This window comes from Populus alba, chromosome 11 (assembly GCF_005239225.2).
Source record: "Populus alba chromosome 11, ASM523922v2, whole genome shotgun sequence".
In the NCBI taxonomy this organism is placed as follows: domain Eukaryota; kingdom Viridiplantae; phylum Streptophyta; class Magnoliopsida; order Malpighiales; family Salicaceae; genus Populus; species Populus alba.
The window spans coordinates 5051027-5117013 of NC_133294.1; the positions used below are offsets into that span (position 1 = coordinate 5051027).

Sequence of the window (65987 nt, forward strand, 5' to 3'; positions counted from 1 at the left end):
CAAATTTTACTCTGTTCAAATATTCATAGAAATTACTGTTGTACTTTCGTATTCATGTAGATAGTTGAAGAAATTTTGATCCTTTCCCCTGTTTGTTGTTTTGTCAAATCTAAAATTACAAACCTCTGGTTTCTGCACGAAGAATAGAACTACAAGTATGAAGGTAATTATCGGTTTAACAGTGGTTGTGGGAGCTATTATCAGCGCAAATCTGTTGTGTTCTGTTATGTGGAGGCGAATTACTGATTATAGAGGTAAGTATGCATTTGAGTACTAGCCATTGCTGGACTTGAAAACCATTCCTCTCTTTTTAATTGAAAAGAAACAAAAATGCAATGTTCAACTGATGCCTACTTCCTGGATGTAACTCAGAAAGGAAGAAGAGAAGCAAGAAAGATCTTACCAACGAAACATGATGCAAGACGGCTTGAACCAAGCTAACAACTTCACCACTTTTAAGTTTACCAGAGCTTGTAGCTGCAACAAACAACTTTGACATTGCCAATAAGCTTGGGCAGGGTGGTTTTTGGTCCAGTTGTACAACGTAATAATTGCTGTGAGCTAGTGGAGTTTTTTTATTGTTAATTGAATTTACCAGAAATTAGGATGAATGGAACTTTGCAGGGAAGAATTGGCAGATGGACAGGAAATAGCTGTGAAGAGACTGTCAAGAGCATCTGGGCAAGGACTAGAAGAATTTATGAATGAGGTTGTTGGTGATTTCTAAACTGCAACATAGGAATCTTGTGAGACTCCTTGGTTGCTGTGTTTGAAGGGAGAAGAGAAGATGTTGGTCTATGAGTACATGCCAAACAAAAGCTTAGATGCATTTCTTTTTTTGGTCAGAGCTAATTACCCAACTTACATAACCATTAGAGCAGAATTACAATTTCTTTTTCGAGTCAAATATTGAAGCTCTCACACTTCTTTTTGGGGCTGCAATTTGTCTAGATCCTCTCAGGAAACAACTTTCTAGATTGGAATAAACGTTTTTGACATTGTTGACGGAATCTGTCGAAGGTCTGCTCTACCTTCACAGGATTCCAGACTATAAAATTATCATCGAGATCTGAAGGCAAGTAACATCCTGCTGGACGGAAATTTTGAATCCGAAATTTCAGACTTTGGTATGGCCAGGATATTTTGGCAAATGAAATCAAGCAAACACTAGAAAGGGTTGTCGGAACATAGTAAGTCATGTTTCTTTCTTAAATCCCATTCTTATCATCTATCCACTATTTCATTAATCTCTTTTTTTATGCAGCGGCTATATGTCCCCTGAATATGCAATACAGGGCCGATTTTCAGAAGAAATCAGATGTTTTAAGTTTGGAGTTTTTGTTGTTGGAAGATTGCAAGTGGGGAGAAAAATACCAGTTTCTATGACTCCTGAAACAAGTTTCGAGCCTGATAGGATTTGTATGTCCTCCAACTCTTTGCTTTGTAATGTAAAATCCCTAAATTTTTTGCTGTGGATTTATAATTTAGATATTCTTATGTGTGTTTGGTATTTTCACTTTGCAGGCATGGAACTCATGGAATGAGGGAAACATTGGAGCTATAGTAGATCCTGTAATTTCAAACCCCTTCTTTTTGAGGTTGAAGTTTTTCGTTTGCATACATATTGCTCTGTTTATGTGTTTCAGGAGCTTGCAAGGATAGACCAACTATATCTACTGTAATTTTCAATGCTAAACAGCGAAATTGTGGATCTTTCCTGCCTCCCAAACAATTCAGCATTCGCTGAAATATAGGCTAGGTTATTTAGACAAAGAATCCTCTAAAAACAGAACAAAACAGAGATGTTCTATTAAACAATGTCTCCATCACAGCACTCGAAGCTCGATAAATAGAACTTGTGAACATTGCTATCCTTCTGTCTGGATCTGCAATTTGGTTGTAAGAAAATTATGGGAAGTTTGTAAGGAGTGAATGCATCTTGTAGTGTAATTTAAGCATTCTACAGATTTCTCAAGGTCTCTGTGCCAAAAGAATACACTAGTGTCAATTCCCCAAACTTCTTGCTTAGAGTCCGATTTTTAGAGAGTAATTATACTTTTGTAGTGTAATTTAAAGCTGGGAAATACTGATTCTCTGGGGAGAGATAAATGAATAAATGGGGTCTTTCACAGAAAACTCATTGTTTACATTTTTTGATTAGTCTTACAGAAATGCATTGTATCCATTTTTCAAGGATGAAGTAACTATCACTGTATTCCCTCGTGAAAAAAGGAGGATAGGAGGCGACCATCACCATTGATGTCGATTGCATGCATAAATGCATATATTGAATGCTCCATATTCATAATCTGAAGGCTAGTAACATTTGTTGGGGAATCCGGACCGGTGATATACTGATATTTGCTCAAAGGAAGGAAAGCACACATACACAATATTTAACATGGTTCGGCAAATCACCTACATCCACGGGAGACGTCCATTTATATTAGAGATAGAGAAAAGGATTACAATAAATACATGGAGGAGGAGGATCACTTCACTCTTACTCTACTCCCAACTCTCATTGCTGTATAATATAGGGCAGCAGCTGCATAAGACAGCAGGACTGCTGGTGGCACCCCTTCTTTTTCTTTCTCTCTTCTTCTCTCTACATGTCTCACAATCCCTCTAACAACTCTCTCATTTTGCTCTCTAAAATCATGCCTCTTTTATAGGTATCAATGGCAGCTCCTCTTGCTTCTTTGTCAGCAATGGTGGCTGCCATAGTCAAGGTTGGTGGCTGCCACCAACAAGCCACCATTGTAGCCTCCTTCTTTGACAATGGTTGTGATGTTTTGTATTAAAAGGAATGAGAAAAGGCAACAAAGCCCTTGGAGGCTTAAAGAGAGGGTATAAATGATTGAGGGGTAGTGTGGTAAATTGACTAATAGTTGAGATAAATATTAAATAAGAAGAAGAAAAAAAAAGAATGATATGATTTTGAGAGAAAGAGAGCTACGGTGAGAAGAAAGGAAAAGAGAAGAAGAGAAGAAAGAAAGGAGAAGAAAGAAAGGAAGGGAGAAGAGAAGTAGAAGAAATAAGTAAAAAGGTAAGATTTATGGTTTGAAGCGTATAATATGTTAAATTTCGGTTTTGATTTAATTTTAGAGTTTTGAAGTTTGTATTTTGAGTTAATTGATGAATTAATTTGAAGGTTGGCAGTTGATTTATTGTGGGTATTTGATGAATTAAGTTTGATTTTGAGAGATTGAATTGAAAGATAATGATTTTGAGTTTATGATTTTGTTTTAAATGGTGAAATTGTGTTAGAAATTAGGAGATAACAGTAGATGATCTGTTGAAATTCTGGGTTTGAGGTTGAAGATGAACGAAAATTCAGTTTGGTCCCTCAATTTACAGAAATTGCAGTTTTAGTCCCGAACTTTGGAAATTTTACAGATTAAGTCCCCCTGGGGCATAAATTGAGTTCTGAACAGAACTGAGGAAAGATTAAAGGCAAAATTCCAGTATAATTAGGAATATATGATATTTTCAGTTTGGTCCTCCAATTTGACAAATTACGATTTGACCCCTATATTTTGATAATAATCACATTTTGGACCTTGGGCATAATTCAAGATTCTGGACAAAATAGATTAAGGACGAATTATGGATAAATTTCAGTATGGTTATGTATTTCCAATTTGGTCCTCCAATTTTGGTTAAAATTACGTTTTCTACCGGTCCCTGTTTTGGAAAATTGTCGCTTTTAGTCTCTAAACTCGGGAGATTAAGCCCAGTTATTTTATGCATTGGTATCTTTTGTTTGATTTTTTTTTTGAGTATATTTCATATATTTATTATAGTGTTTCTGCCTAACGATCCTTAATCAGCATTTTCGGGTCTTTTGTCTGACATTCCTTTAGTTCAGTATTTTCCGGGTGAGTGGAATAATCTTTAATATGCACAATATAATATAAATAAAATATGTATGTTGATTATACAATGAGTTACTACTAGTAAATTTCTTGAATATTTATATAAGTTGCTTTATTTTCCGCCAGTGGACTAAATTTATTCTTGAATTTGCACTCACAATCTGTTAAAGTAAATTCTATTTGATAATGATATACGATTCTTTGATGATTAGTGGAATATCTGTTATGCCTTGATATGGGGACTTGTCAGTAACTCCATGCTAACGGAGAATAGATTAGCCTGTGTGCGACATAGTATTCTGTTACCTAGCTGGTGAGAGAGGCATCAGCCTGTGGTGATTGATCATCCCACAGTGGTCACCGACCGGTGTCATCTGGTCCACCGACGAGTGTCATCTGGTCACCTACGGGTGTCATCTGGTCACCTTCGGGTTCATCTGATCTCTGACATGTAATCCACCCTATATTATGATAATATGTTACGTTATTGATAATATGTACGTTAATGATAATATATTTAGTAACTATAATGTATGTATATGTATATGTGATATATATGTATAGTGCTGTATAGATATATGTATATTAAGATAAATCATCTTACAACTTATTAATATCTGAAATATCTAAAATGTATATTAAATGTCATTCCCTTACTGAGTTGGTTGAACTCACCTCTCATTTTTAATATTATTTCAGGTTTTTAGTTTCTGGGACTTTGTTGAGTGTTTCCGCTTCTTCAGTTATGGTCGGTATGCCTTGCTTGTTCGCCGAGCTTTCCTTTCAGTTTTTGATTTGATGTCTTAGACGCTCCATTGTTACCTTGTTTTAATTACGTTTGGATTTTGACAATGTAAATGTATTATGAATTATTATTTTTGTTTTAATAACTATCTTTCGATTTCATCAGTATTTGAATAATATAATATTTCTGAATATTATGAGCCGCTGCGTATTTTTGAACAAATTGTTCTTTTGATATGTCCATTCTGAGGGCTACCCAGGGCAGGAGCTTAGCGTAGGTGAGGTTGTCCTTTCGACACCGCTCCTACGTTGCCCGGTCACGGATTCCGGGATTCGGGTCGTGACAATGGTGGCTGCCAAGGATGCCTATGGTTGGTGTCTGTCCATTTTGTTGCACTCGCAATTGGCAACCAATCCCAACAATCACCCCCTTTGCCATTCATGCGGGGCAACTGTTCGCTTACTTCTTCAGCACAAGCTTGCATCTTGCAGCTCTTCCAAGCTTACCATTCCGAGAGCGTCCGTGGCCAAGTTTACAGGTACTCGCCAAACCTTTCAATCACCAGAGTCACCAAAGCACACCTTTTTTTTTCACACCAAAAAGGATCACTACAACCAGATGGTCTGCCACATCACATCTGAAGAGTGTTAACGCTGGTCTTTGGGAAAACATTCCCTTCGAGCGTATCAACCATGCTCGGTCCGGAATGATTCATCAAGCCTCACACCAAGGCTTACAACACCACCTCAAACGGAAATTTCTTATTTCAAGATGCGACAGTCATTATCTGAGTATCTCAATATGATCACGAGCTCACCACTCTTCCAAGAGTCTACTCATCTAGGAGTTGCGCCTGCCCTCTGTTCCACCCTAGGAACCACGCCTTAATTCTCCGTGAGTCTCTCGCTCTTAGTCTCAAGAGTCCAGGTAGCTCTCCACCTTTACCTATGGGGGCAGCCCGCCCATTAAAGGTTGATTCATATATGTCTTGATACTGTGAGTATTACAATGCCTTCACCGAGCTCACCACCTTGACAAGAGTCAACTTGTTCCCGAAACCCGCGCATGCCCTCTGCTCCTTCATAGCAGCCGCGTCTTAATGCTCCACAAGTCATCCACTTATTGTCCAAGGCAAATGTCTTCTAGCTCATTGATCTTTAGCATGGGGCAATATTCATGAAAGTCAATCCTGCATTTGTCTCCATACTCATCATAGCCACTTCATTGGCTATACACCTGTCCACTCATATCTAGCCATCACATTGGCTCTGGGGCGTTCTCAATTGGGCTTATATCGTGGCTCACACACCTTCTCCTCGGGTGTCTCCGCTCATTGTCATGCGGCGGTTTGAAATAGGGCTCCTATCACAGCCCTCACACCTTCTCTAAGGTGTCTTCGCCTATTGTCATAAGGCGGTCTGAACTGGGGCTCCTATCACGGCCCTTACACCTTCTCTAAGGTGTCTTCGCCCGTTGTCATAAGGCGGTCTGAACTGGGGCTCCTATTTGTGGCCCTCACACCTTCCATCTAAGGTGTCTTGCCCGGTTGTCATGGGGCGGTCTGAACTGGGCTCACATTATGGCCTCACACCTTCTTTAAGGTGTCTTCGCCTGTTGTCATAAGACGGTTTGAATTGGGGCTTACATTGTGGCCATCACACCATCCATCCGAGGTGTCTTCGCTCATTATGCAGCGGTCTCATCCTCCTTCAATTTGGATGACTGTAGTGGCTCCAAGATTCTCTACCACTATGTGGACTTAGGAGAGATTACTGCCACTAATAACATAGAAAGAGAAAGTTGCGGTATACTCCTCACAATCCTCCACCTCGATTTCTATGTTTGGAGCTTCTGCGTCTTTCATCATCGCACTTGACAACTCCACCTACACCACTCTCTTTGGTGTCTTCGCCTTTCATAGGCAATTTCCTTTTATCACAGGTGTTTGCACCCCCTCAATTAGGTGCCTCTGCAACAGCTCATCTTTCCATCCTTGCATGCATTGGAAAGGTCTTCGCATGTTGTCTTCATCAAGAGACTTCATGTTGTACAACCTTTACACAGTCTCTGCTCTGAGCTTCATCTAGGAACACTTCTTCTCTTTGCACATGTTGTCTCATTATAGTACCTCGTTGGATCCTACGGGTACTCTTGCACAATCTCCGTGTGCCCTCGTGCAATTTCTGTTCTCCCGATTTCTCCCTATTCCTTGCTTATGTTTGACAGCAGCTCATCCTGTCACAACACCTGTCCAAGTCAAAATAGGGTGTCAATCTTTATCCCCTTGTTGTATTTCTCTTTCATTATCAGGGTTTTCATCATTTCTCCCCTCGAGAAATCACAGTCACCGAATCTAAATTCTTTGGAGAAATCACCACTCCATCAGATCCTTGATCATACGGAACCCAACTATTCCCCTTGTGCCGTCATCCTGCTAGTCTTCAACCGTTTCATTACAAACTGCTATATATACGAAAATAGTACCGTATGGATAATCCTTCCACTAAGCAAGTTCCCAAGAAAGATTGGAGGGGTCACACCGGTCCCGCTTAAAACCCAATCTCCTAGACAGAACTTCTTAGGCCAGATCTATCCATCGTACTGTCTCTCCGTATATACAACCATTTGCTAGCTTTGTTGCGGCTTTCCTTTACAAGTGATATGGAATATCCTGGTTTTATACCTGATTTCTCAACATCTGGCGAGACTACCATGCTTAGATTCGCCAAGATTGGTCTTCGTTAATTTTCACTCTACACGTCTAATTGTCCACATAACCGGGTGTCCAGAGTATCCCAATTTTTGCCTTCCATCAAGGCATTACATTTCCCCATTTAACAGCTCAGCACATGTAATTGGGAAAACATGTGCACCTTCTTCTTCTTCATCTCCATCGACCTCCATCACGACCCTCAGATGCCTCCTGATCGGGCAATCTCTCTTTAATAATTCACTACCGCCATTTTTGGTCTCGAATCTCAATGATCGGACCGTACCATTGCATCCAGAACGATCAAATTAGATGTAAACAAGTCTGAAATCGTCCAAATCGCATTTCAGATGGCTTTGAATTGATCAAAACAATTCTGGCCTGATCCAAGGCTCAGATTCCATCTCAGATCTGGTTGCACGTAGGATCAGCTACATTGGATCCTATCCCTCGGTTCGGCTCTAATTCGGCTCGGCTCGGCTCGCGGCTGATGACGTGGCAGGTGGGTCCCACTATGCTGACATGTCTGATTGCTGGGCGCTGACGACATCATTACATCAGGCTGACATCATCCTCTGCATGCCACTGTTCATCATGGTACTGTTCATCGTGGGTCGGGTCAATTGGTATTCGGGTCGGGTCAACCCAACCGGGTGAAGAAGACGCGTGGGCAGACGCCTTGCCGGAGAGTGCGGCCATGTCCGACGTCCGATTTTGACGTCGCTTTCACTAGTGGCTTCGTCTCATCCTCCTCTACACGATGGTATGGTCAAAAAAATATTTTGACAACTTTCATTTTTTAGCAAAAAATCAAACACCACTTAAACCACGCTCTGATACCAATTGTTGGGGAATCCGGACCGGTGATGTACTGATCTTTGCTCAAAGGAAGGGAAGCACACGGACACAATATTTAACGTGGTTCGACAAATCGCCTACATCCACGGGAGAGGTCCATTTTATTAGAGATAGAGAAATGATACAATAAATACATGGAGGAGGATCACTTCACTCTACTCTACTCCCAACTCTCATTGCTGCATAGGGCAGCAGCTGCATGTGCAACAAGACTGCTGGTGGCAGCTCTTCTCTTTCTTTCTCTCTTCTTCTCTCTACATGTCTCACAATCCCTCTTACAACTCTCTCATTTTGCTCTCTAAAATCATGCCTCTTTTATAGGCATTAATGACAGCTCCTCTTGCTCCTTTGTCAGCAATGATGGCTACCAAACTCATCTCTTCTTCAACAATGGTTGCTGCCAAAGTCAAGGTTGGTGGCTGCCACCATTGTAGCCTCCTTCTTTGACAATGGTGACTGCCAGGGATGCTATGGTTGGTGTCGTTCATTTGCTGCACATGCAATGGCAACCAACCCAACAACATCCTCCTGCATCAAGAACTGTATCCAAAATTTTCAAATTTTGGAACGACGAGGGTATATTTGTGGGGAATGAAGATCAAGCTAACACTAGTAGGATTGTTGGAACATAGTAAATACTTTTTTCTTTTTTCAATTCTACCCTCCCAATATATCACTACTTCAGAAAATCTGACTTGAAGATACATAACAAACTGTCGACATCAATGTATAGATAATATATCATCCTGTGCAAAATTCGATGCAATGATGAAGTTTTCTGCATGTTTCTTTGAAGAAATTTAGGCCTTCTATTTTCAAGGAAGCTCTTGAGCAGCTTGGCCATTGTACATTGTCTGCTAATGCTTTATATGGTCTTTTGCATGCAAGACTGTAGATGTTACCATACCAGACATAGAGGCGATGCGCCTCGCACATTATTTAACAATTGGATCTGAGTGCACCGCTGCACTTAGTTCTTATCTAGAAAAGTTGTGAGTTGTCTCTGGCTACCACATTTTCATCTTTCTTTCCAATAAAATATTGTTAAACATGGATGGTGATATTATGTGTTCTTGAAAAAAAGGGATATTGCAGAGTCAGGATGGGACGTAAGGGTAGCACTTAGTGTTTATGGTGCTTTCAGTGGTGAAGATTATATAAAGGCTCAGAAACTTAGGTACATTACTGGCTACATTTCTTTGTTTTTATATATATAATTACAAGGCATGGTGACAGTTGAAATTAAATTGGATCATAAATGGAATACCAGCTTCCAGCATCAGTAAATTCCGAAAATCTGACTTGAAGATACATAACAACGTGATGAGCCTTCATATGCTGCATTTCATTTTAGTTTTTCTGGTTTTCATCTTGTGATGACTTCTAGTTTCAAATGCTTCATTGGTGAAGCTTTGTGTTATGTACATCAGTGGCAAAAAAATTTGTTTCACCCCAAATCTGCACAGTACTAACTAGCAATATTTAGTTGTCTATGACAAAGTAACTCTACTATTTAGCTGGCCATTGTTTCATGTAATGGTAAAAGTCTCGAACTCCTAAACACAAGTAGCGGATTCAGCTCTAACAGAAGCGCATTCACGCAAAAGTTCTTGAAGCTTAAGACCATTTCCCTTCAATCCCCTGCTAGTGTTCTGGATTGATTTCTAGCAGTATATCTGGTTCTCAAGATATTATAAATTCTATCAATGAGTTCACAAGTCACTTTCATTGATATTTCATTCCAGCTCATATTTAAACTTCAATTAGACATTCACTTATCATCAGCATTTCGAATCCCCTTGGAAAATAGATAGCCTGTAGGTGAAGTTTACTTGTTAGTTAACAGCAAATCACTTGTCATTTTGACTTCTACATAATTCTTCATCTAGTTGTTTGCATTTCATGACTACATTTAATGAGTCAAGATCCTATGCATTTGCAGGAACCGCCAGATACAATTTCACAGGAATATATTTACAAAAGCAGATGTCATTGTTACACCAACAGTAGGGTATTGATTTCTCCTTGTATTGGTCCTTTCCAAATGTTACTGATGCATGCTCTCCCGTATTTGTTTCAAAGGGCTCAAATTGCACTCTATAGTTGCTATCCTATACTGTAGACAGCATTGCATGTATGAAGCTACTATCTTCAACATCAAAATGCGCTTCATCCCGCTTATGCCTGATGTTCATCTATTTTATACGACAGCGTAACTGCATACCCTATTTTGAATGATGCTCTCCAGACTGGAGAGCTGGACTACATAAATGGAGGTAAGAAGTTCATGGCATGGCAAGATTTTTAACAAAAATGTACACCGAAAATGTTTGAACCTCAAATGGCTTCACTATAAACTTTCAAACAAGTCAAATAAAAAATACAATTTCGTAATCATGTTGACCCACTTTTATTTTTGCAGCTGCGCTAGTTCGGTATCAGATAGCAGGAAATTTTCTGGGATTACCTGCAGTTACTGTTCCGGTAATGATCTTCAATGCTAGCTCCTGCTCATTATTTTATTTGGCTAGTTTTCTTCTATTAACCTGAAATATGTAACACAGGTTGGATATGACAAAAAAGGGTTGCCTATAGGCCTTCAATTTATTGGAAGGCCATGGTCTGAACCAACATTAATCCATATAGCTTATGCTATGCAGGTATATTATCGATTTATCATGTTTTGAGATTTAGATTTGTATAATGTTCCTCTCCTTTTTTTTCAATTTGACTCTTTAAGATACATATTAAAATGCTTGCAAACTTGATATTCCAAGTATTCATGTCTAGCCATATGCATGATGTGCTATTATTATCTTTTCCACCTCCAGTGATGTGTTTTCCATTTAGCATTTAAGATAACTATTTGACTAATTGTTTCAAGGAAGAATCGTCTTTGCAAAGCTCCCAGGCAATCGGATTGTCTTAAAATTTGAAAATATTTTTACACGATGTTCATGTTATATATGCATAGGGACTGATCCGCTAAGTATTTTTGGTTTCAGACTCTGTGCATCTCAGAGTACAGAAAACCACAGGCTTTCTATGATTTGCTCAAGAAGGATTAACTGAAACCATTTCAGGCTTTCTATGAAAATGTGGAAACGTTTTGCATGGAGTGCCTGGTTATCCTTAGCTTTTAGCACTACCATGTAAAAGAATTTCCACAATCAACATGTATTTTATATTTGATTAAAAAAAAGAGGGTTACTTACATATTGGTTATATTTGTATGCACATAAAAGCAATCATCATACCCAGCATTTCCACTTGCACACCTGCAGGCCTTATTGTCCAATTTTAAAACTTTGAACCCATCCCTCAACAGGATCTTTGTCAAACTTTATCAGCCATATATAAGGTTTCTGCTCTTGTCGGCTCAGACTCTAGCCCTTCTTGTTCAGGACCCCAACCTACTGCCACAGATTCATTCTCTCTCATCTTGGGCTTGTTCTTCTTCCCTCTGTTTATTTATTAAACTCGTGGTTTAAAGACATATTTCGTCCCCGGATAATAAATAGCCTATCTGTCAATTTCAACCCAGTTGTTCCAAAATATTCTGACACGTGAGATCCAACTGTATTTTTTGGTGGGGTGATTATGGTGCTGCTGAGTAGTGATGGTGGGGGCAGAGGAGGAGAGGAGATGGTGGTGGTGGTGGTGATAGTGGGGTGGTGGCAGCAGTGGCAAAAGCTAAGGCAATGGTGTGGTGGGTTCTTAAGACAGGACAACAAGGACCAAAAGGTGATATAGTATCGAATAGTTGGAATATAGTGCAGGTAAGATTTTCACAGGGGTGCCATGAATTGGATAAGGTGAGAGAGAAAAAATATTAAGCAAAATTATATCCATTTAATTATTTTTGCCACTTTCAACAAATACTAAAATCATATCCTATCATTTTGATTTTCAAAATTCAATTCTACAAGCAAAAGAGAATCTCAATTCTTTTTGTAAAATGTTTTATGAGCCGAAAATATTTTTCAAAAGGCAAAGTTAGTAGTTTATTTAGGTAATATCAAAGAATTTTATTAGACAGTTCGATAGGCAATCAAAAGTTTTTAAATGTCCATGCTTATTTATGCATGCTTGCTAAAACTCTAATTTATTTATGAAAAAATATTGCCGCCACTTCCCCACTGCAGAAGCAGAAAGCTGTCAAAAAAGCAAATTGAAATTCTGAAAAACGCAGAGGAAAATTGAAACCTAGTTGTTTCCTTAAATTTCACTCGTCACATACTAATTTTCATTGCGAACCCTACTAAGACCTCTGGGGGAAAACTTTCCAAATCCATTTCTGTTCTTTTCAGAAACAAAGCTCGAGTTTAATGATAATGACGACTCCCTATTACTTCCTTTCTTTGATCTTAAACAAAGCATCAGTAAATTCCGAAAATCTGACTTGAAGATACATAACAACATGATGAGCCTTCATATGCTGCATTTCATTTTAGTTTTTCTTGTGAACAGGAAGCGACCATCACCATTGACGTCGATTGCATGCATAAATGTATATATTGAATGCTCCATATTCATAATCTTCAGGCTAGTAGCATCCTCCTGCATCAAGAACTGTATCCAAAATTTTCAAAATTTGGAACGAGGAGGGTATATTTGTGGGGAATGAAGATTGTCATAACCCAATTTTTTTAATAAATAATAAATAATGAATAGATAAAAAATATATTTGAGAATAGGGTTAAGACAACACAAAATTTAAAGTTTGAGGATGAAATTATTAAATTTCAGAGTTAATTGATCAATAATTGAAAGATTAATAAGTTGAAGACTTTTAATTTAAATTTTGATTAGTTTAATTAACAAATCAGGTGCTTAATTAAAGAATTCATAAGTTTGAGGACTTAGTTTTAAGGATAGAATTATTAAATTTGAGAGTCAATTGATCAATAATTAAAGAATTAATAAGTTGAAGACTTTAATTAAAAATTTGGATTAGTTTAATTAACAAATCAAGTGCTTAATTAAAGAATTGATAAGTTTTGAGAACTTAGTTAAGTTTTGATTTAATTAATTAAGGAAATCAGGGGTTTGATTAAATAAATACTGGAGTTGTGGGCTGATTAGAAGCATAATTTCAAGAGATTAAAAGACTAAGGACCATAGTGAAATTGCGGGCTTACTTTAGGAATTTTAACTGATTTTTCCAGAGATAATTTTAAAAGAATTAAAAGTTGAAGATTTAATTAAGAATTAAATTGAACAATCCGGAAATTAAGGACTGTTTTTGAAAAACAGTATTTATAATTTTAGGGATTGTTGAATTAATCCAATGAAAAAATTAAAAGCAATTTTTTAATTACTTGAGATCCAATTGTTAAATTTCCAAAGATCAAGAGTCAAAAATAAAAATATCAATTTCTGCTGAAACGACATCATTGTTGGTGGAACATCTATGTTTGTTTTCTTCATTTCGATTCAACAAGGGAACTGAAAATCTGCCACAGTTTGAGTTTAATAATTATAATTTTGAGCTTAATGAACAAAATAAAGAGTGTTTCGTTGAAATTATATGTGGTTTACAATTGATGTAAAAGTTAAATTGCTTTGATAATTATGATAATAACTAAAAAAAAAGGCTCAACACTAATTAATTTCATCTTTATCTATTAAATTTAATTATTGCTACTTTATCTTTTCTTTTTAAATCTGCAATCTATAGTTAATATACATGTAGAATTAATTAGTAATATTATACTTCTTGATATTTATATTTTCCGAAAAAAATCCTAAAGCTATACTAATATTTATAAATTATTTGAAATATACCTCTCATACAGAAATATATTCATTCTTCCAATCATTCGATTACATCAATTAACATATTGAAATAAAAAGAAATACTTTAAAAGTAAGTTTCTATTATAGTTTTTATCTCATATATGTGTGTGTATCTATAATTTAATCCAGAACGTAACATGACCATATTGTTTTCACTTATTTAGCGGGATCAAAGTGCATATCCAAAGGAAATCCAAAATCCCAAAATTTGCATTATTCCTCGCTCATTCATATGCATTGGACCACATCAAAAACATTATCAGTATCAGATTTAAGCCTGATGTGGATAAGGGTCCATCTCAGGCCTGAAAATGGTGGTTGGGCTGGAGGCAGCATCACCCGTGCGGCAAATAATGTTCTTTATATATATTATTACAAATAAATATAAAATAAAAGTACTTAGCTTTTTCGTTTAGTATGTGAGGGGAAATAAAATAGACCTATTTTTTTGTCGTTTTAATGCACTGGACAATTGTTTTAATTTCAAGGATAAAGTTTTTTTTTTTTAAGAAAATTAAAATATCAGTTGTGGGGTAATATAGTGAATTTATATTATTTAAATACAATAAATTACTTCATCATTCTTAAAAGCTAAAAAAATAGATCTTTTTATCTATGGCTTTTGTGTGCTTTCAATTTTATTTACACAGTTTAAATGACGATGATTACAATTAAAAGCTCAAAAGTTTTGGCTCTACATAAAATAGATCTCTTGTCTTTGTATATTTTTTTTTATAACAAACTGACATGCCCGAGCCTTTGACTTAAAAATCTAGCCTGCCAAAGAAGGGCATTTTTATCTTTGCACATGCTTTTTTTTTTTTTTTTGGGTGTAATATTAGGATACCCTCAAGGGCTTTTTTAATAATTCTAATTACTAAATATTAATAAATCAATATAAAATATCAATGTGTGCTATGCATGGCATTTGAGCATCATCACCCCCCACTAAATGAGATGGCCAAAATCCACTCATCGTTGTGCCATATGACATGTTAGGTGGCAATACAGATGTTGGCTTGCGTTGCATTTGGCCTGGTTAGCAGCGATTCCGCGATGACGAAGGTATTTCCTCTTCCCTTTCTTTCTTTCTCTTGTACATTGGTTTTCGTCCCGAGTCTTTTAATAATTCAAATGTATCATCCTGGTTGTATTTGTTTTTAAAGTTCATCCTTATTTTTTTTAATTTTTATTTGTTTTAATTTTAAGATTTTTTAAATTTATTTATTTTAATTTTATCCCTTTATATTTTATTTCATAGAATTTTTATATTCAATTTGATCATCATTCTTTTGATAACTATTTTGTTATTCTTTTGTATTAATTATTTTTTAATTTTATTTTTTTAGAATTTAATTTAATTTAATTTTGTTTTTAATTTTTGGTCTTTATTTTTTTTATTGCTCTTTTTTATCCTTTTATTCATTTATTTTGTTTTTTTTCAATTTAATCCCTAATTATTTTCTTTTCAATAATATTTTTGTACATGATTTAGTCCTCATTGTTTTTATTTTGATTTTTTTATGATTGAGAATTTTGCTTTGTTATTTTTGTGTATATTGTCTTCAAACAATCATGACTTAGCCCACCAGTTTCGATGATTAACTTGATTTAAGTTTAGTTTTGTTTGAAGTCCTTTTTTAAAAATTGATTTGTTTTTATTCTTGCACTTGAAGACGCACTTCTTGATTCAAAGATGAGCTAACAAAAACAAGTAAGAAAAACCTAATATTAGGAAGGAAGAAAAGTAAGGACTTTACCTATTTATAATTTGAAATTGACTTATTGGACCTTTAAACTTTGTGATTTGATTTGTTTTGATTATATTTTTAGTGAAGTTATTTCTATCTCATATCTTGGGTCATGGGTTATTAAAGTTAGTTAGGCTAGTTCAGGTTTTTTTTTGTTTGAATCATCTGGTATTTGTTTTTTACTTTCAAATGGACTTTTCTGACTTTTTTAAAAGTAACCTGAGTTGCCTCGGTTTTTTTTTTTTTTTTGGATCTACCTCTTTTAAAATGATTTTTTAAAATAAAAATAAAATTAATTTTATTGTATCCTACAACAATAAATTAGTCTAGTATTGCCTCATATATTTTTTTGGTGCTTTTTGTTAGATCTTGCTCTTATCAAGAATTTTTTTAATTAAATTAATTTATTTCACCCTTTAACGTTAAATTTGTTTTATATTGAGCTTCTTAATTGAGCCTAAGTTTGGATTTTTAATAGTTTTTTACTATAAAAGATTAACTTGGATTTAAACGGTTCACCAAAAATTGCTTTATTTTTTTTTCTTTTTTTAAATTTTTTTTTCTTTTTTCAATTTCATCCTCAAAATATTTTCTTACTTTCCCGCCAATTCCTATGGGATTTTCCATTTATTTTGCAAAAAAACAAAACACGTGTTATCTAAAGCTTTTTATTTTAGCTTTGTTCAATTTAGTTTTTCTTACAAGGATTTTTGCTTATGAATGAAATATAAATATCATATTTTTATGACTTGTGCTTCAACATCACGAGTCAACTTGTCAGGTCGAGCATTTTGAGCATTCAAATGATGTATTTTGAATTTAATTTTTTTTAAGTTTTTTCTTTTTTTGAATATGGTCATCACTCATTTGATTTTTATTTTTATTTTGGATTCTTTTGTAAATATATGGACTTAGGAATTCTCAATTTGTTCCTCTATTTCATTATTTGATGGTATTATAAGTTTTGGTCCTTTGTGTTTTGTTTTTAAATTTTTATTCTTGACACTTTTAACAAATTTTAATTTGTTTTCGATTTCATCATTGGACCTATAATTTTGTTTTTTTTTTTTTTTATCATTTCATCACCCGGGTTTGTTGGGATTTTTGTTTTACTTTTTTTTTGTTCATTGATATTGTTTCTTGATTTTATCTTTAATCATTTGGAATCCTAGGCATTAACGGTCAATATTTGTTTTTCCATTTTCTTTTTATGATGTGGAGCTATTAATTTTTTTTTTTTAAATACACTTACAACGCTCTATTATTGATTTTTTTTATGCTTCAAAAACATCAATTTGCCCCGCAGTGAAGCACAAGCAAAGCTATCTAGTATATACTAAATTCAACTAAAAATTCACATAAAACAAGGCTTAAATCATGGATGAAGAGAGGTTTACCCAAATTAATCTTTTTTTTTTAAATGGTGAGTTTTAGCTAGGTTAATTGATTCATGGGTTGCGCACTTGGGGATGCATAGGAGGGAGCCCAACCCCTTAACCTAATGCGGCACCGAGTTTGGAGTTTTTCATCAGATCATACCAAATTAACTCCTTTTATATTTTGAGATATCTACCTAAGTGAAGTCTTAGCTCAACCAAATCCCAAGATAATCGAGTTTTCAATTGACTCGTTAAACCAAGTTTAATAATAATGAATTTTTAGCTTTGAGAAAACAAGTGAGTATGTGTGTTTTATATTGTGATAGTTTTTAAGATTGTGGTTTAAAAAGTTTGAAAAAAACAATAAAATATAGTTTTTTAATCATCATGATTTTAATATGGAGTTTCTAAAACAATTTACAAAACTTTATGGTGACTTATGTTTGCCATCGATGACTTATGGTGAATTCTCAAGAATGAGCCACGAAACGGTAATTTCTTTAGGTTGAAATGGAAACAAGCCTTACAGATAGTGACCCATTAGGACTTGTTTTTGTCAAAGCCTTGTGCTGGTGAAAGAAAAATGTTTCCATTTTCTTTGCCGTGTGACTGACATGGCTACATATGCTGAGTTATTGACCGTGAAGAACCTATCCCATAAAGAATAATATTCATAAAACATTTTTGTAATTATGCAAACATGTCCATAACCAGACAAGACGTTTCACCATCTTCTTATCTTGTTCTTGTTCTTGTTCTTGAACCTTCATGGAATTACATTTGGACGGCACGTACCTGCCGCGGCGACTTTTGGGCCTATAATCTCCTTCCAGGAAAAGGGAAGCACCTGTCACAATTGTTGAAAAACCCAACCTTTCAGGTTTACCTTTTGATTGAGATGCGTGATAAAATAACAATCTCCATAAGAGGACATAAACTTGACAATAGAAGCGACATTTGTTTGGCAATGACATGCATATATCGACTGGTCCATCACTCAAAATCTAGTAAGCCTTTCATTGTAACGAAGCACGAGCGATTAGTTAGAAGAATATCCAACAGCTGGACTTGGCAGCAGCAAATTCATGGTAGCCCTTCTACTCCTACCGTGTTTTTTTTGTTTGCAACTTGGTGCTGCCAGAGATACAATTACTTCATCTCAGTATGTCAAAGATCCTGATGCGATAGTCTCTGCGGGAAATAAGTTCAAACTGGGATTTTTCAGCCCTGTCAATTCCACTAATCGCTATGTAGGAATATGGTTCAGTAGTGTTACGGCTATAACACCAGTCTGGGTAGCTAACAGAAACAAGCCACTCAACGATTCTTCTGGGGTGATGACAATATCTGGGGATGGAAATCTTGTGGTTTTGAATGGTCAGAAAGAAACTCTTTGGTCATCAAATGTCTCAAAGGGAGTCGGTAATTCAAGTGCATGGCTTATGGATGATGGAAACCTTGTCTTGCGAGAAATCGGAAGTGGAAACAGCTTATGGCAGAGTTTTCAGGAACCTTCTGATACAGTGATAACGAACATGAGACTTACTGCTAACGCAAGAACAGGCGAGAAGACATTGCTATCCTCATGGAGAAGCCCTTCAGATCCATCCATTGGGACCTTCACTGTTGGAATTAATCCAGTGAGGATACCTCATTGTTTTATTTGGAATCATAGTCATCCAATCTATCGGTCTGGTCCATGGAATGGTCAGGTATTTATTGTTATTCCAGTAATGAATTCAGTTAATATCAATGGATTTGATATTGTACAAGATGGAAACGGGACGTATACCCTAATCTCAAATTCTGCCAACGAATCGTATATCGGAAGATATGTTTTGAGTTATGATGGAAGTTTTAGTGAACTATATTGACATTATGGGAACAAGGAATGGGTTAACGTGTGGCGATTTCCAAACGATGAGTGCGATGACTACGGTAAGTGTGGGTCATTTGGAATCTGTAATGCAAAGAACTCACCAATTTGCAGTTGTATGAAAGGGTTTGAACCAAAAGATGCAGATGAATGGAATAGTAGAAACTGGACTAGTGGTTGTGTTATGAGGAGACCTATGCAGTGCGAAAGAATACAATCTGGTGGTGAAGCTGGCAAAGAAGATGGGTTCTTGAAGCTGCGGACAGTGAAAGTCCCAGACTTTGCTGACCGGTCCTTGGCAGTTTCGGAACAAACATGTAGAGAAAATTGCATGAATAATTGTTCCTGTATAGCTTATGCATATTATACTGGTATACGCTGTATGTTGTGGTGGGAAAACTTAACTGATATAAGGAAATATCCTAGAGGAGGGGCAGATCTTTACGTTCGCCTAGCTTATTCAGAACTTGGTAATTGTTTCATTTTTTTTGTCTGGTTTTCTTTTACAATACTGCTTCAAATTTTACTCTGTTCAAATATTCATAGAAATTATGTTGTACTTTCGTATTCATGTAGATAGTTGAAGAAATTTGATCCTTTCCCCTGGTTTGTTTTTGTCAAATCTAAAATTACAAACCTCTGTTTTCTGCAGATAATAGAACTACAAGTATGATGGTAAGTATCGGTTCAACAGTGGTTGTGGGAGCTATTCTCAGCGCACTGTGTGTGTATCGGTTCTGTATCTGGAGGCGAATTGCTAATTATAGAGGTAAACATGCATTTTAGTACTAGCCATTACTGGACTTGAAACCATCCTCTCTTCTCATTGAAAAGAAAAAAAATGCAATGTTCAACTGATGCCTACTTCCTGGATGTAACTCAGAAAGGAAGAAGAGAAGCATGAAGATCTCACTAGACGAAAGCATGATGCAAGACGGCTTGAACCAAGCTAAACTACCACTTTTAAGTTTACCAGAGCTTGTAGCTGCAACAAACAACTTTGACATTGCCAATAAGCTTGGGCAGGGTGGTTTTGGTCCAGTGTACAAGGTAATAATGCTTGTGAGCTAGTGGAGTTTTTATTGTTAATTGAATTGAATTGCCAGAAATAGGATCAATGGAACTTTTCAGGGAAGATTGGCAGATGGACAGGAAATAGCTGTGAAGAGACTGTCAAGAGCATCTGGGCAAGGACTAGAAGAATTTATGAATGAGGTTGTGGTGATTTCTAAACTGCAACATAGGAATTTTTGTGATACTCCTTGGTTGCTGTGTTGAAGGAGAAGAGAAGATGTTGGTCTATGAGTACATGCCAAACAAAAGCTTAGATGCATTTCTTTTTGGTCAGAGCTAATTACCCCAACTTACATAACCATTAGAAGCAGATTACAATTTCTTTTACGAGTCAAATATTGAAGCTCTCACACTTCTTTTTTGGCTGCAATTTGTCTAGATCCTCTCAGGAAACAACTTCTAGATTGGAATAAACGTTTTGACATTGTTGACGGAATCTGTCGAGGTCTGCTCTACCTTCACAGGGATTCCAGACTAAAAATTATTCATCGAGATCTGAAGGCAAGTAACATCCTGCTGGACGAAAATTTGAATCCGAAAATTTCAGACTTTGGTATGGCCAGGATATTTGGTGGCAATGAAGATCAAGCAAACACTAGAAGGGTTGTCGGAACATAGTAAGTCCTGTCCTGTTTCTTTCTTAAATCCCATTCTTATCATCTATCACTATTTCATTAATCTCTTTTTTCGTATGCAGTGGCTATATGTCCCCTGAGTATGCAATACAGGGCCGATTTTCAGAGAAATCAGACGTTTTTAGTTTTGGAGTTTTGTTGTTGGAGATTGCAAGTGGGAGGAAAAATACCAGTTTCTATGACTCTGAACAAGTTTCGAGCCTGATAGGATTTGTATGTCCTCCAACTCTTTGCTTTGTAATGCAAAATCTCGAATTTTTGCTGTGGATTTATAATTAGATATTCTTATGTGTGTTGATATTTTCACTTTGCAGGCATGGAAATCATGGAATGAGGGAAACATTGGAGCTATAGTAGATCCTGTAATTTCAAACCCTTCTTTTGAGGTTGAAGTTTTTCGTTGCATACATATTGGTCTGTTATGTGTTCAGGAGCTTGCAAGAGATAGACCAACTATTTCTACTGTAATTTCAATGCTAAACAGCGAAATTGTGGATCTTCCTGCTCCCAAACAATCAGCATTCGCTGAAAGGCTAGGTTATTTTGACAAAGAATCCTCTGAACAGAACAAACAGAGATGTTCTATTAACAATGTCTCCATCACAGCACTGGAAGCTCGATAAATAGAACTTTGTGACATTGGTATGTTTCTGTCTGGGTCTGCAATTGGTTGTAAGAAATTATGGGAAGTTTGTAAGAAGTGAATGCATCAGCATTCTACAGATTTCTCAAGGTCTCTGTGCCAAAAGAATACACTATTGTCAATACCCCAAACTTCTTGCTTAGAGTCCGATTTTTAGAGAGTAACTATACTTTTGTAGTGTAATTTAAGCTGGGAAATACTGATTCTCTGGGGAGATAAATGAATAAATGGGGTCTTTCACAGAAAACTCATTGTTACATTTTTTGATAGTCTTAGAGAAATGCAGTTTATCCATTTTCAAGGATGAAGTAACTATCACTGATATTCCCTCGTGAAAAAAGGAGGTGAACAGGAGGCGACCATCACCATTGATGTCGAATTGTCGATTGCATGCATAAGTGCATATATTGAATGCTCCATATTCATAATCTGAAGGCTAGTAACATCCTCCTGCATCAAGAACTGTATCCAAAATTTTCAAATTTTGGAACGACGAGGGTATATTTGTGTGGAATGAAGATCAAGCTAACACTAGTAGGATTGTTGGAACATAGTAAATACCTTTTCTTTTTTCAATTCTACCCTCCCAATATTTCACCACTTCAGAAATTTGTTTCTTTCCCGTGCAGTGGCTATATGTCCCCTGAATATGCCATGAAAGGTCGAATTTCGGAGAAATCCGATTTCTTCAGCTTTGGAATTTTGTTGTTGGAGATTACAAGTGGGAGAAAAAAATATCAGTTTCTATGGCAATGAACTCGAACTCTTTGCTAAAGTTCTGCGAAGTTCCATCTCTTTTTATTGACTAAAAGTTATCCAATATCCACTATTGTTTTCACTTTTCAGGCATGGAAATTGTGGAACGAAGGCAATATTTGCTGTAAGACCTTACCGAGCCTGCCCTAGTAAGTCAACTCACTAACTTGTTGACTCTTTTCCTGCTGCCGATTTGGCATTTCATGCTTATCCGAAGATCTTCCTTCTGCTTACTTTATGCTTTTGGAGAGAATCCTTTCTGCCTTGTCCATTGGTCAATCATACATTTGGCATCCTAGATGAAGTTTTCATCATGGTTATCAAACCCGATCTAGAAACTGATCCAGATAAAAAATTAAATCTTAAGTTACACAAATTAATTCAGATCAACTCGAATCAACTAGAATTTTTTTAAAAAAATTAAAATTTTAATATTTTATATAAAAAACATTAAAAAACAATTCATATGAATAATAAACTATATATATTATAAATAATAAAATTTTAAAAAATATTTCAAAAGGTTTTTTTACCACCGTTGAAAAATATTATATTAGTATGTTATTCTTTTAAGTTGAAGTATTTAAATAAAAAAAAAAATTTAGCCCACATTGAAAAATATAACTTTTTTCTTATGAGCATAGAGTATTATAGTAAAAGGTTTCAAATTTCATATTAAAAAAAAATATATTATTCTAGTATTTATATAGTAAACTTTAAAAAGGGTTAATAACCAACTAAAAAATATAAAAGAAAATGAATGTTTGGCTAGGAGAAAAAACACATTTAAAAAAAAAAAACAGGTCTCAATCGGGTTTTGCTGGTTAACGGGTTAACCATGTTTTTGCTCATATCAGTCTTTTACCTTACACATTTTTTTTAAAAAATTCATAATTAGATCAAATAAATTGATTTTATTTTAATGAGATGTTTTAAAAAATAAACAACAACAAATAAAACCAATGTCTTTTTTTTGAAAAAGTGATCATGGTCACTTAAAAAAATATATATTTTTAAAAGAATAAGGATAAAAAAGAATAAGAAAATGACCTAAAAATTGATGCATTGTGCATCGTTGCTTTACAAAATCAAGGACGAATTCGATGATACATACGGTTGGTAGGCGACGAGAAAATTGTAAATGGTCAAGAAATTTAAGATGGTTGGGAACTGGAAAAGAGTCTTGTTCTAGCCAATAAGAGGCTGATGGCTTCATTTCTTTTCTTTTTTAAAGATCAGATACAGCTTTGAAAAAAGAGTTTTTCTTTCCTCTAAAACATTTTGTTATTGGATATGCAGCCCTTTCCATGAATCATCAAGTGATTAGAACGCGTTTTCACACATCACCTTCAGAAGAATATTATGGAAATGAACACTGCAGATCACAGCAATTCAGCAAATGTGTAATTGAAGATCACGTCAAATCAGCAAATGATTCTGGGACACGAGAATTTTCCAGTATTTTCTTGTTATTATAATGAAATGAAAAAGAAAAATCAAATCAAATCAGAAAAATAACAAAAGAATTTAAAAGAAAGAGAATTAAAATTGATATAGAAAAAAAAAATTAATTTAAGGGTGAAATTGCAAAGAAAAATAACTTTAACAAAAAGGCTAAATAATTTAAACAAATAAGGACCAAATTGAAAAAAACAATATACATAAATTGGATTAGTAGATAAAATTAAAAAAAAAAGTTAAAAAAAAAAAACCAAGAAAAAAATATTAAAAAAATTAAGATTAAACTTGAAATACCACCAATAATAAAGATTAAGCTAACATTTTCGAGAGAGAAAAAAATAAATACACAACAACTATTGTAATGACATTTAAAATCAATATTTTATAAAAATTAAATTCGTGTCATAATTTATGAAATAATAAAATGTCTAATTATTTTTTGTAATAGAAATGATAGGTTGAAATAATTAGTGGTATTTTTTTAAAAAAATATTTTATTAAAAAAATTAAATTATTACTCAAAAAAAATATTTAAAGATTTTGGCTGCTAAGAAACACGACGGGCTTAGAATGGATGGCCATTGACACGTGTCATTAGGATTTAAAAAAATAATAGTGGATTGATTTGGATCTAGATCACAATGTTTGATATTCAAGCAACTTCAACGAGATAATTTTCAACTTTGGAGGCTCAAATTAGTTCATAAAACTTTTTTTTTTCATTTCAATCATATACCCTTGTAATTATCTATCTTTATTCAATAAAACCCTTAAATAAACTCAACCTTTCCCATCTAGCAGAAATCTTACCCAAATTGAATTTCCAATTCCTTTCAACTTTACATGTTCGCCACAAATACATAGATTAGTATCATTTCCAAAGAATTTGGCTAATACATATCCATGCTTTACTCTTTATAATCCTATTTGCGTTTGAAAGAAGAAGATTTTGGTTACAATTGTTGAATAGTTTAAGCTGCGAAAGATGACTTCCCTGTATTGTTTATAGGTTGACTAAGGTGATAAAGACGATCTTTCTTAGAAAGCTCCTTTTCACGAGAAGTTCAATGACTCCCAACCAGAGTTGATATAATTGACTGATTGGAATCATTTTGTTCCCACGTAAGAAAGAACAGGAAGTGGCCATTGCAGACAATGACGTGCATTTATTGAATGGTCAATAATTCATAAACTAACAAGGCTTTCATTCCCATCAAGATCAAGCATTTAGCCAATTTTTTTTTGTCTTTTAAATAACTTTTGTGCTACCAAAGTTACAATCATGGATCTTGGCAGCTGCACATCCATGATAGTTCTTCATCTAATACTAAATTGTTTTTGTTTGGAATTTGGAGCTTCCATAGATACCATTTCATCGTCTCAGTTCATCAGAGATCCTGAAACTATAGTCTCCGCTGGGAAAAAGTTTGAACTGGGATTTTTCAGTCCTGTTAATTCCACAAATCGTTATGTAGCTATATGGTACAGTAATATTTCTATTACAACTCCAGTTTGGGTGGCTAACAGAAAGAAGCCACTCAATGATTCTTCTGGGATCATGACAATTTCTGAAGATGGAAATCTTGTTGTTTTGAATGGTCAGCAAGATATTCTCTGGTCATCAAATGTCTCGACTGGAATGAATGATTCAAGAGCGCAGCTTATGGATGATGGAAACCTTGTCTTGGGTGGGAGTGAAAATGGGAACAGCTTATGGCAGAGTTTCCAGGAACCTTCAGATACTTACATTCCACAGATGAGACTTGCTGCTAATTCCAAAACAGGTAAGAAGACGCTACTAACATCATGGAAAAGCCCTTCAGATCCGTCCATCGGAAGCTTCTCTTTGGGGTATTGATCCCTCGAGCATTCCTGAAATAGTTCTTTGGAATGATAGTCGTCCAATCTGGCGTACTGGTCCCTGGAATGGTCAGGTTTTTATCGGAGTCCCCGAAATGAATTCTGTTTATCTTGATGGATTTAATCTTGCGGATGATGGAAATGGAGGTTTTACTCTAAGTGTAGTTTTTTGCTGATGAGTCTTATATCACCAATTTTGTTTTTGAGTTCTGAAGGAAAATTTGGACAAGTAGATTGGGATGATACGAATAAGGGATCATGGAGATATCAATGGGAAAGTGTTCAAGATGAGTGTGATGTTTATGGCAAGTGTGGGTCATTTTGCAAGCTGTGATGCAAAAGAACTCACCAATTTGCAGTTGCTTGAAAGGTTTTGAACCAAAAAATGCCGATGAGTGGAATAGCAGAAACTGGACTAATGGTTGTGTTCGAAGGAAAGCGATGCGGTGTGAAAGAATACAAAATGGTGGTGAACTGGGAAAAGAAGATGGATTTTGAAGCTGGAGAGAGTGAAAGTGCCAGACTTTGCTGAGTGGTCATCTTCGATTACTGAACAAAAATGCAGATATGACTGCTGGAATAATTGTTCTTGTGTAGCTTATGCCTATTATACTGGTATATATTGTATGTTATGGAGGGGAAACTTAACTGATATAAAGATGTTTTCTAGTGGAGGGGCAGATCTTTACATTCGCCTTGCTTATACAGAACTTGGTAAGCGTTTCATTTTCTATCCAATTCTCGTTTACAATGTTGCGTTCAAACCATTTCCTGTTACAGAAAATTACTGATAAACTAACTTCGTTATTCAAATGGAAAGGTGAAGAAACTTGATCTTTTGCCCTAGTTTTGCTTTTGCCAAATTTAAAGATACCACAATTTGTTTTCTGCAGATAATAAAAAGATAAACCTGAAAGTAATTATCAGTTTAACAGTGGTCGTGGGAGCCATTGCCATTGCGATCTGCGTGTTTTATTCCTGGAGATGGATAGGTAAATTGCATGTTAGTATTAGCTTGCTGGAATTTCTTAAACATTCTCAAGTTTCATTCAAAAGTAAAATGAAATGTACAAGTGATGCTTACTTGTGGATTTAACCAGAAAGGAAGAGGACAAGCAAGAAGGTATTATTACCAAAAAGGAAGGATCCAATATTATCGGACGAAAACGTGATCCAAGACAACTTGAACCATGTTAAACTTCAAGAACTACCTCTGTTCAGTTTACAAATGCTGATAGCTGCAACAGACAACTTTAATACAGCCAATAAGCTTGGGCAGGGTGGATTTGGTCCAGTGTACAAGGTAATGCTTGTGTTGTGGAGGAGTTTTTATGGTTCATTGAACTGAACAGCTAGTTTATTGGATTGATTGAACTTGCAGGGAAAATTCCCAGATGGGCAGGAGATAGCTCTGAAAAGACTGTCAAGAGCATCTGGACAAGGGCAAGAAGAATTTACGACTGAGGTTGTGGTGATTTCAAAACTGCAAAACATATGAATTCTCGTGAGACTTCTTGGATGCTGCGTTGAAGGAGAAGAGATGATGTTGGTTTATGAGTACATGCCAAATAGGAGCTTGGATGCTTTTCTTTTTGGTTAGAGCTTTTGCCTTATCTCTTAAGTAAATAGTAAATACATTACAGTTTTCCAGATTCCCAACCAGATATGCGGTTTAACATATTAGAAGCAGATTAACATCTTTCATGGAGTCTTTTGTTTAGCCTCACGAATTTTATCTTGCGCTGCTATTTGTCTAGATCCTTCAAGAAAACACCTTCTAGATTGGAAAAAACGTTTCAACATTGTCGAAGGAATCTGTCGAGGTCTCCTTTACCTTCACAGGGATTCTAGGCTGCGGATTATTCATCGAGATCTGAAGGCAAGTAACATCCTACTAGACCAAGAACTGAATCCAAAAATCTCAGATTTCGGAATGGCTAGGATATTTCGTCGCAATGAAGACCAAGCTGACACTGGAAGGGTTGTTGGAACATTGTAAGCACTGTTCCGTTAGCGATTCTTATCCTGTTATCTTTCCTTTTTTTGTTTTTGTTTTTTGAAATCTATTTTTTTGTTGATGCAGCGGCTATATGTCCCCTGAATATGCCATGGAAGGTCGATTTTCAGAGAAATCCGATGTCTTTAGCTTTGGAGTTTTGTTGTTAGAGATTATAAGTGGAAGGAAAAATACCAGTTTCTATGGAAACGAGGAGGCTTTGAGCCTGCTAGGATATGTATGTCCATCCAACTCCTTGTTTTAATGATACAAAATTATTAAAACTGCATTAACTTCAGCATATTTCTTGACTTCTCAGGCCTGGAAAATTGTGGAACGAGGGGCAACATTGCAGCTCTGGTAGATCCTGGAATTTCATATCCTTTCTTTCCGCGAGGAGATTTTTCGTTGCGTACACGTTGGTTTGCTATGTGTTTCAGGAATTTTGCAAAAGACAGGCCAGCTATATTCACTATCATTTCCATGTTAAATAGTGAAATTGTGGATCTTCCCACTCCCAAGCAACCTGCATTCTCAGAAAGGCGGAGTGAGCTAGACACAGCGTCTCTCCAGCACGACCGGAGGCCAGAATCCGTCAACAATGTCACGGTTACACTTCTTTCCGGCCGATAGACAAAATTCATGACATGATTGTTTTTCTGCTGGGCTTGCAGCTGGTCGGCCATTTGTAAAAGTTTCAACGCTGAATTTTTTAGGCATATCAAAGTAATGGCAAGATATTGATAATGTATATTTTAATTCCATTTTTTTGCAATAAATTTTCAATTTATTTCATTTTATCAATTCATCACTCTCATTCTCCATCTTGTAACCATGGTTGGTTTGGCATGGTCTAAATTAACCCTAATGTGAACTCGCCTTGGCAAATACATACGTGTTCGTCAATTATGTAGACTCTGACCAACTCAATGTCAGAATCAGAGTCTACATAATTGACCAACACCTATATATTGCCCAAGGAAAGGATGACGGCAGGAAGTGACAGCTGAGCTACAATGACAAGCATATATTGAATGGTCAATAATTCATGATATAATAAAGCTTTAATTCCAATCAAGAACAAGCACTTGGCCAAATATTCGTTTTATAATTTTTGTGCTTCTAAATATACAACTATGGATATTGGCAGATTCACATCCACAATAGCTTTTCTTCTAATACTATATTGTTTTTGTTTGGAATTTGGGAGCTTCCGTAGATACCATTACATCATCTCAGTTTATCAAAGATTCCTGAATATATTAGTCTCTGCTGGGAAACAAGTTCAAACTGGGATTTTTCAGCCCTGTTAATTCCACAAATCGTTATGTAGCGATATTGGTACAGTAATATTTCTATTACAACTCCAGTTTGGGTGGCTAACAGAAATACGCCACTCAACGATCTTCTGGGATTATGACAATTATCTGAAGATGGAAATCTTGTTGTTTTGAATGGTCAGAAAGAAATTCTTTTGGTCATCAAATGTCTCGACTGGAATGAATGGTTCAAGAGCGCAGCTTTTGGATGATGGAAACCTTGTCTTGGGAGGGGTGAAAATGGGAACAGCTTATGGCAGAGTTTCCAGGAACCTTCAGAATACTTACATGCCAAAGATGAGACTTACTGCTAATTCCAGAACAGGTAAAAGACGCTACTAACATCATGGAAAGCCCTTCAGATCCATCGATCGGAAGCATCTCTGGTGGTATTGATCCTTCAAGAATTCCTCAGTTTTACATTTGGAATGGTAGTCGTCCAATCTGGCGGACAGGTCCCTGGAATGGTCAGGTTTTTTATTGGAATTCCTGAAATGGTATCTGTTTATCTTGATGGATTCAATATTGCAGATGAAGGAAATGGAACTTTTACTCTAAGTGTTGGTTTCGCTAACGAGTCTTTAATCAGCAATTATATCCTGAGTTCTGAAGGTAAATTCGGAAAAGTAGTTTGGAGTGATACGGAGGGGTCATGGAGATACGAGTGGAATTTTCCTAAAGATGAGTGTGATATTTATGGAAAGTGCGGTCATTTTTGGAAGCTGTAACCCACAGGATTCACCAATTTGCAGTTGTTTAAAAGGTTTTGAACCAAAAAATGCAGACGAATGGAATAATGGAAATTGGACTAATGGTTGTGTTAGGAGGAGGGAATTGCAATGTGAAAGAACACAAAATGGTGGTCAAGTGGGCAAAGAAGACGGGTTTTTGAAACTGGAGAGGATGAAAGTGCCAGACTTTTCTGAGTGGTTATCTTTCGACATCCGAACAAACTTGTAAAAACGAGTGCTTGAATATTAATTGCTCTTTGCATAGCTTATTCATATTATCCAGGTTTGGATGTATGTTATGGAGGGAAACTTAACAGATTTAAAGAAGTTTCCCATAAAAAGCGGCAGATCTGTACATTCGCCTAGCTGATTCAGAACTTGGTAATTTTTTCTTTCTCTGTCCAATATTCACTTCCTTTTTAGCAGTATTCGTAGCTGTTGGTAATAAACTAGCTTGTCTTTTGCAAATTCTAAAACATACCGCTATTTGTTTTCTTGCAGATAATAAAAAAGATAAACCTGAAAGTAATTATCAGTTTAACAGTGGTTGTGGGAGCCATTGCCATTGCGATCTGTGTGTTTTATTCCTGGAGGCGGATAGGTAAATTTTATGTTGGTATTAGCTTGCTGGAATTTCTTAAATATTCTCAAGTTTCATTCAAAAGTAAAATGAAATGTACAAGTGATGCTTATTTGTGAATTTAACCAGACAGGAAGAGGAAAAGCAAGAAGGTATTCTTATCAAAAAGGAAGGTAGGATATCCAATATTATCAGATGAAAACATGATCCCAGATAACTTGAACCATGTTAAACTTCAAGAACTACCTCTGTTTAGTTTACAAACGCTGATAGATGCAACAGACAACTTTAATACAGCCAATAAGCTTGGGCAGGGTGGATTTGGTCCAGTGTACAAGGTAAAATTGATTTTGATCCAATGGAGTTGTTATGGTTAATACTGAATTGAACATCGAATTATACAATAGGTAGAAATTTTGCAGGGAAAATTGTCAGATGGACAGGAAATAGCTGTGAAAAGACTCTCAAGATCATCTGGACAAGGATTCGATGAATTTATGAATGAGGTTGTGGTGATTTCTAAACTGCAACACAGAAATCTTGTAAGAATTCTTGGTTGTTGTGTTGAAGGAGAGGAAAAGATGTTGCTCTATGAATACATGCCGAATAAAAGCTTGGATGCATTTCTTTTTGGTTAGGCAATTTTCATATCTCCAAAGTGATTACCATCGTTTATCTAGTCATTTATTTACCCTCACACATTTCTTTTGCGCTGCACTTTGTCTAGATTCTCTTAGAAAGCAACTTCTAGATTGGAAAAATCGTTTCAAAATCGTGGAAGGAATCTGTCGAGGTCTGCTTTACCTTCACAGGGATTCTAGGCTACGGATTATTCATCGAGATCTGAAGGCTAGTAACATCCTACTGGACCAAGAACTGAATCCAAAAATTTCAGATTTCGGAATGGCTAGGATATTTGGTAACCACGAAGACCAAGCTAACACTAGAAGGGTTGTTGGAACATAGTAAGTACTGTTCCATTATCGATTCCTGTCCTGTTATCTATCACTTTTTTTTTCTTTATGAAATCTATTTTTTGGTGATGCAGCGGCTATATGTCCCCTGAATATGCCATGGAAGGTCGATTTTCAGAGAAATCCGATGTCTTTAGCTTTGGAGTTTTGTTGTTAGAGATTATAAGTGGAAGAAAAAATTCCAGTTTCTATGGAAACGAGGACGATTTGAGCCTGCTAGGATATGTATGTCCATCCAACTCCTTGTTTTAATGATAAAAAATTATTAAAACTGCATTAAATTCAGCATATTTCTTGACTTCTCAGGCCTGGAGATTGTGGAACGAGGGCAACATTGCAGCTCTGGTAGATCATGGAATTTCATATCCTTCTTTCCGCGAGGAAATTTTTCGTTGCGTACACGTTGGTTTGCTATGTGTTCAGGAATTTGCAAAAGACAGGCCAGCTATATTCACTGTCATCTCCATGCTAAATAGTGAAATTGCGGATCTTCCCGCTCCCAAGCAACCTGCATTTTCAGAAAGGCGGAGTGAGCGAGACACAGAGTCCCCCCAGCACGACCGGAGGCCAGAATCCATCAACAACGTCACCGTTACACTTCTTTCCGGCCGATAGACAAAATTCATGACATGATTGTTTTTCTGCTGGGCTTGCAGGACCGGTCATTTGTAAAAGTTTCAAAGCTGAATTTTTTAGGCATATCAAAGTAATGGCAATACTTGCTAGAAGAATACAATATATCCTATGCAAACTAGTTATAGGCTGGATCATCATAAAAATAATCAAATCACAGCACTTCCAACTCTTGGTGGCAAAAGTCAGATTTTTGCTGCTAAGACTGTCAGAATTGGCTGGTTCTTGGTGACCTGACGGGTGTGTAACTGATGCTGTAATTAGTCTTGAGTGCAAGAACATGGTATACAGATTTCCTTTTCTTTTGAGACAGCATGATGATGATGGGCAATACTTAATCGATAATTGCTAAGCTTCTTGTTTTTTCCCTTTTTGGCAAGAACATTACTGATTCCAATGTGCCATTTGCATTGCATCATCTGGTTTCTGGTAATTAGTTTAGGGATCTTCCTTGCCTTGTGTTTATGGAACAGCAAAGGCACTGTTCTTTGTGGATGGAGAGGATGTTTCTTCCGTCATCTAAAGGGGAAGATTGAATGGGATTAAATTGGGAGGAAATTAAATCGTCGTTAGAATCACAAAAGCTGATCATATCTCATCAAAAAAACAAAAATAAAAATGGAGGAAAGTCTTAATTCAAATAATTAAAACAATTTTTTTTTTCCTGCAATCTTTCTAATCATTTTAAAGTCATCCCTAAGAAGATTTTTTTTCAATATTAAAGATGTTTTTAGTATATAAAAAAGATATTTTTAATGTCTTTAAATTCTTAGATGATTTCTAAAATTTTCTTGGTATCTCAATAAGGTTGTCTTAATTTGCTCACTATAATTTTTTTAAAATTTTATTTTTGGTTTCATAGGAAAAAATAGTTACAAAAAAGAGAGGAAAATCACATTTATATCCATCAAAATTTACAAACATATCCATCTCCTCCTCAATAATTTATTTTTTTGAACCCTCTCATTCATCCTTCTATCTCTTCTTTTAACTAGAGGAATATGCATCTAACATTTGACTTTTCGAAATGAGCTGGTGTCAAATTTCTATTTCTACATCAACTCTTAAAAGGTTTTTAGAGTTAGCTTGGAATTGAATTTTAAACAGTATTTTAAAAAAATTTTTGAACTTTGAAAAAAATTATTTCAAACAACATTTTCATAAAAAATAATTATTTTTATATTTTTTTAAATCATTTTAATATATTATATCAAAAATAAATTTTTTTTTAAATAAAAAATATATTATTTTATTATATTTCTACCATATTTTCAAAAACATGTTATAAAAATGTTCTAAAAGAATATAAATAAATAACAAATTTGGGCTTGAAAGTACTAGACCTCTAATTCCATATTTGTTAAAGTTAGTTTTGATGGGCTAGTTCTTAACGCAGGTCAGGCCCATCTTGATGTTGGTCCAAAGTCACTTTTCAGCAATGTATGGTTACAGGTTGGTTTTGCAACTGTAGCAGTGCTCATCACAATACCAAAAAAAAAAAAAACAGTAAGTTTTAGGCTCTTGGCCTTAACAGATCATAGCAATTGACTTGGTCATTAAGAATGTTATTTGTCAAAATATTATTACTAAAAAAACGATATTTCAACTTTGAAATTAAATGATTAGTGCCATCATGATGTACCCAGGAACATTTATAATGCAAGAAAACATTACATTAGAGAGTTATATAGACATGTTCTTCACATAGTTTGACTATGACTATATCAGTTAATATAAAACAAGAAACGTTTGAATACTGTTTGAAAGTTTAAAATGATTTTTAAAAAATATATTAAATTTTTTTGTATTTTTTTTATATCAGTATATCTAAATTATTTAAAAATCATATACAAAAATATTAATTTAATACTTTTTGAAATAAAAAACAATTAAAAAGATTACGAACATGCACTGTAAAATCCTCATGAAGTAGGTGGATGAATTAAACATTCCACGAGTAGTAAAATACTTGTCAGGATGTCCACACGTTAGTGACATAAAGGGACACTGATGTTCTGTGCTTTGGTCACAATTCTTGAATAATTTAAGCTGAAAACAAGACTTTTCTGGTTTATTTTTTGCCCCAATTGCGAGATAATTTGTACCTCCCATAAAAATTTCAGACGGCATGTTTGAAATTAGAGTACACAAATTTGACATTGCTGACTTCAGGATGGATATTTTTTAACGCTCCATTTGGTTTTTTTAAAAGTAAAAATGGCTTTGATAGAAACGAGAAGCTCTGGAAAAAAAATTTGCAAGTCCGCAGTAAAGTAAAAGGAATGGAAGCCATTGATGTCAATGGCATGCATACTTTGAATTGCCAATGACTCGATCTAATAAAACTGTTCGTTCTTATCAAGCACAGGCAACAATTACCAAATATTCATCAATGGAAATTGGCAGCTGCAACTTCATGGCAGCTCTTCGTCTCTTACTATGTTGTTTCTGTTGGCAACTTGGTGCTGCCGTAGATACCATAACATCATCTCAATACATCAAAGATCCTGAAAGCTTGTAGTTTCTGCTGGAAATAAGTTCAAACTGGGGTTTTTTTTAGCCCTGGTAATTCAACAAATCGGTATGTAGGAATATGGTACAATAATATTTCTGTTACAACTCCAGTCTGGATAGCTAACAGAAACAGGCCACTCAATGATTCTTCTGGGATTATGACTGTAATGTTTTGAAATTTATAAGATAGGATATTACAACAAAGCCCTTGGAGGCTTAAAGAGAGGGTATAAATGATTGAAGGGTAGTGTGGTAATTGACCAATAATTGATAAATATAAATAGGAAGTAAAAAAAAAAAAAAAAGAGAAAGTGTGATCTGAAATATTCAGAAACGTGAGAGAGAAGGGAGAAAGAAGAAGAAGAGAAAAGAAGGGAAAATAAGGGAAAAAGGAAGGAATTGAGGAAAATAAGTGGAAAAGGTAAGATTTAGGTTGTTTAATATGTATAATATGTTAATTAAGCTTTAATTTCAGTTTTGATGAATGTTAGGGTTTTGAGAATTTGTGTTTTGGTTTAAATTGATGAATTAAATTGAAGGTTAAGGGTTGATTGTTGTGTTTAATTGATGATTTAGTTGATTATGGAAGATTGTGATAATTTTGAGTTATGAATTGTGTAAATGGTGAATTTGTGTTAGAAATCAGGGGATAACAGTAGGTGATCTGTTGAAATTCTGGGTTTGAGGTTGAAGATGACGAAAATTCAATTTGGTCCCTCAATTTCCGAAAATTACAGTTTAGTCCCCGAACTTTGGAAAATTACAAATTGGTCCCTGGAGCATATTCCGAGATTCTGAACAGAATAACATATGAATTATGGACAGAATTACTGTATAGATAAGATAATTTCAAACTTTCAATTTAGTCCTCCAATTTGACAAAAAGTACGATTTGACCCTAAAAATTTAGTAAAATTCCAGAATGATCCCTGAAGCATAATGATACATCCTGGACAGAATTGAGGATTAATTAAGGTCAGAATTTCAGTATATTCATGGATTTATGACAAATTTCAGTTTGGTCCTCCATTTGATAAAAGTTACAATTTGGCCCTAAACTATGGAAAAATTCCAGATTAGTCCCTAGCTGTAATATTAGCTTTTGCAGATTAGTTTGATGAATAATTAAGGGTTACTTAGTGAATTATTACCAATTTTATTAGTTGTTTTTATTATGGATTAGATTTCGGGAAAACCGTTAGATTTTGGGTTTTTAAGAAAATTGACTATAATATATAGGGTTACGGAATACACCCTTAGTTAAGTGTATTAAATAGGTTATATGTTCTTTCGAGTCGTTCTTGAAAATATTTCCTTTGTATTCAGATAATCCTGATATTCTACCGACGGGACGTCAGTAGGATTTTCTTCAGTGTTTGCTTTTGGCTTCTGTTTGCTTTTGAGTCAGGTGAGTGGATAATTTTCCATATGCATGAGAAATACTATAAATATTTGATTTGTTAATATGAATTGGATCATGCTTCTTGATAATATATATTGATTATTATCCTTGTTATGATAAAGCATGATCAATTATTGAATCTGAATTCTTGATATGAACCAGTATGTATTTTGAAGTGAATTCTGAATTGATGCTCCTCATTTGATTGATGTCATGAGTTGAGCTTTGAGATATGAATATGTTTGTTTGATTATGATTATGAACCTATGGTATGTCAGTCAGAATACCCATGCTAACAGGGTAGTGTTAGTCTTTGTGCACATCGTATCTGAACCCTAGTTGGTCGGGGGAGTCACCAACCTGTGTGGACTGATCATCCCACAGTACGGAGCCTCATGCTCATTGCATTTTGATTTTCTGACGAGTTCTACCATATGATATTCTTGTTATGGCCTATTTGATAAACTTTCGTATAAGAACTAAAGCCATACTTGTATATATATTTCTCATTGCTATATTACCTCGTGTATGTATATTGAACGTTATCTACTCACTGAGTTGTTGAACTCACCCTCTCATTATTATTCTTTTCAGGCTTATAGCTTGATAGCGGGTTACTTTTGTTGAACCTTCCGAACCTGCTTTTGATTGTAATTTGTATCTTTCTTTTTATGTCAAGTTAGTGCTCTAAAACTATGAAATTACATTATTTTATGAAGTTGGTTTGTTGTTAATACTGCGTTTAAACTCTGATTGAGTTGTTCAAAAGATTGTATGTGAGTTTGGGTTCGCATAGGTTTGGAACCTTGGAGGGGAACCTTGCCTATATGCCGGTCATGGATCCGGGATTCGGGTCGTGACAATGACAGTATCTGAAGATGGAAATCTTATAGTTTTGAACGGTCGGAAAGAGATTCTTTGGTCGTCAAATGTTTCAAATGGTGTCAGTAACTCAAGTGCACAGCTTACGGATGATGGAAACCTAATCCTGCGAGGGGGCGAAATTGGAAACAGCTTATGGCAGAGTTTCCAGGAACCATCTGATACGTTCATGCCGAAGATGAGACTTACTGCTAATAGAAGAACGGGTAAGAAGACGCAAATAACATCATGGAAAAGCCCTTCTGATCCATCTGTTGGAAGCTTTTCTTCTGGTATTGAACCCTCAAGCATTCCTGAGGTTTTCGTTTGGAATGATAGCCGTCCACTCTGGCGGAGTGGTCCATGGAATGGTCAAGCCTTTATAGGAATTCCAGAAATGAATTCAGTTTATATTAATGGGTATAATCTTGTACAAGATGGAGATGGAACTTTTTCACTAAGTGTTGGGCTGGCCAATGAATCTTATATCACCAATTTTGCTTTGAGTTATGAAGGAAGATTTGGAGAAATATATTGGGATTCTGGCAATGAGAGGTGGGAACATAAGAAGCAATATCCAGGAGATGATTGTGATATTTATGGCAAATGTGGGCCTTTTGGATTCTGCAATACACAGAATTCACCAATTTGCAGGTGCTTGAAGGGGTTTGAACCAAAAAATTCTGATGAGTGGAATAGAAGAAATTGGACAAATGGTTGTGTCAGGAGGAGGGAATTGAAATGCGAAAGAACACAAAGTGATGGTCAAGTGCCCAAAGAAGATGAGTTTTTGAAACTGGATATGGTGAAAGTGCCAGACTTTTCTGAGTGGTCATCTTCAGCATCCGAACAAAACTGTAAGGATGAGTGCTTGAATAATTGCTCATGTATAGCTTACTCACATCAAACTGGTATTGGTTGTATGCTATGGAGGGAAAAGTTAACTGATATAAGGAAGTTTTCCAGTGGAGGGGCTAATCTTTATGTCCGCCTTGCAGATTTGGAATTCGGTAATTGTTCGTTTTCTGTCTAATTCTTCTACAATGTTCTGCTTCAAAGTATGTCCTGTTACTGCTTATTAAGGCTGAAGAGTTTTGATCCTCTCTTTAGTTTGAAAATGCAAATTAAACATGCCAGATTTTATATGCAGGAAAAAACAGAGATAAGAAAGCAGTTATCAGTATAACTGTGGTTACTGGAGCAATTATTATTGCAGCTGGTGCTTTTTTTTGGTGGAAGTGGATGGCTAAATATAGAGGTTAGATGAAACATACTATGAGCTTGTTGGACTTCTCAACATGTTCACTTTTCATTGAAAACAACATTTCAGTTTAAGACGTTACTGACTTCTTGACTCTAATTCAGAAAGGAAGAGGGAAAGCGAGCGAATCTTATCATCGAGAAGGAAAAAAGGATATCCAGTATTCTTTAATGGAAACTCGATCCAAGAGAGCATGAACCAAGTTAAATTTCAAGAACTACCACTATTCAAATTACAAACGCTGATAGCTGCAACAGACTACTTTGATGCTTCCAACAAGCTTGGGGAGGGTGGTTTTGGGCCAGTGTACAGGGTAATCCTTGTGCTATAGTGGTGTTTTTGTGCCAGTTAAATTGAATATTTTGTTACATAATTGATGTGACTTAACAGGGAAATCTGCCAGATGGGCAAGAAATAGCGGTGAAAAGACTGTCAAGAGCATCTGGGCAAGGGCAAGAAGAATTTATGAACGAGGTTGTGGTGATTTCTGAACTCCAACACAGGAATCTTGTGAGACTTCTTGGTTGCTGTGTTGAAGGAGATGAAAAGATGCTGGTCTATGAGTACATGCAAAATAAAAGCTTGGATGCATCTCTCTTTGGTTAGAGCTATAAAACTCTCTGTCAAGTCACTTTGTTATTTCGAAGAAGCATTACTATCTCTTAAAGTCATTTTGCCTACCCTTACTTCCTCTGTGTTTTTTTGGCTCCTGCCATGTAGATCCAGTTAGAAAAGAAGTTCTAGACTGGAAAGAACGCTTCAACATTGTCGATGGAATTTGTCGAGGTCTCCTTTACCTTCACAGGGATTCCAGACTAAGAATTATTCATAGAGATCTGAAGCCAAGTAACATCTTGTTGGACCAAGAACTAAATCCAAAAATTTCAGACTTTGGGATGGCTAGGATATTTGGAGGCAATGAAGATCATGTTAACACGAGAAGGGTTGTAGGAACCTAGTAAGTTGTAATTTCACTTTTTCTCCTACTCTAATCCTATTTCATCATCACTTTTTGAAATCGAAAATCTGTATCATTCTCCTGCAGTGGCTATATGTCCCCTGAATACGCAATGCACGGGCGATTTTCAGAGAAATCAGATGTTTTCAGCTTTGGAGTCTTGCTGTTAGAGATTGTGAGTGGAAGAAGAATTTCAAATATTGATGGCAATGAACAGGGTTTAAACCTTTTGGAATTTGTATGTCCATCCATCGATCCCCTTTTCTTTTCATTCTTGACGAGTTTAAAGTTGCAACTCTCTCACTTAAATTAGTCTATTTCAGGCATGGAAACTGTGGAATGAAGGGAACACTCCAGCTCTAGTTGATCCTGCATTAACATTAGATCAATATTCCAAGGTGGAAATTTTGAGATGCATACATGTAGGTTTGCTGTGTGTTCAGGAATTCGCAAAAGATAGGCCAGCTATCTCTACCATCATTTCAATGGTAAATAGTGAAATCGTGGATCTTCCTCTTCCTAACAACCCAGCATACACAGAAAGGCTTATTGGTTTACATACAGAGAGGAGGAGAGACTCCATAAACTTTGTTTCAACTACACTTTTTGATGGGAAATTTCCAGAACTCAAACACACACAATTTACGTGGTTCGGCAACTTGCCTACTCCACGGAGCTACTGGTTGTATTAATCAAGCTTACAAAGAAATAATACAACAACAAGAGGAGGAGAATCTTCTCAACTCAACTCTACACTCAAGCTCTCTCTTCTTCTCTCTGTGTTTCACACTGCAACTCGTCTGTTCTTCTTCTCAGTATTCTCACAATACTCACACACCACACACAGCTCTACACAGAGCACATAAATATACAAGGATGAGGGAAGGACATCATCATTTATGCCCACCGTTGCCTCCACTTTGTGTCCTCCACCATGTGCAAAGTGGGGGATTAGGATTCCCACTTGCACATGGTGGGGCTTGTTTGTCTCCAATAATTAACAATCTCCCACTTGGAGACAAACAATGAAATTATCTTTTATCCTTGAAGGCCAACTGAAGTTTTACACAACTTCAGTTTATCAAGTGTAACTCCTTTGGTTAACATGTCAGCTGGATTCTTGCTTCCACAGACCTTTTCTAGCATTAGTTGCTCGTCGTCCAGCAGTTGTCGGATGAAGTGATATTTGATCTGAATATGCTTCGTCCTGGAGTGAAATGCTGGATTCTTGGCAAGGAAGATTGCACTTTGACTGTCGCTATACAAAGTACCTTTTCCATTCAACTTGCCCAATTCTTTCAAGAAACTCTACAACCATACTATCTCTTTTGCAGATTCTGAGACTGCAACATATTCAGCTTCTGTTGTTGAAAGAGCGACGATCTTTTGCAAGGTAGAACTCCAGGAAACAGCAGTGCCTCCTAGAGTGTATACATATCCTGTAGTGCTCTTTCTGCTATCAATATCTCCTGCTAGATCAGCATCTACAAAACCTTCAAGTTTCAAACCACCGGCTGTGAAACTGAGACAAGTTTCCGATGAACCTTTTAAGTACCTCATGATCCATTTCACTGCCTCCCAATGCTGCTTTCCAGGATTGCTCATATATCGGCTTACAACTCCCACTGCATGGGCAATGTCTGGTCTGGTACAGACCATAGCATACATCAAAGAGCCGATAGCTGAGGCGTATGGAATTTTATCCATGTATCCACTTTCTAGCTCAGTTCTTGGTGATTGATCTTTGCTGAGCTTGAAATGATTCCCCAGTGGTGTACTTACTGGTTTAACATTATCCATACTAAACCTGCTGAGAACCTTCTTGACATACTCTGTTTGAGAGAGCTTTAGTATGCCTTTGTCTTTATCTCTGATGATTCTCATGCCGAGTATTTGTTTAGCAGCTCCCAGATCCTTCATTTCAAACTGTTTTGACAACTGCTGTTTCAGCTTATCAATCTCCTCAATGCTGGATCCTGCAATCAACATATCATCCACATATAACAGTAGAATGATGTAGGAGTTGTCAAAATGTTTGACATAACAACAGTGATCAGCTTGGCATCTTGTATACCCAGAACTACACATGAAGTTGTCAAACTTCTTGTACCACTGTCTTGGAGCTTGCTTCAAACCGTATAGGCTTTTCTGTAGCTTGCAGACTTGATTCTCCTTTCCTTGCATTTCAAACCCCTCTGGCTGTTGCATGTAAATGTCTTCCTCCAAGTCACCATGAAGGAATGCTGTTTTTACATCTAACTGTTCCAGATGTAAATTTTCTGCAGCTACTATCCCCAGAACAACTCTGATTGTTGTGAGCTTCACAACTGGAGAAAAAATCTCAGAGTAGTCAATGCCTTTCTTTTGTTGAAACCCTTTGACAACAAGTCTTGCCTTGAACCGTTTACTTCCGTCATGCTCAGTCTTCACTCTGTAGACCCACTTATTTTGCAAGGCCTTCTTTCCTTCAGGTAATGTTGTTAGCTCCCAAGTTTTGTTCTTCAGCAACGAACTCATCTCATCCTTCATGGCTAACTCCCACTTGCTTGAGTTTCCATCTTGTAAGGATTCTTCATAAGATAACGGTTCACCACCATCTGTCAGCAAAATATAATTCAATAAAAGTGTGAACCGTTGCGGGGGCTTTATCATCCTCGAAGACCTGCGAACAGCTGGTTCACTTGGCTCTGCATCTTCTTGTGTGGGTGCGGGCACAGATATGCTTGATTCTTCTTGTAAAGACTCTTGATTGTTGTTCTGCTTAGTAACATCGGGAAGCCCTTCTAATCTTATGAATTCAGATCTTGGTGGACTTGTATCTGAATCAGCCATCTCTGTTTCTCCACTTGATCTGTCTTTGTACATAACTTTCTCATTGAAGATCACGTTCCTGCTTCTGATAATCTTTCTATTCTGATCATCCCAGAACCGAAATCCAAATTCTTCATCTCCATAGCCAATGAAGAAACATTTCTTGGATTTGGCTTCTAACTTGTTGCGAGCATCAGAATCTATGTGAACATAGGAAACACACCCAAAGACCTTCAAATGAGAGAGTCGTACCTCTTTTCCTCTCCATACTTCCTCGGGCAGTCTGAATTCCAAAGGAACTGATGGTCCACGGTTGATCAAGTAAACTGCGGTATGAACTGCGTCAGCCCAGAATGTTTGAGGTAACCCATAATGCAACCTCATGCTTCTAGCTCGTTCATTGATGGTCCTGTTCATCCGTTCAGCAACGCCATTCTGTTGCGGTGTGCCTGGAACGGTCTTCTCCATTCTGATACCATTGACAGCACAATACTCCTTGAAACCTCCATCAATGTATTCTCCTCCATTATCAGATCTCAAGCATTTCAACTTTAGACCTGATTCAGTCTCAACCATAGCCTTCCATTTCTTGAATGTTTCAAACACATCAGATTTATTTTTCAGAAAGTAGACCCATACCTTCCTGCTGAAGTCATCAATGAAAGTCACATAATACCGAGAACCTCCAAGAGATGCTACTGGAGACGGTCCCCATAAATCTGTGTGTACCAGTTCTAGCTTTCTTGGTCTTAAGGTCCTGCCAACCTTCAAGAAACTGACCTTCTTCTGTTTTCCAAGAACACAGCTTTCACAAATGTCTAGATCGACATTTTTTAACTCTGGCAGCTTTCCCTTCGACTGAAGTATCTTCATCCCCTTTTGACTCATATGGCCAAGTCTACAATGCCATAGCTGTGTTTGATTTTCTGCTTCAGTTGAGGCAATGATGTCTGCAAATCTTGTGGTCATATACAGGGTGCCGGTTTTCTTTCCACGAGCTAAAACCATTGCTCCCTTTGATACTTTCCACATTCCTCCAGCAAAAAGTATTGAATAACCACTATCGTCAAGTTGTCCGACAGAGATCAACTTCTTCTTTAATTCAGGAACATGCCTTACGTTCTGCAAGGTCCATATAGATCCATTCATAGTCTTGATTTGCACATCTCCTATACCCACAATATTCAGTGGTGTTCCATCGGCCAGATAGAGTACACCATGATCTCCTCCAACATAATTTTGCAGCATTTCATTGTGTGGCGTACAGTGGAATGAAGCACCAGAATCAAGAATCCACTCATCAATTTGACTTTGCACAGCAAGAATTAAAGCATCTTGCACCTCATCTGTGGTAGCGTTTGCAGAGTCAGCTTCAGGTTTCTTCGGTTTTGTGCAATTCCTACTGAAATGACCAGGTTTGCCACAATTCCAACATTCAACCTGCTTTCTGGATCCAAACTTGCTTTTACTTCTGTATCTAGATTTTGATCTGCCTCTGGATGAGCCTCTATCGTGTCTCCTCCCTCGAGTGTTGATGTTGAGAGCTGATCCTGAGCTTGAACTTTCACCCGAGTCTTTCCTTCGCACTTCTTCAGCTAAAATCAAGTCTCGAATGTCATCATACTTCAGTTTGGATTTTCCAGCTGAATTGCTCACGGCTGTCCTCATGCCTTCCCAACTGCTTGGAAGTGAAGCTAGCAAGATGAGTGCACGAATCTCATCATCAAACTCAATTTCAACAGATGACAATTGATTTGTGATGGTATTAAAGTTGTTGAGGTGTTGTGTCACAGAAGTGTTTTCAACCATCTTCAAGTTGAACAACTTTTTCATCAGGTGCACTTTATTATTTGCTGATGGCTTCTCATACATCCCAGACAAGGCTTCCATCAATTTTGCAGTGGATTTTTCTTTCGTAACATTGTGAGCAACTCTTCTTGATAACGATAGCCGGATAATGCCCAGAACTTGTCTATCAAGAAGTTGCCATTCTTCTGCTTCCATCTTTTCTGGTTTGCTTCCCAATAAGGGAAGATGAAGTTTCTTCCCATATAAATAATCCTCAATCTTCATTTTCCAGTATCCAAAATCTGTTCCGTCAAATTTTTCAATTCCTGCAGCCTTTATTTCATCTGCCATTTTTAATATTTCTCCGATTTGAATTTGCCAAATCTGACCTTACAGATGTGTCCGGAACGGCAACAAACCTTGGAAATGACACTGAGATCACCCCAATCGGACTTCGGATGGCTCAGATTTTAGCAATTAAAGTTTTGGATTAACGGACGGTTCAGATGTAGCCGCGTGTCAGACAGAGTACCGCCTGCGTCACACCGGATAACAACTCAGAAGCGGTTTTGATGAAGCCACGTGTCAGCAGATTACAGCCTGCGTCGCACCGGAGCAAAACTCAGTAACGGTGCAGATTAAGCCACGTGTCCACAGATTAGAGCCTGCGTCACACCTGATCATAACTCAGTGACGGTGCAGATTCAGCCACGTGTCACACGATTAGAGCCTGAGTCGCACCAGATTAAAAACTTACAACGGTGATGATATAGACACGTGTCAGACGATTACCATCTGCGGTGCACTGGATCAAAACCCAGATTGATGACGTGTCAGGTAACGTGTCAGGTGACGTGGAAGTTGACCGTGCGACTTGATGACGTGGCGGGTCAGACCCGACCTGTTTTGCAGAAACCGGGCGAAGAAGGAGCGTGGCGCGCGTACGGCGCGTTGGTGCGCGTGGGCAGTGCTAGCGTCGGCGCGTGTGGGAGCGTTCGGGCATGCAGGACGTCGGTTCTTCGCCGGGGATTCAACAGTGGATTCGTCCGGTTGTCCTCTACACGATGGTATGTTCAAAAACACGTTTTGAGAACTTTGATTTTTGAGTTTGGATCAAACACCCTCTTTGTCAAGAACATGCTCTGATACCAGTTGATGGGAAATTTCCAGAACTCAAACACACACAATTTACGTGGTTCGGCAACTTGCCTACTCCACGGAGCTACTGGTTGTATTAATCAAGCTTACAAAGAAATAATACAACAACAAGAGGAGGAGAATCTTCTCAACTCAACTCTACACTCAAGCTCTCTCTTCTTCTCTCTGTGTTTCACACTGCAACTCGTCTGTTCTTCTTCTCAGTATTCTCACAATACTCACACACCACACACAGCTCTACACAGAGCACATAAATATACAAGGATGAGGGAAGGACATCATCATTTATGCCCACCGTTGCCTCCACTTTGTGTCCTCCACCATGTGCAAAGTGGGGGATTAGGATTCCCACTTGCACATGGTGGGGCTTGTTTGTCTCCAATAATTAACACTTTTCACTGGCCGATAACTATTCCTCGAACATTTATTTTTCAGTTAGGTGTGTAGTGTAAGAGAATCAAGACAATCACCCAAAATCAAAGTTCTTTATTTTGTATATGGTGTCAGTAGTTGAATTCTTTAGGCCTATGAAAGTTTTTGTATACTGATAGAGTGGAGTGCAGGACGTAAGGTTGCTAGTGACTCCAGAAACTGGAAAGTTTTCTGTCTACCTGAAGAACATGACAAGATTTAGGAATTTCTTTTTTCATTGTAAATCATAATGCTTGAAATATTAGTTTATTCATACCCTCCTGATGTAATATCATTTGTCCAGCATGAGAATGTGAACATCCAGCAACCCGAATGAGCAAAATCCAGGTAATTTGGTAAGCTTTCTAATAACAGTCATCCACACGTGAAGAACAGCAGCCATGCTGCTGTCATCACACAACTGGATTTTAAGAATAACAACGTTAATCTTTCTCAACAGAAGAAGAAGTTACTGCCATGCAATCTGCAACGGTAATGTCCTGTAACCAAGATGGAAGCTCAGCAGATGCAGATAAAAGTTATGGGGATTGGCAACTGCAGAATTGTAGGAGCCCTAATTCTCATTCCGTCCTGCTTGTGTTCAGGTTATGATGCTGCAACAGAGACGATAACATCATCTCAACCCATCAAAGATCCTGAAACTGTCTCCGCAGGCAATATCTTCGAAATGGGATTTTCAGCCCTTTTAATTTGACAAATAGCTATGATGGAATACGGTACAATAATGTTTCTGCAACGAAACCAGAATGGGTTCCCAACAGAAACAACCCAATCGCTGATTCTTCAGGTGCGGTGACGATATCTGAAGATGTAAATCTTGTAGCTTTGAATGCTCATAAAGAGATTCTTTGCTCATCAAATGTTTCAAATAGAGTCAGAAACTCCATTGCACAGGTTTCAGACGATGGGAATCCAGTCTTGCAAGGCAGCTCCAAGGGAATCATTTTATGGCGAAGTTTCCCTGATGATGATGAAACAGCGAGGTCTTTTGACTTGTCAACTGCTGTTCCACACTTGAGTTGTAGAAATAGCTTATTTCCTAGAAATTGCCTAACTCTTTATCAACTGGATGGTCTACGGTCGATAAAGGATTCCAGGAAAATTCCAATTAGACCATATAAAAGTTAAAAATCCACAGTTAAGTTCTACAAACAATAATTTTTTTTATACAAGAGATCCAGGGTCCGAAGACATCTTATAACAGACAAACAGTCATATTTTTTAGTTTTCAGTCTTGGACAGAGATTTATTTTCTTTGTACCCTTCTTTTCTTTATATATTGACGCAATTTTTTTTTTTTTATTCTTTCTGGGACTAGCTTTTATAAAAAATCTCAATTATAATAATAAAAAAAAAACATCGATAATTTAGAAAAGACAACCTAAATTAAAAAAAAATTAAATGTAAAGAAAATATTTACACTATATGATATTATTTGACATTATTATTAAATTTAATCTAATTAATAGGTTAATTTTGAAATTTTTTATTTTTAATACTGAGATGACTATATATTGGATTGACCTGGACTTCAAGGTTTAACATGTTAAATTCACAATCAAGTTAATGACCTCTATTAAGATTAAGAACTTTATTTTTTAATTATTTTTTAATTAATTATACAACAACAAAAATAAAGTTTTGTAAAATCAAGCACAAATCAAATATCGAGATATTTATTTGAGATTATGATAACATCATAAAAAAGTAAATCAAAACAATTTATAAAAATAAATTCTAAATTAAGCAAGTGTTAAAAGAATGAAATCAAAAAAGGAAATGAAAGAAAAAGAAGAAGAAGAGGGAAATGCAAACAAAAAAAAAAGGAGAGGAAGAATCACCTAATAGTTAAAGAGTAGATTAAAAATCCACAGTTAAGTTCTACAAACAATAATTTTTTTTAATACAAGAGATCCAGGGTCCGAAGATATCTTATAACAAACAAACAGTCATATTTTTTAGTTTTCAGTCTTGTACAGATATTTCTTTTCTTTCTTTCCTTCTTTTCTTTATATATTGACGCAAATATTTTTTTTAGTTAGCAAAGTCTTTTTGGGACTAGCTTTTATATAAAATCTCAATTATAATTAAAAAAAACATCGATAATTTAGAAAGGACAACCTAAATTAAAAAAAATTGAATCTAAAGAAAATATTTACACTATAATATGAAATTATTTGACATTATTATTAAATTTGATCCAATTAATGGGTTAATTTTAAAATCTTTTATTTTTTAATACTGAGACGGTTATATATTGGATTGACCTAGACTTTAAGGTTTAACATGTCAAATTCACAATCAAGTTAATGACTCCACTAAGATTAAAAACTTTATTTTTTAATTAATTATACAACAACAAAAATAGAGTTTTGTAAAATCAAGCACAAATCAAATATCGAGATATTTATTTGAGATTATGATAACCTTATAAAAAATAAATCGAAACAATTTATAAAAATAAATTCTAAATCAAGCAAGTGTTAAAAGAATGAAATCAAGAAAGGAAATGAAAGAAAAAGAAGAAGAAGAGGGAAATGCAAAAAAAAAAAAAGGAGAGGAAGAATCACCTCTTTTTTCTTATTTTTTTTCAATTTCATCCCTATATCTTTTTTTCCTTTTTTTGATTTGATACTATCTTGGCGTAATTTTATGTGAAGAAGTTTTCAATTGAATTAGAAAGATAAAATTTAAAGTGGGAGGGCCAAAATGTAAACGATGGAGAAAATTCAAGGCATTTAAGAGTAGTAAGGTAATTTAATCAGCACCACTTAAATATTACATGCACAGTCAACACAGACCAAGAACATAGCTTACTTAAATATTACATGCACAGTAAACAGAGACCAAGAATACAGCTTACTTTAAAATAATAATGTTAAGCGCGTCTAGGAAACACCTGAAAGTACAAGGTCAATCATGTTGAGGTTGGAGCGGGGGATAAGGTCAATCTAGATATAACCCTGTTTATGTCATATAACAGTATGACATAAACGTTCTCAATAATTCTCATCAACAAGTTATGGCACTTGTTGATTGGAATTGTCAAACATGGTTTCTCTTGATTGGAATTAAGGAAAAGGACAGGAAGAGAAATATTCTTGTTCACATCCTTTCTCTGAAAAGTCATTTAGCCATTTATTGGTCTTCCATTCTCATCAACAAGTTATGGCACTTGGAAACTGCAAAGCTGCAGTCGCTCTTCTTCTGTTTCTATCATGTTCCAGTTCCTTTTATGGTGATGCAGGAGATACCATTACTCCTTCTCAACCCATCAAAGATCCAGAAGCTATAGTCTCTGCCGGCAATAGGTTCGAACTGGGATTTTTCAGTCCAGTTAATTCAACATATCGATATGTCGGAATATGGTACAGTAATATGTCAGCAGAAACTCAAGTACTATGGGTGGCTAACAGAAACAAGCCAATCAACGATTCTTCTGGGATGATGAAAATATCTGAAGATGGAAATCTTGTGGTTTTGAATGGTCAGGGAGACGTTCTGTGGTCATCACATGTTTCAATTGGGTTCAATCAATCAACTGCACAGCTTACTGATGATGGAAACCTTGTCATGAAAGCTGGACCGAATGGAAACCTTGTATGGCAAAGTTTCCAGCAGCCTACGGATACTTACTTACCAAAGATGAGACTTAGTGCTAACGCAAGAACAAGGAACAAGACACTGCTAATGTCATGGAGAAGCTCATCTGATCCTTCTGTTGGAAACTTCTCTGCTGGTATCAATCCATTAGGAGTTCCTGAGTTCTTCATGTGGTACAATGATCATCCATTTTGGCGTAGTGGTCCATGGGTTGGCCATAACTTTATTGGAATACCAGATATGTCTATTTCTGTGTATCTAAGTGGATTTACTCTACAAGATGAAGGAGATGGCACTTTCACTATGAGTTTAATTGTAGACCCAGCTAACCGTTTAACATATGTTTTGACTTCTCATGGAAGACTTACAGAACAATCCTGGGATTATGGGAAGCAAGGTTGGGAGTATACCTGGGAAGCTCCATCAACTGACTGTGATATTTATGGCAAGTGCGGGTCATTTGGAAGCTGCGATACACAGAATTCACCTGTCTGCACATGTTTAAAAGGGTTTGTTGCAAAAAATCAAGATGAATGGAACAAAGGAATTTGGACTAGCGGTTGTGTTAGGAGGACATCGTTGCAGTGTGATAGAATACAGAATGGTAGTGAAGTGGGAAAAGAAGATGGATTTATGAAGCTAGAGATGATGAAGGTGCCAACCTTTGCCGAGTACTGGTCATATCCGTCCTCCGAACAAGAATGCAAAGATGAGTGCTTGAGGAATTGTTCCTGTGTCGCTTATTCATATTATAACGGTTTTGGCTGTATGGCATGGACAGGAAACTTGATTGATATACAAAAGTTCTCTGAAGGAGGGACAGGTCTCAACATTCGCCTGGCGTATACAGAAGTAACAGAACTTGGTAATTGTTATAATATTTTTTAATTTTCGTTCACTAGTGTTTCGTTTTTCAGGTGTGCAAAACTAGTGTGCATACAAAACGTTCTGTATCTGTATGAGGAAACATTGATAAGTTTTTTCATATTTCCTTTACATTTTTGCCAAATAACCATCAGTACAATTTTTTAGTTGCAGATAACAAGAGAAACATGAAAGTAATCATCAGTATGTCGGTGATTGTAGGAGCCATAGCTATCTGCATCTGTGTGTTTCTTTCTTGGAAGTGGATGGCTACACATAGAGGTAATATGCTACGTCTTATTAGCTTACTGGACTTCTAAACTTTACAATTTTAACAAGTAAAGAAAAACACCATTCACAAATAATAACGATACTTCCACTTGAATCCAGAAAGGAAGTTGATAAGTGAGGAGACCTTATCGTTCAAAACGAGAGAAGCACAAGGAACAGTTTTTGATGGAAACTCGCCCGAAAACGTCAGGGAAGTTAAACTTGAACCACTCTTCAAATTACAAATTCTTGAAACTGCTACAAACAACTTCGATATATCCAAGAAGCTTGGGCAGGGCGGCTTTGGTGCAGTATACAGGGTAATTCTTCTGGAACTAAAGCTGCTCTATAGTTATTTAGAGCAAATAGGTATTTATTGGTTTGATGTGACATTGTAGGGAAAATTGCCAGATGGGCAGGAAATAGCTGTGAAAAGACTTTCTAAAACATCTGGTCAAGGGCTCGAAGAGTTTATGAATGAAGTCGTGGTGATTTCTAAACTCCAACACAGGAATCTTGTGAGGCTTCTTGGTTGCTGTGTTGAAGGAGAAGAGATGATGTTGGTTTACGAGTACCTGCCGAATAAAAGCTTGGATGCATTTCTCTTTGGTTAGAGCAACTGCCCTCTTTTGTTTAGCTACTACTTTTCTTGACTCATTTTCCTTTGCCCTTGTTTTCTGATGATTTTTTTCTGGATACAATATGCTTAGATTCACTCAGGAAAGGACAACTACATTGGGAAAGACGCTTCGACATTATTAACGGGATTTGTCGAGGTCTTCTTTACCTTCACAGAGATTCTTAGACTAAGAATTATTCATAGAGATCTGAAGCCAAGTAACATCTTATTGGACCGTGAGCTGAATCCCAAAATTTCAGACTTTGGAATGGCCAGGATTTTTTGTGGCAATGAAGATCAAGTGAATACTACCAGGGTCGTTGGAACCTAGTAAGTATATATTTATTTATTTTCATTTTAACTCCTATTACCGTTTTGCAACTTTGAGCTCAGAAATCTGTGATCCTCATGCAGTGGCTATATGTCCCCTGAATATTTAATGAAAGGAAGATTTTCAGAGAAATCAGATGTATTTAGCTTTGGAGTGTTGTTGCTGGAGATCGTAAGCGGAAGAAAGAACTCTAGTTTTTATGACAATGAGCATTCTTTGAGTCTTATAGGATTGTATGTCTGTCCGCCTCCCTGCCTGAGATATATCTGCAAAGCTCCTTTCAATTTCTGATACTATTAAACTTGCAAACTCTTACTTGGATGGATTTTTATATTTTCAGGCTTGGAAACTGTGGAATGAAGGTGACATTACAGCTCTGGTCGATCCTGCAATATCAGATCCATGTTTTCAGGTGGAGATATTTCGATGCATACAGATTGGTCTGTTGTGTGTGCAAGAAGTGGCGAAAGACAGACCGGCAGTGTCTACCATCAGTTCCATGCTAAATAGTGAAATTGTGGATCTTCCTCCTCCAAAGAAACCAGCATTTGTTGAAAGGCATAGTTCCGTGGATACAGAGTCCATTACACAGAACCAAAAGATAAATTCCATTAACAATGTGACGATTTCTGATCTTAACGGCCGATAGAGTTCAGAACATGTTTACTTTTCTATAAGATATTAATATATTTATTGTAAAATTTTATAGAACATTACATTGCTGGGTATGACTTAAGAAAATATGTACTACTGAGAGGAAAACTCAGACTGGCTGTCCTCTCCATCTTAATGTTGTTTCTTCAAAAAAAAAAAATTCGAAATGATGGCTTCTGTACCTCCTCCTTTAAGAAATGATTTGTTTTCATTTAGCAAAAAAAAATCCTGAATCATGCTTAGCTTAAAGCAGTAATGTCAAAAGACAGTGTGATCATCTTGGCAGCACCTTGGTCTAGCGAAATCAATCTAAGACAAGATTGGAAAACAATGGCGTTGATGACACAAATGGTGCTGAAATTAAGAGAGGGCTAGTAGTAGCAAAATATTTTATTCCTCTGAGAGGTTACACAATGAGGCAAGTAGATTCAATGTTATTAATATAGGAGAAACATCATAGTCTCTTGCCAAATAATATGTTGCCAAAGTTGATATGGTCTCGAGGAGACAAGATGGAATGAGTAGGCCAAATAATATCATCGACAAATATTTATCTATGTGATTGGGGCGCAATACGAGCATAAGCATTCCAAAGACCAATGCAAGCTAAGTGAACCTCATAAAAATAATAAGGAAGATTTGTAAAAGTATGATGATGAACGTCTGACTTTTGTGGTTTGAAAGACATCATTGTGCAAGGTGAATGATATTATATTTGAATGAAATGTGATTAGTTAACTATCTACTTTTGTGGTTTGAAAGACATCATTGTGCAAGGTGAATGATATTATATTTGAATGAAATGTGATTAGTTAACTATCTACTTTTGTTTGTTATATAAGAAAAATTCAAAAATAAAAAATATTGTTGGGGATTGAAAATATAATCAGGGTTTAAATTTAAGATGAAATTGAGAAAATAACTTAATTTGATTTAATTTAGATAAGATTGATAGAAATTAAAAGTGCAATGATGAGTTTAAAATAAATAGCCAAAGTTAGGAATAAATGAGGTTTAATTGAAGAATAAAATCAAAATTAGAAGTTAAATTAGTTTAAAATTGCATAATTTTAGGAATGAATGATGAATTTGCAACAAGAAGCTAAAATTTGAAGGTCCAAATTGATTCGATTAGGGACACAATTGAAAAGAAAAGGGGAATTTTTTTTAATTACTGAAATTTAAAAACAAATAAAGACTAAATTAAAAAAAAGGACTAAATTGGAAAAGATCAATTTAAGGAATAATTTGAAGACATCCAATATTTAAATCCCTCACTGAACCGAAGTTAATGAAATTTAAAAGTCAATAACTATAATGAAAAGGAGAAAATATTTGAAAGACCGATTGACTATTCAAATAAACTTTGTTTCAGTTATTTTATTTCTATCTATTTCAATCCAGTCTAATTTAGTCCAATAATTTTATCAAATTAATTCGATGTAGTCTCTAATTAATTCATGAGGCAACCTTACCCCTCGTCTTCAACGACCTTCCCCTCATAAAACCCTCATCCTCCTCCCCTCACAAATCAACCACCACAACAGCCTACGTCACTTTACACAGGTCCTTTTCCACATAACCTGTAAGAGGCCCAAGGAAAACCCATCAAAGTCCACCCATTCCAGCCTTCATCTTCTTCTCTAAACCAAACCCATGACCGTAAATCACCATCTTCAACCTCCTTTCCATACCAGCCATAATCTCTAGCAAACCAAAGGATAACTCAATTAAAGTTAACACAACAATAACAATAAAACTAACTTCATGATATAATTTAATTAGTTTAATACAAGAGTTAATACACTTTTATAATTATGGAGCACTAACTAAACATAAAAAAAGTAATAATTACAACAAAAAAAATCAGGTTCTGAAAGTCCAACAAAAATAACTTGCTAACAAATGAGAAGATGAGTTCAATAACTCAGAAAGTAGATAACGTTTAATATACATATACGAGGTAATACAACAATGATACACACACACACAATTATGGCTCTAGATTCTTATATGTAGTTTCTCAAATAGGTCATAACAAGAACATCACAAGGTAAAGCTCGTCATAAAATCAAAATACAATGAACATGAGGCTCCGTACTGTGGGATGATTAGTCCACACAAGTTGATGACTCCTTCGACCAACCATGATTCAAAAACAATGTGCATAAAGACTAATACTACCCTGTTAGCATGAGTATTCTAGCTGGCAAACCATAGGTTCATAATCATAATGAAATAGACATTTATATCTCAAGGTTTAACTCATGTTATCAATCAAATGAGGAGTTATCAATTCATGAAAATAATTTATGAAAACAAATTGTAAATCAAGCAATTATTAAAAGAATGAAATTAAGAAAGGAAATGAAAGAAAAAGAAGAAGAAGAGGGAAATGCAAAAAGAAGAAAAAAAAGGAACAATCACCTTTGTTTCTCTCATTTTTTCAATTTCATCCCATATATCTTTTTTTCTTTTTTGATTATATTTTATTTTGGCCTAATTTCACATGAAGAAGTTTTCAATTGAATTAGAAAGATAAAATTTAAAATGGAAGGGCCAAAATGTAAAATATAGAGAAAATTTATGGCATTTTACATGCAAAGTCAACAAAGACCAAGAATATAGCTTACTTAAAGGGGGGGGGGGGGAGCGCTGGGGCGGGTTGCAAATGTATTGATACGGGTAAAAACCAAATCAAGTTTTATTTTAATAGGTTCAATAATTATATCAAAATAAAAGTCTTATTTTTTTATATGTTGCATATTCTAATACATCTAAAAGATAAAGATATTCAATATATATAATATATATATATATATATATAAAGAAAATACAAAAATCATCATCCATTTTAGCCTTGTTTTCACTAATTTTATTGTAGAGAAAACTTAGTTATCGTAAATACAAAAAGAATTAAGACTATCAATTGAATAATAGACTTTTGATATTCTAGAAGCTGTCATTTCTTACACAAGTCAAAAAGAATAGTCGTGTTTAAAGGAGTTACTGCAACAAATGCATTGTTGTCCAAGAATTTCTTGACATCTGATTTTTTTTTAAGAAAAATCTAGATTTCTTTGTTAGAGCATCTGTACTTTTCAAACTTAATTCAAGAATAGTAATCCTAAAAAATATCATCACGGTTAGTTAAAAAAACAAATATGTAGATAAGTCAATTTGCTTATTTCAAAAATCAAATCTAAAATATCATAGAAAATGCCTAATATAAACAGTGAATTGTATGGATTCAACATGCTATTGGCCATTAATGCACAAACCCTTTTTTATATACAATGAAAACATTAAAATTCTTGACTGTGGAAAACTGGATATGCCTTTCTAATAAAAGTAATAAGCTCTTGGTTGAAATATGTCAAGAGGATAGAAAAAGAACAACTGTTACTTTCTTGACCAGTAAGAACAGCATCCATAAAATATAGTTTGATTCACATCAAGAACATGGAGATAAAAGTTATGGGGATTGGCAACTGCAGAATTATAGCAGCCCTAATTCTCATTCAATCCTTCTTTTGTTCAGGTTATGATGCTGCACCTGATATAATATCATCTCAACGAAGAGAGATCATTTTTTGTTTGGTTTAATTTTTACCTTTAAAAAACAATCAAATAAAAAAAAAGAAAAACCCAAACCAAACCAAACCGAACTGGAATCAGTCCAAATCAACTGGTTTAGGTTCGGTTTTTGATATGCAAAACCAACAAAAAACCTATTGGTTTTTTCTCTGTGACTGAGATATGCCTCAGTTTAGCATTAAATTTACTCCCACAAAACCTCATTAAAAATCATAAAAGGAAAGAAAGAAAAGGAAGTCATGTTAATTGTTATCTTCTCTGAAAAAATAGTGTTGGCCAACATCAAATGTTGGATACATGGACAGAGAAGGAATGAATCTTGGCTATGCTACAAAAGAATGAAATGCAACGGAAACAACAGTAGCAAACAGAGTCTTTGCATAATCACTAGTGAAATTTAACCACTCTAGCAAAAACCCTATCTTTTTTTCTCCATCTCCTCATCACTATCACCATCATCCCTACCTCCACCTCCACCTCCCCACCATCACCACCAGAATCCACCACTGCTTTAGTCTCTTCATCAGAATCCTTAACCCATAACAAATTAATCTTTCGAATTGAACCGAAAGTTTTAATCTTAGTGAGGTTTTAAGTTTCAAGTTGGAGTTTTGGGGGAAAGAGAGGAAATGGCTTAGTTTATTTTTAGACATTGTTTGTGTCTAAACTTTTAGAGGGAGGGGCAATTGTTAATGGGAGAGGACGAGGGCAGCTATTGTGTCACTGTTAATGAAAGGGTTAACGGGAGGGGAGGGAGCAGCTGTGTGAAAGTGAAAGAAATGAAAAATGATCTGCTAGGGTTAATTGTTAATGCCTAATGGCTAATGGCAGGGAGGAGGCTGCACGCGGCTTGGTTTAATTTTTTTTCATTTCTAAACTGAACTGGTTCAAGTTGTTCATGTATCAGTCTGATTGTACGACTCGATCAATGTAAAAAAAATTCTAACATATCTTTTTTTGTTAAGGGTAAATTTTTTTTTTTCAAAAATTCGGCAGAATTTCGTTTGCATTTAGAACATCCCAAATTATCGACTACTATTAGTTTACTTAATCAACCCACCATCATAAGGTCCCATAATTCCGAACCTTATATCAAACCTCATAATTCCAAACAATATATATATTATACGAGTAAGATAAATATGAACATAATTCAAACATCATATCATAAAATTTAAAAGAAAAGGAATACAAACATGCAAAGAAAATATTTATAACATAATAAGTGTCTCTAAATGTTTCAAAAGGATTAATTACAAGATAACTAAAATACTAAATGCTAAGCTGAACTTTTATAATTACATCAAGATTTACACAAAAGTATACTACATATCACGCTAATTCCCTTTTGCTTAAGTTAAATATTTACATAAGCATCATAAGTAGAGTCCTAAATTATATAAGTACATAAATAAACATACCATTGTATTGATAAAGAATATATGTATGCTCATGTAATGAATACAAATGAAGTATTAACTTTTTATCGAATCCATGAGAATTCTAACAAGGAACTTATATTTTGCTTGTAAATCTTTTAAACCTAATTAAACACTCATTTGTATATTCTTAGATGAATAATCTTATTTACTTGCATACACTGGGTGACCTTGTAAAGTCTAATCTTGTAATTCACATCCCGGCAATCCTAGCACGGATGCCATTAGCCGAAGCTAATTTGTAATTCACATCCCGGCAATCCTATCATGGATGCCATTAGCCGAAGCTAATCTTGTATTTACGCTAGATTTTATTTATATTGAACAAGACATTTACTGTAATTGCATACACCAGACAAATTTTAAATTATATAAGTGCAAATAGGAAAAAAAAATCACGCACCTGCTTCGCCTGTCTCGTGACCTCCCCTAACAGAAGATCCAATCCTGGTTGCTCCTCCTGAATCACAAGGAAGTTTTTTTTTTGTTATGATTCCTTCAAGCCGATATTATAGACAATTCATATTCATCAATTACTCATATGTTACTTTCTATGTATGTTCATTTCCTCATAATAACATACGTACATATCTCATATATATTTTTAGAGTTAATATCTCAATGTGTAAGCGTTTATATGACTCAATTCTTTTATATTTTTATTTATAGTATTCACATGAAAGTCTATTGTTACTGTCCAATTTCCAACTGTCACTGTCTAGTTTTGAACTGTTACTGTCCAATTTCCAACTGTCATTGTCTGACTTTGAACTGTCACTGTCCAATTTCCAACTATCACTGTCCAATTTCCAACTGTCACTGTCTCACTTTGAACTGTCACTGTCCAATTTTCTAACTGTCATTGTCTGACTTTGAACTATCACTGTCTAATTTCTGACTGTCATTGTCCGAACACTCATCAGGTTTTTAAACTATATCTAAGGTTCTAAAACTCCATTTTAAGTGAGATTTATCTCGTTAGAAAGCTAAGACACGAGGCTACCAGTTCTCTGAGGAAGGAGAACCCAATTTTGCCTCTAAGATGGTCAAAATCACTCATCAACAAATCAGTCCTGCTACCCTACATAATCAGTCACGACTCAGTTTATGTTGGTAACCCATAACTGGAGTTCTACATCTCCAAATTGAGCAAGACCAGTTTCCTTGGTTAGCTAACATTCAAATCTACAATTTTTTATGAGGAATCCAATCATAATTCCCTTATCCCTCTATTCAAAATCTCACCGAAAGTCAAGAGACAAGTCTGTCCAGAGTTGTCTCCCCCTCCCTTCACATAATACTTTTATAAACTATATACCACACACATAAATTAACTTAATCTCAACAATAAATACTTTTTCCCCAATTTATGTCTAAGAACCCTAACTTATGATTCAATATCAAAGTATCAATTCTTTATCAAATTAAAAAAAAATGATATATATATATATATATATATATATATTTTTCTTAAATCATGTTTAGAATACCTTACCCGATACAAATTAAGATCTTGATCTTCAACCAGTTGAAGATTTTCATCTCCCTCCTTTCTTTTCTTCTTGTTCAATTTCTTGGTAATCCTTTGCTCTCAAGTGTTTATCCTATCTATAAGCTCTAAATCTTGGATGGGTTCTCGAAATGCTAGTGTTTCTCTCTTAATTTCTCAAGAATGGGTATAAAACTCCATATTCTCTCTCCTTATGGTTCCTACCAATTTTGTTTTGGTGAGGAGAGAGTGTTTTTATACTCTATGTTTTTCCTTATTTGCATTTAGGCCCTCTTTTTCCCTTAAGTGTATTATTATTATTATATTTCTTCAATTAAAGTGTATTATTTTTTTTCTTCAATTAAATCCAACCCTCAATAGTACCGGGTTCATTATTTTTGAATTTCTATTTTTTTTTATTTAATCATATGCATGAATTTCTTCACTTTTATTTTTTTTTTCTTGGGGTTTACAGATCGGTTTAGGCACACCAAAACTAGAAACCGAACTGAACCAGATATTTTTCTAAATATTTTAATCAATTTAATCAGTTTTTTTACCTGTTCGGTTTTCTCGGTTTATATTTTTTCAGTTTTTTTGCTCACCCCTAATCTCAACCCATCATAGATCTTGAAATTGTCTCCACAAGCGTTATCTTTAAAATGGGATTTTCAGCTCTATTAATTTAACAAAATCGCTATGTTGGAATATGGTACAATAATTGTGATGTTTTGAAAATATATTAGAAGGAAACGCAACCAAGCCCCCTTGGAGGCTTGAAGTAAGTATAATTAAATGTGGGGTATTGTGGTAATTGAACAATAGTTGATAACTATAAATAAAAAGAAAAAAAAATAAAAGAAAAAAACTGTGTTCTTGAGAGCAAACCATGAGAGAGAAGGGAAGAAGAAGAAGAATAGAAAAGAGAGAAAAATAAGGGAAAAAGAAGAGATTTGGAGAAAACAAGTTTAAATGTAAGATTTAGGTTTATAAATGTATAAATGTGTGTTCTTTTACCTTTAGATTTATGTTTTGTTGAATGCTAGGGTTTTGAAGATTGTGTTTTGGGTTTGATTGATGAATTAATTTCAATGTTATGTGTTGATTGTTATAGATAATGGATTATTTAGTTAATTATAAAATATTGTAGGTAAAGATGATTTTGAGTTATGATTTATGTAAATGGTGAATTTTAAGTTAGAAATATCGAAAGAACAGTAGGACAAAATTTTTGGTTTGGTCCCTTAATTTGTGAAAATTACAATTTAGTCCCCAAACTTTAGAAAAATTCTAGATTGGTCCCTGGAGCATATTCCGAGATTCTGGACAGAATAAAAGATGAATTATGGACAGAATTCCAGTATAGTTATGAATTTTTAATACTTTCAATTTGGTCCTCCCATTTGAAAAAAATTACAATTTGACCTTAAAACTTTGAAAAAAATTCTAGAATGGTCCCTGAAGCATAATTAGAGATTCTGGAAAGAAATGATGATGAATTATGGACATAATTCCACTATAGTCATGAATTTATGATATTTTTTAGTTTGGTCCTCCAATTTGACAAAGTTACAATTTGACCTTAAAAAATATGATAAATTCCAAATTGGTCTCTAGCTGTAATAGTAGCTTATGCGTATTGATTTGATGAATATTGAGGTTATTTTAGTGAATTATTACCATTTTTTTTTATTATGGATTAAATTTTAGGAAAACCGTTTAATTTTGAGTATTTAGAAAAATAACTAGTTTAGTCTAAAAACATATAGAGTTATGGATTATACCCTTAGATATGTGTATTAAATAGGTTTATATGTTCTTTTAAGTCATTCTTAAATATGTCTCCTTTGTATTCAGATAATCTTGATATTCTACCGGTGGACATTAGTAGGATTTCCTTTAGTATTTGCTTTTGAGTTCTATTTGCTTTCGAGTCAAGTTAGTGGATAATTTTCATATGCACGAGAAATATAATAAATATTTGATTTGTTACTATATATATGTGTGTGTGTGTGTGTGTTGATTATTATCTTTGTTATGATACAACATAATCAATTGTTGATTCTGAATTCTTGATATGAACCAGTATGTATTTTAAATTGACTTCTAAATTAATAGCTCCTCATTTGATTTATGTCATGAGTTGAGCCTTGAGATATGAATATGTCTGTTTGATTATGATTATGAACCTATGGTATGTCAGTTAGAATACCCATACTAATAGGGGTAGTGTTAGTCTTTGTGCATATCGTATCTGAACCCTAGCTGGTCGGGGAGCCACCAACTTGTATATACTGATCATTCCACAGTACGAAACCTCATGCTCATTGCATTTTTATTTAGACAAGTTTTACCATATGATTTTCTTGTTATGGTCTATTTGAAAAACCTTCCTATAAGAACCTAAATCGTACTTGTTATATATTTCTCATAGTTATATTATCTCATGTGTGTGTGTATTGAACGTTATTTATTCACTGAGTTGTTGAACCCAACCTCTCATTATTTATCTTTTTAGGCTTATAGCTTTTAGCGGGTAATTTTATTGGACCTTCAGGACCTGCTCTTTTGGTGAAATTTGTATTATTCTCTGATGTCTTAGTTAATGCTTCCACAACTATAAAAATTATATTAACTCTTGTATTAAGACAATTAAATTATATTATGAAGTTAGTTTTGTTGATACTACTGTATTTAATTCTGATTGGGTTATTTAAAGGATGAGCTTGTATGTAAGTTTTGGGTTCGTATATGTATAAAACTTTAAAAGCGAACTTAGCCTATGTACCGATCATGGATTTGAAAATTGAGTCGTGACAATAATGTTTCTCAATGAAACCAAAAAATCGGTTCCCCACGTAAACAACCCAATCATAGATTCTTCAGTGCGGTGACGATATCTTAAGATGGAAAGCTTGTAGTTTTAAATGCTTCATAAGAGATTCTTTGCTCATCAAATGTTTCAAATAGAGTCAGAAACTCCATTGCAAAGGTTGGAGACGATGGGAATCCAGTCTTCCAAGGCAGCTCCAAATGGGAATCATTTTATGGCGAAGTTTCCCTGATGATTGATGAAACAGCAAGGTCCTTTGACTTGTCAACTGCTGTTCCACACTTGTTGGTAGAAATAGCTTATTCCTACCTAGAAAACTCATCGCCTAACTTTATCGACTGGATGGTCTACGGTCAATAAGTTGACTACCACCTATATAAAGGATGCCAGGAAAATTCCAATTACACCATATAAAAATTAAAAGAGTTAGGTTAAAAATCCACAGTTATGTTCTACGAACAATAATTTTTTATATATATACAAGATATCATATAACAGACAAACAGTCATATTTTTTAGTTTTCAATCCTGTACAGAGATTTCTTTTCTTTCTTTCTTCTTTTCTTTATATAGTTTAGTTAGCCCAGCCTTTTTCGGACTAAGCTTTTATATAAAATCTCAATTATAATAAGAAAAAAAAAACATGATAATTTAGAAAGGGCAGCTTAAATTTAAAAAAAAAAAATTAAATGTAAAGAAAATGTTTACACCATATGAAATTATTATTGTTATAAATTTTTGATTTAATTAATGGTTAATTTTGAAATCTTTTATATTTTAATATTAAGATGGTTATATATTGGATTGACTCAGACTTCAAGGATTAATATATCAAATCTGTTAAGTTTTTTAAAGAAAAAATTTTTTATTTTATTTTTTCAATTGAGTTGATGAATTCCACTAAGATTAAAGAACTTTATTATTTTAATTATTTTTTACTTAATTATATAATAACAAAAAAATTAGAAACTTTTGTAAATTAATCAAGCACAAACTAAATATCGAGATATTTATTTAAGATTATGATAATTTCTTATAAAATTAAATTGAAACAATTATATAAAAATAAATTCTAAATCAAGCAAGTGTTTAAAAAAAAATAAAAATTAAGAAAGGAAATAGAAAGAAAAAGAACGAAGAAGTGGGAAATGCACAAAAAGAAAGGAAACAATTACTCTTTTTTTTTTTTCAATCCATCCATCTGTATTTTTTTTTTCTTTTTGATTTGATACTATCTTGGCGTAATTTTTATGTGAAGAAGTTTTCAATTGAATTAGAAAGATAAATTTAAAGCGGGAGGGACAAAATGTAAAATATGGAGGAAAGAACTCATGCATTTTAGAAGTGTTAAGGTAATTTAATCAGCACCCACTTAAATATTACATTCACAGTCATCACAGACCAAGAACAAAGCTTACTTAAATATTACATGCACAGTCAACATAGACCAAGAATACTTTAAAATAAGAATGCTAAGAGCGTCTAGTAACACCTGAAAGGAAAGGTCAATTCATGTTTGAGGTTGGAGCGGGAGATCGACTAGAGCTCAAAGGAAAAGGTCAACTAGATATAACCCTGTTTATGTCAGTATAACAATAGTGACATAAACATTCTCATCAACAAGTTATGGCACTTGGAAATTAACAGAAAAACATTTAAGTTTTCTGACTTTATTGTCAAACATGCGTTTTCTCTTAATTGGAATTAAGAAAAAGGACAGAAAAAATATTTCTTGTTCAATATCCTTGTCTCTGAAAAGTATTTAAGCCATTTATTGGTCTTCCATCTCATCAACAAAGTAATATGGCACTTGGAAACTGCAAAGTTGCAGTAGCTCTTCTCTGTTTCTATCATTGTTCCAGCCATTTTGTATGGTGATGCAGGAGATCCATTTTTACTCCTTCTCAACCAGTCAAGATCCAGAGCTATAGTCTCTGCGGCAATAGCGTTCGAAAACTGGGATTCAGCCCAGTTTAATCAAAGCATACCGATATGTCGAATATGTACAGTTAAGTATATCAGCCAGAAACTCAAGTACTATGGCTAACAGAAACAAGCATCAAACGTTCTTCTCGGACGATGACAACTATCTGAGATGTTAAATCTTGTGGTTTTGAATGGTCTGGGAGAGGCTTCTGTGGTCATCAATGTTCAATTGGGTTCAATCAATCAACTGCACAGCTTACTGATGATGAACCTTGTCATGAAAGCTCGACCGAATGGAACCTTGATGGCAAAGTTTCCAGCAGCCTACGGATACTTACTTACCAAAGCATGAGCTTAGTGCTAACGCAAGAAACTGGGAACAAAGACACTGCTAATGTCATGGAGAAGCTCATCTGATCCTTCAGTTGGAAACTTCTTCTTGCTGTGTCAATCCATTTTGGAATTCCTGAGCTCTTCATCTCGAACAATGGCATCCATTTGGCGTAGCGGTCATGGGTTGGCCAGAACTTTATTAGGGAATACCAGGGAATTGTCTACTTCGTGTCTATCTAATCCGTTTTTACTCTACAAGTGAAGGAGATGAGCACTTTCGACTCTGATTTAATGTAGGACCCAGCTTCCGATACCGAAGTTTGACTTCTCATGGAAAATTTACAGAACGAATACTGGGATTCTGAAAAGCAAGGGTTGGAGAATACCTGGAAGCCTTCCATCACTGACTGTGATATTTATGGCAAGTGCGGTCTTTGGAAGCATGCTATCACAGAGCTCACCTATTCTGGACATGTTTAAAAGGTGGTTTGTTGCAAAAAACCAGATGAAGCGACAAAGGATATTGGACGAGCGGTTTGTTAGGATGACATCGTTGCAGTTGATAGAATACAGAATGTAGTGAGTGGAAAGAAGATGGATTTATGAAGCTAGAGATGATTGGAAGGTGCCAAACTTTGCGTTCGAAAGATACGTCATATCCGGCCTCCGAACAAGAATGTAAAGATGAGTGCTTGAGAATTGTTCCTGTGTCGCTTATTCATTATAATCGGTTGGCTGTATGGCATGGACAGGAAACTTGATGATTACAACTAAGTTCTCATGACAGGAGGAAGGTCTCAAATTCGCCTGCCGTATACAGAACTGGTAATTGTTTATAATTATTTTAATTTTCGTTCACGTAGTGTTTCGTTATATCAGGTGTGCAAAACTAGTGTGGCATACAAACGTTCTTGTACTGTATGAGGAAACATTGATAATTTTTGTTCATATTTCCTTTAAATTTTTTGCAAATAACCATCAGTGCCATTTTGTAAGTTGCAGATAACAAGGAACATGAAGTAATCAGTCTGTAATGCAGTGATATAGAGGAGGCATAGCTATCTGCATCTCTGTGTGTTTCTTCTTGGAAGTGCTGCGGTACACATAGAGGTAATATGCTACGTCTTATGCTTACTGGACTTCTAAACTTTGCAATATTTGCAGGTAAAGAAAAAAACCATCACAAATATAACGATACTTCCACTTTGAAATCCAGAGAATGGGAAGTTGATAATGGAGGAGAACCTTATCGTTTTCAAAACGAGAGAAGCACAAGGAACAGTTTTATGGAAACTCGCCGAAAACGTCGGGAGTTTAACTTGAACCACTCTTTCAAATTACAAATTTCTTGGGAACTGCCTACAACAACTTTGACATTCATCTCAAGAGGCTTGGGCAGGCGCTTTGGCTGCAGTATTACTGGGTAATTCTGTCGTGCGAACTCAAAGGTGCTGTATCTGTTATTTAGAGCAAAAATAGGTAGTTTTGGTTTTTCATGCTGACATTGTAGGGAAAATGCCAGAATGGGCAGGAAATATCTGTTGAAAGACTCTTCTAAAACATCTGGTCAGCGGCTCGAAGGAGTTTTTGATGAATGAATCGTGGTGATTTCTAAACTCCAACACAGGAATTTGTGAGGCTTTCTTGGGGGTGCTGTGGTGAAGAGAGAGATGATGTTGGTTTATGGTACCTGCCGAGATAAAGCTTGGATGCATTCTCTTTGGTTAGAGCAAACTGCCCTCTTTTGTTTAGTACTGCTTCTCTTTGACATCATTTTTCCTTTGCCCTCTGTTCTGATGATCTTTTTCCGGTACAATATGCTTAGATTCACTCAGGAAAGGACAAACTACATTGGGAAAGACGCTTCGACATTATTAACGGATTTGTCTGAGGTCTTTTCTTTACCTCACAGAAGATTCCAGACTAAGATTATTCATAGAGATCTGAGCAAGTAACATTCTTATTGGACCTGAGCTGAAATCCCAAGAAATTTCAGACTTTGGAATGGCCGGATTTTTCTGGCAGGTTGAAGATCAATGAATACTACCAGGGTCGTTGGAACCTAGTAAGTATAATTTATTTATTTTCATTTTATAACTCCTATTTACCGTTTGCTAATTTGATGCTCAGAACTGTGATCCTTCATGCCGCAGTGGGCTATATGTCCCCTGACTATGGAATGGAAAGGAAGGATTTTCAGAGGAATCAGAATATTAGCTTTGGAGTGTTGTTGCTGAGATCGTAAGCGGAAGAAAGAACTCTAGTTTTATGACAATGATTCTCTGAGTCTTACTAGGATATGTATGTCTGTACGCCTCCCTGCCTGGTATATGCTGCGCAAAGCTCCGTTCAATTTTCTGATGCTATTAAAACTTGCAAATCTTACTGATGGATTTTTATATTTTTACGCTTGGGAAACTGTGGAATGAGGTGAGCATTACAGCTCTGGTGATCCTGCAAATCAGATCCATGTTTTCAGGTGGAGATGATTCGATGCATACAGATTGTTGTTTGTTGTGCAAGAAATTGGCGAAGACAGACCGGACCGGTCTACCATCAGTTCCATGCTAAATAGTGAAAATTGTGGATCTTCCTCCTCCAAAGAACCAAGCATTTGTTGAAGGCAGAGTTCCGTGGATACAGAGCATTACTCTCAGAGCCAAAATACATTCCATTAACAACTGTGACGAATTTCTGATTCTAAACGGCCGCATAGAGTTCAGAACATGTTTACTTTTTGTTAGATATTAATATATTTATCATTGTTAGAACATTACAGTTCCTTGGATATGTTTTTTTATAAAAGTTTATAATTTATTGAATTTCAATATTATCAAATAAAGTTTTCTTTACACTTAGATTTGTATCTTAAAGTTTGAGAAATCTTATTTTTTTGTCCTCACTATCAGAGTAGATTGTATATATATTTGATGGCAAATACATTACGTAACAATATATCCCAACATGGCAATGAAGGGTGGAGGCAAATCCCCTTTTTTTTGTTTTTTTTTTTTTTTTTTTTTTTTTTTTTTTTTTTTTTTGTTTTTTTTTTTTTTTTTTTTTTTTTTTTTTTTTTTTTTTTTTTTTTTTTTTTTTTTTTTTTTTTTTTTTTTATTTTTTTTTTTTTTTTTTTTTTTTTTTTTTTTTTTTTTTTTTTTTTTTTTTTTTTTTTTTTTTTGGACATTA

General features: G+C 35.3%; 2 protein-coding genes and 4 pseudogenes across 2 annotated transcripts; all 6 read left to right on the forward strand.

The window, feature by feature from the left end:
• Positions 1–8994: 8994 nt before the first annotated feature.
• Positions 8995–11266, forward strand: LOC118047412 (fatty acid amide hydrolase). Its single transcript, XM_035056697.2, has 7 exons — positions 8995–9183; positions 9276–9368; positions 10134–10202; positions 10403–10467; positions 10614–10675; positions 10756–10851; positions 11197–11266. Exons 1-7 carry the CDS (start codon positions 9113–9115, stop codon positions 11257–11259), a joined length of 519 nt encoding a protein of 172 aa, XP_034912588.1. The 5' UTR covers positions 8995–9112; the 3' UTR covers positions 11260–11266.
• Positions 11267–18099: 6833 nt separating this feature from the next.
• LOC118047409 (G-type lectin S-receptor-like serine/threonine-protein kinase At1g11300) lies at positions 18100–21605 on the forward strand (annotated as a pseudogene).
• Positions 21606–24759: 3154 nt separating this feature from the next.
• LOC118047407 (G-type lectin S-receptor-like serine/threonine-protein kinase At1g11330) lies at positions 24760–28225 on the forward strand (annotated as a pseudogene).
• An 861-nt stretch (positions 28226–29086) lies between these two features.
• On the forward strand, positions 29087–32015 carry LOC140954307 (G-type lectin S-receptor-like serine/threonine-protein kinase At1g11330; annotated as a pseudogene).
• Positions 32016–34338: 2323 nt separating this feature from the next.
• LOC118047413 (G-type lectin S-receptor-like serine/threonine-protein kinase At1g11330) lies at positions 34339–40375 on the forward strand. Its single transcript, XM_035056698.2, has 8 exons — positions 34339–35580; positions 36169–37445; positions 37586–37693; positions 37801–38009; positions 38087–38297; positions 38417–38654; positions 38742–38892; positions 38978–40375. The coding sequence occupies exons 2-8, from the start codon at positions 36437–36439 to the stop codon at positions 39344–39346; spliced, it is 2295 nt and encodes a 764-aa protein (XP_034912589.1). The 5' UTR covers positions 34339–35580; positions 36169–36436; the 3' UTR covers positions 39347–40375.
• A 7547-nt stretch (positions 40376–47922) lies between these two features.
• On the forward strand, positions 47923–50832 carry LOC118047414 (G-type lectin S-receptor-like serine/threonine-protein kinase At1g11330; annotated as a pseudogene).
• Positions 50833–65987: the final 15155 nt, after the last annotated feature.

Coding starts and splice junctions, on each gene's coding strand:
- LOC118047412 (XM_035056697.2), top strand. CDS start 9,113: ATGCGCCTCGCACATTATTTAACAATTGGATCTGAGTGCACCGCTGCA. Junction 10,676..10,755: donor TACCTGCAGTTACTGTTCCG/GTAATGATCTTC, acceptor TATGTAACACAG/GTTGGATATGACAAAAAAGG. Junction 10,852..11,196: donor ATATAGCTTATGCTATGCAG/GTATATTATCGA, acceptor TTTTGGTTTCAG/ACTCTGTGCATCTCAGAGTA.
- LOC118047413 (XM_035056698.2), top strand. CDS start 36,437: ATGACAGTATCTGAAGATGGAAATCTTATAGTTTTGAACGGTCGGAAA. Junction 37,694..37,800: donor GTGGATGGCTAAATATAGAG/GTTAGATGAAAC, acceptor ACTCTAATTCAG/AAAGGAAGAGGGAAAGCGAG. Junction 38,893..38,977: donor GTTTAAACCTTTTGGAATTT/GTATGTCCATCC, acceptor AGTCTATTTCAG/GCATGGAAACTGTGGAATGA.